Consider the following 72,089-nt stretch of genomic DNA (forward strand, 5'->3'; position numbering starts at 1 on the left):
CAGGAGGGCCAGGAGGCTGTCTTGGTGACAGATTCAGTTACATCCCCAGCCAGAGCGGGGAGTCCTGCTACACATCCTTCCCCTCTCCCTTACCATACTACACAGTTCTCATGTATCAGCGTTGGGGTGCCTGAAGGAGGAGGGCAGGATCCAGCCCCTTAAATCATCAAATTCCTTCAGTCATTTCTGACATTTATGAACTTACCTTACACCCATTCTCAGCACTTTCATATGTTGATTCAATTGTATAATTACAATTATACTAATTGTATAATTACTAATTCTGACTATTCTACATAGAATACGGAATTCTATGCAGATGGTTTCCTTTTTTTAAAAAATTTCAAATTTGCCCATATCGAACTCATGGCCCGTGGGCTGAATCCGGCCCCCTGCTAGGTTGTGTCGATCAACGCTGTTGTAGTTTCCCAGGCACTTATTGAAGTGCTCTGCATACAGTATTATTATTATTATTATTGTTGTTGTTAAGTGCTGTTGAGTCATTTCCGATTCATAACGACTCCTTGATACACTTTCTCCAGAAAGTCCTGTCCTCTGCCATAATCCGCAACCTTTCTAATGGTTCTTCCATTATAGTTTTTATGGTCTCTACGCATCTAGCTGCCGGTTTGCCTCTTCCACAGTTTCCCTGGACTTTCCTGAGCATTAGTGTCTTCTCCAGAGAATTAGTCCTCCTGATTATGTGTCCAAAATATGCTAATCTAAATCGAGTCATTTGGTCCTCCAAAGACCACTTTGGTTTAATTTGCTCTAAAATCCATTTGTTTGTCTTTCGGGCAATCCATGGTATTCACAAAAGCCTTCTCCAACACCACATTTCAAAAGAATTGCATATAGTAAGAGGTCAGAAATCACCTCTGATCTATTCATGTTCTGTGTGACTGATAATGGAACAGAAAACTAGCAGAGAGAGGGAGCAGGAGCAGCATGGCCTAGTGGAAAGAATGCTTTAGACTCAGAGGACCTGAGTTCTAATCCTACTCCCCTACTTGCCTGCTGTAGGACCTTGGGCAAGTCAATAATTTATTGTTGTATTGTACTTTCCCAAGCGCTTAGTACAGTGCTCTGCACACAGTAGGCGCTCAATAAATATGATTGAATGAATGAATTTAATCAGCATTTTACAGATGAGGTAACTGAAGCCCAGAGAAGTTGAGTTGCTCAAATCACACAGGAGATCGGGTAGAGTTAGGATTTGAATTCAGGTACTCTGGCTCCCAGGCACACTTCCTTATCACTAGGCTATGCTTTATCCCCCTGCTTATGTTATAAATAAGAAACAGAAAAGTAATTAGACCGATTTTGAGGGCTGAGGTGACTGAGGGGATAGCATGAGCAGGATGAAAGGGAGATTAATCAGGGAATGCTTCTTAAAGGATTTAACTTTTTGGAATGGCTTTAAGGGAGGGAAAAATGTGATTTGGTGAAATTTAAGGGGATGGGGACAAAGAATGATTTGGGAGGAGTAGTGGTAGTAATATCGATCGATCGACTGTAATTATTGAGCACTTACTGTACTAAGCACTTGAGAGAATACAACAGAGGTATTAGATGTTCCCTGCTCACCACGAGCTTACAGTGAAGAGGGGGGAGACAGATATTAATATAAAGTTACAGATGTGTACAGCAGTGCTATGGGGCTGAGGGAGGGGTGAATAAAGGATACAAATCCTAGCGCAAGGATGATGAAGAAGGGAGAGGGAGAAGAGGATATGAAGGCTTAATCGAATAAGGCCTCTTGGAGGAGATGTGCTTTTAATAAGGCTCTGATGATGGGGAGAGTGAACGTCTCTGGGATATGAAAAGAGATGGATTTCCAGACCAGAGGCAGGACGTGGGTGAGGGGGTGGCCGTGAGAGATAGTTGAGATAGAGGTACTGTGAATAGGTTGACGTTAGAGGAGCTAAGTGTGCGGGCTGGGTGTAGAAGGAAATCAGTGGGGAAAGGTAGGAGGGGACAAGGTGACTGAGTGCTTTAAAGGAGTTTCTGTTTGATGTGGGAGTGAATAGGCAACCCCTGGAGGTTCTTGAGGAGAGAGGAAAGATGGACTGCTGGGTTTTGTTGAAAAATGACCTCAACTCCTGTTGCTGAATACCATGACTCGGAGGCGGCATCCAGAATGACCCGCGAGGGGAGCCCAAAGCCTGAATGCTCCTTTTGGGCAAAGATCGTCACTACCTACTCTACTGAACTGTATTCTCCCAAGCACTTAGTACAGTGCTCTGTACGGAGTGGGTGCTCAGTGAATATCACCACTGATTGATTGGTTGATTGAGGGAGTGAGGAAAATGGGGCCAGGGTCTTCTCGGAGAAACGTTCTAGGTTTTGTGGGTTTCCACTAGAGATTTCGAGTTGTGTTATTACATTGTTTCGTGCAGCTGGGGTAATCATTCATTCATTCAATAGTATTTATTGAGCGCTTACTATGTGCAGAGCACTGGACTAAGCGCTTGGAATGGACAAATCGGTAACAGATAGAGACAGTCCCTGCCTTTTGACGGGCTCACGGTCTAATCGGGGGAGACGGGCAGACAAGAACAATGGCAATAGTCAAGGGGAAGAACATCTCATAAAAACAATGGCAAATAAATAGAATCAGGGTGATGTACATCTCATTAAACAAATAAATAGGGTGATGAAGATATATACAGTCGAGCGGACGTGTGCAGTGCTGAGAGGGTGGGACGGGAGAGGGGGAGGAGGAGAGGGAAAGGGGGAGAAGAGGGTTTAGCTGCGGAGAGGTGAAGGGGGGGTAGAGGGAGCAGAGGGAAAAAGGGGGGAGCTCAGTCTGAAGAGGCCTCTTGGAGGAGGTGAGCTTTGAGTAGGGATTTGAAGAGGGAAAGAGAATGAGTTTGGCAGAGGTGAGGAGGGAGGGCGTTCCGGGACCGCGGGAGGACGTGGCCCAGGGCTCGAAGGTGGGATAGGCGAGACCGAGGGACGGTGAGGAGGTGGGCGGCGGAGGAGCGGAGCTTGCGGGGTGGGCGGTAGAAAGAGAGAAGGGAGGAGAGGTAGGAAGGGGCGAGGTGATGGAGAGCCTCGAAGCCTAGAGTGAGAAGTTTTTGTTTCGTGCGGAGGTCGATAGGCAACCACTGGAGGTGTTTGAGAAGGGGAGTGACAGGCCCAGAACGTTTCTGCAGGAAGATGAGCCGGGCAGCAGAGTGAAGAATAGACCGGAGCGGGGCGAGAGAGGAGGAAGGGAGGTCAGAGAGAAGGCCGACACGGTAGTCTAGCCGGGATATAACGAGAGCCCGTAGCGGTAAGGTAGCCGTTTGGGTGGAGAGGAAAGGGCGGATCTTGGCGATATTGTAAAGGTGAGACATAATGCCCCTTCCATCTTTTACTTCCCTGTTGACAAAGATATGTGCGGTATTCACGAGTGATATGAAGGGCCACCCTAGAAATTAAATGCCTGGCACAGAAGTTAGTTAGGTCACTGGTGACAGAATCTCTGTCTTGATTTACCCTGGTTTGAGATTATAAAAATGGCTGACTCCTATTCCGAATCAGACTCGATATAATAATGATGGTATTTCTTAAGCACTATGTGCCAAGCACTGTTCTAGGCACTGGGGTAGATACAACGTTGTCAGGTTACCCCATGTGGGGCTCACAGTCTTAATCCCCATTTTACAGATGAGGTAACTGAGGCACAGAGAAGTTAACTGACTTGCCCGAAGTCACACAGCTGTCAAGTGGTGGAGCTGGGATTAGAAGCCACGATTTCTGACTCCCAAACCCGTGCTCTTGCCATTAAGCCACGCTGCTTCTATAGCCAGAGAGATGGCTAGTTTATCCTCAGAGCTTTGCATGCTGTGGAAATGAAAGAAATCAAGCAGTATATTTTTTAAGCTATTTAGGCTGGGGTTTTATCCATTTCAAAATTCATCTCTAGGCCAGATCTTCCCATTAATCCCCCTCTACAATCTACTTAGTGTATAATCGTTACATGTAAAATATTAAGCTGGACATTTGACTTTATTGATTACCTTATGGACTAACAATATGGGATGCAATTATCTGCCTAGACTAATTCATTGATCAGACTCTCTGAAGGAGAGTTAAAATGGACAAGTATTTGGTTATTTCTCCAATACATTAGTCTGTTTTAATTACTCTATCTAGTTTGTCTGTTTCACCCGGGAAGCTGTGTGCCTGCAGTTGGTTTCTTTCTAAAAACACTTTTTGAGCTGGAACAAAATTTCCTCCTCCTTGGTCAGAGGCATTAGGATTAAGACCTAGATATTTTTCCTAGCCTGCGGCACAGTGGCTTTGGCCAAAGTGACTTCTCGACTCTGTGCCTCAGTCTCCTCCCTCTAAGAAAATAGGCCCAATAGTACTGGCCCCTAGGGAAGCAGCGTGGCTCCGTGGAAAGAGCCTGGGCTTCGGAGTCAGAGGTCATGGGTTCGACTCCCGGCTCTGCCACTTGTCAGCTGTGTGACTGTGGGCAAGTCACTTCACTTCTCTGTGCCTCAGTTACCTCATCTGTAAAATGGGGATTAACTGTGAGCCTCACGTGGGACAACCTGATGACCCCGTATCTCCCCCAGCGCTTAGAACAGTGCTCTGCATATAATAAGCGCTTAACAAATACTAACATTATTATTATTACCTGCCTTTAAAGCACTCAATCAACTTACCTTCTCCAACCTCACCTCGCTACTCTCCTACTGCAACCCAGCCTGCACATTTTGCTCCTCTAATGCCTACATTCATACTACTTTGATTTTGTCTAGCTCACCGCTGACCTCGCATTCATTCAATTGCATTTAGTGAGTGCATACTGTGTGCAGAACATTGTATTAAGCGCTTGGGAGAGTACCATTCGACAATAAACGCACACATTCCCTGCCCACAACCAACTTACAGTCTGGACCTCTCACCCACCTCCTGCCTCTGGCCTGGAACACCCTCCCTCTTCATATGTGACAGACAATGACTCTCCCCACCTTCAAAACCTTACTGAAGGCACATCTCCTCCAAGAGGTCTTCCCTACTAAGCCCGCCTTTCCTCTTCTCCCACTCCCTTCTGCACCTCCTTGACCTCTAGGTTTTGTGGGTTTCCACCAGAGATTTCGAGTTGTGTCATTACATTGTTTTGTTTAGCTGAGGTAATCACAAAATGCCCCTTCTATCTGTTACTTCCCTGTTGGCAAAGACATGTCCGGTATTCACGAGTGAATTCTCGTGAATTCTCCTTATTCTTCCCCACTCCCGGCCCCACAGCACATTTGCACATATCTATAATTTTATTCGTTTATATTATTGTCTGTCTCCTCTAAACTGTAAGCTCACTGTGGTCCGGGCGTGTGTCTGGTACTTTGTTATAGTGTACTCTCCCATGCGCTTAGTACAGTGCTCAGCACACAGTAAGCACTCAATAAATAAGATTGAGTGACTGCTTCAGAGGGGTCTTGTGAGGTCTTATTGGCCTAATTCCTCACTTTGGAAGAGATCTGTCTGTAAGCATGAAGTGAACTATTTGCGTGAAATGAACTATTTCGAGTGCCATTCGCATCGCTCCGCAAAGAATCATTCGAGCTATGTGACAAATGCTAGTGTTTATAATCGCCACTGAATGATAACAATTATGGTATTTATTGAGCCCATACTATGTGCCAGCAAGAAGGCTTCGGCCTCCTCACTGACCTCCTTGCCCCCAATCTCTCCCTTTCCAATCCTTTCTGTCCTCTGCTGCCCAGATCATTTTCCTAAACTATAATTCTGCACACCTCTCCCCACTCAAAAATCTCCAACGGTTGTCTGTTCATCTCTGCTTTAGAGAAAAAAAGAGAGTCGGGAATTAATCAGCTCTTTCCCCACTACTTTACCTCTCCTCTCTCCCACTACATTCTAATTCACAAGCTTCAGTCCTCTCCGGCCAACCTACTCACTGGGCCTCATTCTCTTCTCTCCTGCTGCTGACCTCTCGTTCGCCTTCTCCCTTCTGCCTGGCACAACCAGTAAATTACTGCTCTCCCCATCTTCAAAACCCTTCTGAAATCACATCTCCTCCAGGAGGCCCTCTCTGATTAGTCTTCCAGCTCCTAATTTTTATCCCCCACAGCTGCCACTTCATCACTCCACTGTACTTTCCAAGCGCTTAGTACAGTGCTCTGCGCACAGTAAGCACTCAACAAATATGATCGAATGAATGAATGTCACCCAAGCACTCGGGAATTCCCACCCACCCACCCCCATTAGCACATATGTACATATCTTTTAAAAAAACACTTAAAAATTAACTTATGTACATAGTCATAATTTATCTTAATGTGTATCTCCCACTTTAGACTGTAAACTCCTTGTGGGCCAGGATCCTGTCTATTAATTCTTATATTGTACTCTCCCAAGTGCTTAGTACAGTGTTCTATACACGGTAAGCACTCAATAAATGCTATCGATCGATTTATCTTTATATCAGATTGCATCTTCTTACCTGTAATTTATTTTAGTTTCCATTTTCCCCACTAGGTTGAAAGCCCTTCAGTGCCAGAGGTCACATCTTCAAATTACTTTGTATTCAACCAAGCAAAATACAGTGCTCTGCTCACAGTAAGCACTTAATAAATTCAATTTTTATGATATGTATTTTATGGTATTTGTTAAGGACTATGTGCCAGACAGTGTACTAAGCGCTAGGGTGGATACAAGGTAATCAGGTTGGACACAGTCCCGTCCCATATAGGGCTCACAGACTTAATCCCCTTTTTCAGATGAGGTAACTGAGGCACAGAGAAGTGAAGTGACCTACCCAAGCTCACACAGCAGGCAAGTGGCAGAGCTGGATTTGGAACTAAGGTTTTTCTGGTGCCCAGAGCAGTCTTTTATCCACTAGACCACACTGTTTCTCAATTGATCGATTATTTGCAGGCTCTGTGCTAAGTGCCGAGGTAGGTACAAGATAATCAGATCGGATGCAGCCCCTGTTCCACCTGGAACTCACAGTGTAAAAGGAAAGGAGACTAGGTGTTTAATCCCCATCTTACCAATAAAGAAATTGGGGCAAAGATAATTTAAGTAACTTACCTGAGGTCAGACAGCAGGCCATTGGCAGACCTGGGATTAGAACCCAGGCTTCCTGATTCTCAGTTCTACATTCTTTCCATTAGACCACACTGCCTCCCAGCAGAAGGCATAAATATAGATCTATGAAAATCACATCAAATGGCAGAAAATGACATTTTCTTTTTCACTTTAGCACTTCAATCAATCATTTGTATTTTTTGAGTGTTTACTGTGTATAGCACCGTACTAAATGCTTGGGAAAGTATAACACCGCAATAAATAAAGAGAAGCAGCGTGGCTCAGTGGAAAGAGCCCGGGCTTGGGAGTCAGAGATCATGGATTCGAATCCCGACTCTGCCATTTGTCAGTTGTGTGACTGTGGGCAAGTCACTTAACTTCTCCGTGCCTCAGTTACCTCATCTGGAAAATGGGGATTAACTGTGAGCCTCACGTGGGACAACCTGATCACCCTGTATCTCCCCCAGCGTTTAGAACAGTGCTCTGCACATAGTAAGCGCTCAACAGATACCAACATTATTATTATTATTATAAATAGACACATTCTCTGCCCACAACTACCTTCTTTATTAAGTTTCTTGGAATGTCAGCAATGCAGTCTACATCGGGTCTATCTCCTTCCCTGCCTGTTATTAAGCTCGGGTGGTTCTGGCTTGTCATTTTCATCTCTCTTCTTCAGTTTTCTAGATCTTCATTCCCCTGGCCATCTACCCAAAACTTCCCTAAGAACCGTGATAACTAAAGGAATTTCATATTAGTCTTCCACAGGTTTTAGAACAGCTTCCAGTTTCTAACATAAAAATTTAGAGGAAAATGCACCCCATGGTTTTTCAGTTCTTGACCCAGTTACATCTTGAAGGACCACATCAAGTTGTATCACGGGTGCACCTGAATTCAATTTAAGTCCACAGTCTAGTTTCTGTTAGGCCTACTGCCACATTTCTTTTAAACTCTGTTCTGGATCCTGGTACCTAGGCTTATTTTCATTGCTGACACTATCAATCAATACGTCAACTATATTTATTGAGAACTTACTGTGCACAAATTCTGTGCCCAGGGCTTGCCCTGAAATAAACACTATACCACAAGGCACAGAGTTTCAACTCGGGTCTGAGTAACTTGGCTCAAAATGTCTTTACCTTTCTGTATAGGTTGCCTCCATAAACCAGAGAGAGTGTTTAAATGAAACACTGGCTAAAAACCTCACCCATCAGCAAGATTTTGTTTCTGAATTTGCCCAAGTGTAACTCATACCATTCTTTCTAGGTCCGCTGGGAGACCTTGGTCAAGTCATTCAACCTCTAGATTGTCTCTATTAGTTGCCGAATTGTACATTCCAAGCGCTTAGTACAGTGCTCTGCACATAGTAAGTGCTTAATAAATACTATTGAATGAATGAACCTCTTTAGGCCTCCGTTTCTTCATCTGTAAAATGGAGATTCAGTAACTCCCTCCTATCTAGACAAGGAGTCCGATGTGGGACAGAGACTGTGTCCAACCTGATTATCTTGTATCTGCCCCAGAGCTTAGTACAGTGCTTGAAACATAGGAAGCACTTAAATACCACAATCATTATTATTATCCTTTTAAACTAGAAATCTCCCTCACCTACCCCACGATTCAGCAGTTTCAAACATTTCAGGGAAATATTGTGCGGCAGAACTAGTTCCCAAATAGCAGTGTGGCTTAGTGGTCTACTGGACAGAGCACAGACCTTGGAGTCAGAAGGACCTGGGTTCTAATCTTGGCTCGGCCACATGTCCACTGTGTGATCTTGAGCAAGTCACTTAACATCTCTGTGTCTCAGTTACCTCAGCTGTAAAATGGGGATTAAGCCTGTGAGCCCTATGTGGGATATGGACTGTATCCAACCTTATTAGCTTGTTTCTACCCCAGCACTGAGAACTGTGCCTAGCACATAGAAAGTGTTTAACAAATGCCATAAAATAATAATAATAATAATGGTATTTGTTAAGCGCTTATTATGTGCCTAGCACTGATCTAAAAATAGAAAACTAGCACCCATGCCTCTCTGCACTAATTGCTCTTTTCCAAAATGTCTGCGTTTGAGTAAAAATGTCACAGAGCCGATATTTGCCACGACAGACCTTATGCCCATTTTGCAGCTGATAAAATTGAGACCCTAAAGCATTAAATGATTATCACCAAGGGCAGGATGCTGATAAGAGATCAAGAATGCAGTCCTTCTGTGACTCAGGCAGGCCACTAAAACCACCCTGGTCCCACTTCATCAATCGATCATGGTATTTATTGAGCACCTACTGTGTGCAAAGCACTGAACTCAGTGTTGGGGTGTCAGGGAAAGAACATCAGTTAGCAACTTTCAACATTTTCTGCCATTTAGAGTGGGTTTCCACTACCTTAAGATGTCAGAAAAAGCTATTTCATTGCCTTGAATTATGTGGATCATTTGCTAATTGAAACCTAACATTCAACAAAGGAAATTCTCTTGAGCAATACAATCCAGATCTGTGGTTTCAGCGTTTATTTGGGAAAATTATATGTTGCCTTCCATTTGAACAGTACTTTTATTTTTCCAAAGAGTTTTCAAATCAATCACCTCATTTTATCCTCACAACATCCTCATAAGATAGCAAGAGGTAGGTATAATTACCTCTGGCAGATGAGGGAACTGAGAAACAGAGAGGTTAAACAACATGTCCAAGGTCACGAGGCAGGTGACTGTCAGAGTTAGGACTAGAAACTTCATCCCGTGATTCTCAAATTCATCTTTCTTCCATTAGAGTATGTTGCCTCCCACATTATATAGTAGTGGTAATATAATAGTAGTGCTATAATTAATATTGGTAGTAATAGCAGTAATAATAGTAATTATTAAGTACTTACTTTGCACAAGGCAAAAATATATGGGTAAAATTTAAACACAATCCCCGCATCCAAGGGACTCACATCTCATAAATAATAATTGTGGGATACCAAGAAGTGTATTAAACCCTGGAGGAAAATAAATGAATAATTGTGGTACTCGTTAAGTGCCTACTATAAAAATAATGAAGGTATTTATTAAGCGCTTACTATGTGCCAAGCACTGTTCTAAGCGCTGGGGTAGATACAAGGTAATCAGGTTGTCCCACGTGGGGCTCACAGTCTTTATCCCCATTTTACAGATGAGAGAACGGAGGCACAGGGAAGTGCAGTGACTTGTCCAAGGTCACACAGCAGACACGTGGTGGAGATGGGATTAGAACCCACGTCCTCTGACCCCCAAGCCCGGGCTCTTGCCACCAAGATATGCTGCTCCTCACTGCCAAGCACTGAGCTGGGTTTGATACAAGATAATCAGGTTTGACACAGTTCCTGTCCCTCATGGGGCTCCCGGTCTCAGTAGGAAGGAAAAGAAGTATTGAATCTCCATTTAACGGACGAGGAAACGGAGGCTCACTGAAGTTAAGTGACATGTCCAAAGTCACGCAGCGGACATGTGGTGGCGCCAGGATTAGAACCCAGGTCCTCTGACTCCCACTCCCGTGCCCTTTCCCCTAGGTCTGTAATCCCTGATCCATATAGGGCTCACGGGCTAATGGGGAGGGAGCACAAGTATTTAATCCCCATTTTACCAATGAGGAAATTGAGGCGCAAAGAAGTTAAAAGGGTTTGCCCCAGGTCACACAGCATCAAGTAGCCAAGCTGAGATCAGAAGCCAGTTCTTCTGACTCTCAGGTCATTGCGGAAAGAACACTTGTTCTTTCCACTTGGCCTCACTGCTTCTCCAAGAATAAGGGAGGGCAGAGGGTTAGGTGACGGAAGGAAGGATAAAATAATAAGACCACATAGATGATATAAAAGAGGACCTTCAATAATATAATAATCATAATCATAATAACAACGGTATTTTATTAGAGAAGCAGCGTGGCTCGGTGGAAAGAGCCCGGGCTTGGGAGTCAGGGGTCATGGGTTCGAATCCCACTCCGCCACTTGTCAGTTGTGTGACTCTGGGCAAGTCACTTCACTTCTCTGTGCCTCAGTTACCTCATCTGTAAAATGGGAATTAAAACCGTGAGCCCCACGTGGGACAACCTGATCACCCTGTATCTACCCCAGCGCTTGGAACAGTGCTCTGCACATAGTAAGCACTTAACAAATACCAACATTATTATTATTATTATTATTTTATAAGCACTTATTATTTGCCAAGCATGTTGTGAGCACTGGGGTAGATACAGGGTAATCATGCTGGACATAGTCCCTGACCCATATGGGGCTCACAGTTTTAATCTTAATTTTGCAGATGAGGTAACTGAGGCCCAGAGAAGTGTGCCCAAAATCACACAGTTGTCAAGTGTTGGAGCCAGGATTAGAACCCTTGACCTTTAACTTTTAAAATTGTGGCATTTGTTAAGCGCTTACTATGTGCCAGACACTGTACTCAGCTCTGGGGTGGATGCAGGATAATGAGGTTGGACCCAGTCCCTGTCCTGCATGGGGCTCGCATTCTTAATCCCCATTTTACAGACGAGGGAACTGAGGCACAGAGAAGCGAAGTGACTTGCCCACAGCCACACAGCGGACAAGTGGCGGAGCCGGGATTAGAACCCACGACCTTCTGAATAACAGGCTTGTGCTCTATCCACTGTATTGCCTCCTTCTTCTTGGTGTAGTAAGCAGGGACAAATGTGCTACTTTAGGAGAAAACAAAACAGGAGAGGGGAAATATAATCCCCTCCTTTACTTTCAACTCTGGGTCACTGTGGGACTAGGCCTCTTGGGAATATTACGATTTGTTCAAGCTTTTGTATTTTTAATCCTTTTATGCCCTTGTTCTTTCCAATGCAACCAAAACACAGTGTACCATAATGAATTATATCTGCACCTCGGATTCTCCGCTCATTCATATTCATGTACAGAGCACATACCTGCTCTGGACTACTAGCTCTTGTCCCATATTGATGCTCTGCTCATATTTGCATGGGCAAATCTGGATTTTTAAAACTTTCACTCTATTCCCACAATTTGAGGTGGGCTTCTCTAACCAAGAAGGACTTTATTGAATCCTCCCAGTTCATGATACAGTCTTGCTAGCAAGGACTAGAATCCCCAGTTTAGAATTTTTCCTGGGGCTGAAAATGAATTTTTCCTTAGGCAGTACCTAAAGCGTATGTGCACTGAGTGATCTCGAGATCAATTAAACACTGCCTGAGCCTCAGCGAAGAAACAAATGATCCCCCTCCGCACCCACCCAAAAAAGGAGGCAATGGAAATGCAGGGAAGGTGGGAAATGAAAAGTCACTAGAACTTGAGTAGCCTCTGCTTTTACTATAGTATACGTCAAGATCTAGAAAAGGCCCACAGAGGACCCAAACGATGATGATGATGTTGGTATTTGTTAAGCGCTTACTATGTGCCGAGCACTGTTCTAAGCGCTGGGGTAGATACAGGGTGATCACGTGTCCCACGTGAGGCTCACAGTCTTCATCCCCATTTTACAGATGAGGTCACTGAGGCCCAGAGAAGTGAAGTGACTTGCCCACAGTCACACAGCTGCCAAGTGGCAGAGCCGGGATTCGAACCCATGACCTCCGACTCCCTAGCCCGGGCTCTTTCCACTGAGCCACGCTGCTTCTAATGTCTCTGAGGGTTGGAAATGAGACCCGGAAAGGGAGAAAATGTGGAGAACCCCTCATGATTAGCTCAAGAGCCCTGGGCATCCCAAAAGGTAGCCGCTCCTGAACGCGGGAAGTAGGGAAATAGGGAAGCAGCGCTGCGTAATGGAAAGAACCTGAGCCTGGCAGTCAGAAGACCTGGGTTCTAATCCCGGATCTGCCACTGGCATGCTGTGTGACCTTGGTTAAGTCACTTCTCTGTGGCTCAGTTTTCTCAACTGTAAAATGGGGATGCAGTACCTCTTTTCCTGCAGCATGGCATTGTGGATAGAGCACGGGCTTGGGAGTCGGAAGGTCATGGGTTCTAATCCCAACCCCATCATTCATTCATCCAGTTGTATTTATTGAGCTCTTACCGTGGGCAGAGCACCTTACTAAGTGCTTGGAATGGACAGATTGGCAACAGATAGAGACAATCTCTGCCCAACAATGGGCTCACAGTCTAAAAGGGGGAGACGGACAGAGAAACAAAACAAGTAGACGGGCATCAATGCCATCAAAATAGATAGAATCATAGATATAGACACATCATTAATAAAATAGAGTAATAAATAATATATACAAAAATACACAGTGCTGTGGGGAGGGGAAGGGAGTAGAGCAGAGGGAGGGAGTGGGGCAAAGGGGAGGGGAGGAGGGGCAGAGGGAAAGGGAGGGCTCAGTGTGGGAAGGCCTCCTGGAGGAGGTGAACTCTCGGAAGAGCTTTGAAGAGGGGAAGAGAGTCAGTTTGGCGGATGCGAGGAGGGAGGGCGTTCCACGTCAGTGGTGGGATGTGGGTCAGGGGTCGACGGCGGGACGGGGGAGAACGAGGCCCAGTGAGGAGGTGAGCGGCGGCAGGGGAGCGGAGTGCGCGTGCTGGGCTGGAGGAGGAGAGAAGGGAGGTGAGGTAGGAGGGGGCCGGGGGATGGGGGGCTTTGAAGCCAAGAGTGAGGAGTTTTTGATTCATGCGAAGGTCGATCGTCAACCACTGGAGGTTTTTGAGGAGGGGAGTGACAGGCCCGGAGCGTTTCTGTGGAAAGATAATGTGGGCGGAGGAGTGACGTGTAGACTGAAGTGGGGAGAGACAGGAGGATGGCAGATCGGAGAGGAGGCTGATGCACCACTTGTCTGCTGTGTGACCTTGGGTAAGTCACTTCAATTCTCTGGGCCTCAGTTACCTCATCTGTAAAATGGAGATTAAGACCGTGAGCGCCACGTGAGACAGGTACTGTGTTCAACCCGATCTGCTCGTAACCACCCCAGCGCTTAGTACAATGTCGGTCACATAGTAAGCACTTAAAAATACCATTATAATTATAATTATTATTGTTATTTAGACTTTGAGTCCCATATGGGACAGGCACTGTGGGGGACCTAATTAAGTTGTATCTACCACCCACTTGCAACAGTGCTCGACTCACAGTAAACACTAAATAATACCATAAAAATATGAGGACTTCCTTACCCCTTGTTCCCACATCCTTTCCTAAAGCTTTGGGCTCAAGATATTCAGTCAGTCATAAGTAACCGAGCACTTACTGTTTGCAGACCACTGTACTAAGCACTCGGGAGAGAACAATATAACAATATAACGGACACATACCCTTCCCACAGTAAGCTTACAGTCAAAAGCTCAGAAGGACCGAGGTTCTTAACTTTGCTCTGCCACTTGTCTGCTGGGTGACCTTGGCCAAGTCACTTCACTGGGCTTCAGTTACTTCATTAAGGCTGTGACCCCCATCTGGGGCAGGAACTATGTCCAACCTCATTGGCTTGTACCTACCCCAGCGCTTAGCACGGTGCTTGGTGTGTAGTAAGGGCTTAACAAATACCATCATCATCATAATTGTTGTACTGTTATAATGTATTCCCCCAACCGCTCAGTACAGTGCTCTGCACACTAGTAAGCACTCAGCAAATGATGATGTTGGTATCTGTTAAGCGCTTATTAGGTGTAGGGAAGCAGTGTGACTCAGTGGAAAGAGCCCGGGCTTGGGAGTCAGAGGTCATGGGTTCGAATACCGGCTCTGCCACTTGTCAGCTGTGTGACTGTGGGCAAGTCACTTCACTTCTCTGGGCCTCAGTTCCCTCATCTGGAAAATGGGGATTAACCGTGATCCTCAAGTGGGACAACCTGATGACCCTATATCTTCCCCAGCGCTTAGAACAGTGCTCTGCACATAGTAAGCACTTAATAAATACCAACATTATGTGCAGAACGTTGTTCTAAGCGCTGGGGTAGATAGAGGGTAATCAGGTTGGCCCACTGGGGCTCACAGACTTAGTCCCCATTTTGCAGATGAGGTAACTAAGGCACAGAGATGTTAAGTGACTTGCCCAAAGTCACACAGCTGACAAGTGGCGGAGGTGGGATCAGAACCCGTGACCTCTGACTCCCAAGTCTGTGCTCTTTCCACTGACCCATGCTGAGAGCTGGGTAAATATGAATGACCGCTGAGTAAATATGCTGAGTAAATATGATTGACCGACTGACTGGTCTTGCCTTTTTCACTTTTGGGACCTGTAGGCCTGTTTTAGTGAAGGGGCTCTTTGGAGTGTCATTCATTCAGGAACCAGAACAAACTTCCCCCCAGATAGGCTCATAGTGGTGACCCTGGTAACCTCATTTTTCAAGTCTTGAGAGTAGTCACCTCAAGTAGTTCCACCTTTGAGGACGCTAAAGGGTTCCCACCTTTTAGGACACTAAAGCTAAGCAAGGGTGGTATGAATGGTTAGGTTCGGGGATAGCACCTAATAAGGAATCTCCACCTTGGGATAAAACGGGCATTTGGAGTTCAGAAATGACGGGCCCCCTGGGATCCCTCGAAAATCCCACTGGACCAGTGTCAGAGGGAGCCAGCTGGGACCGAGGTGGCCACGTTGGCTGAGTCTGGCTTGAAGTAGCTCTTCTTTTTTATTTTTTAAATGGTATTTGTTAAGTGCTTACTATGTGCCAGGCACTGTTCTAAACCCTGGGCTGGATACAAGCTAATCAGCTTGGACACAGTCCCTAACCCATATAGGGCTCACAGTCTTAAAAACCCATTTTACAGAGAAATAAAATGACTTGCTCAAAGTCACACAGCAGACTTAGAAGCTTCTGAATCTCAGGTCCGTGCTCTCTCATGACCATGGCCCATGAGAAGCAGCGAGGCTTAATGGAAAGAGCACGGGCTTGGGATTCAGAAGATGTGGGTTCTAATCCCGGCTCCACCACTTGTCACTTTGGGCAAATCACTTCACTTCTCTCTGCTTCAGTTACCTCATCTGTAAAATGGGGATTAAGACTGTGAACCCCACGTGGGACAACCTGATTACCTTGTTTCTACCCCACTGCTTAGAACAGTGCTTGGTACATAGTAAGCATTTCACAAATACCATCACTATTATTATTATTATTATCCACTAGGCCACTCCATTTACTGGCTTGCTCTCAGCTCTGGCCTATACATCATCACTCTGAGCCATATTAAAGGGTAAGGCAGGCGGCAATCAAGGAACTTCCTCCCCTCAAACCATTCCTCGCCCTGCTTTCTTCCTAGTAATTCCCAGTTAGTATTTTGGAGTCTGTCCGGCCCCAGGAAAGATGAGGCAAGCTTTGAAATCTCATCCAGGCATCCGTGGCAGCAGCTATCGACCCTGTAAGAATACATCCGATTCCGGATCTCAGTGCGGCCTGCTGCCAAAACCTACCTATAACAACTAACTAACAGTAAATCGTCCCTTTCCTTACCCCAGAAATCTCTTCAGATGGCTTTCCCACTCTGTCTCTTACTCCACACGTGCAATTCTGATGAGCAAATGAACTATTTACTCACTATATACAGTCCTCTAGACCGTAAGCTCGTAGTGGGCAGAGAACGTGTCTACTAACTCTGTTATAATGTACTCTCCCAAGCGCTTAGTACAGAGCTCTTCACACAGTAAGCACTCAATAAATATGTTGAATTGATTGAATAGCAGGACTACGATTAATCCCCGGGCAATCGAGCTCACCCAAGGGTAAAGGTGAGAGAAAGTAGGATTCATGACCCTGAGTGGTCAAAGTACTAACATCTCTGAAACCAATAAGACAATCTATTATCATTATCATTATTATTAATCCCCGATTGTGGGACCCGTGGGCCCAAGATAGTCACAGCTGATGACTCTGAGGATCCACTGGGTGAATGTTAAGACAAATGAGGGTAGCAGATCATTCTGGGTGATGAAGGAGGCAGTCAGTAAAGTTGTGAGTCTTACAGACTTTTTATATTATTGCCCCCTTTGCCAAGATATGATGAAACAGATTTGGCATTTCTGGCCCTGGTGACTATTCGCTTAGTGAATTTCCATACTGACAAATAAAATCTAGACTCAGGAATCTTCCATTTTTAACTATTTGAAAAGTTGAAGGTAATCCCACAAGTGTCTTAACAGATGAGCTGCCTAAAAACGACTTAGCTAATGAAAGCAGAGCATGAAGGGATTTTCACTGGACTTCTGCGGTTCTCCTCGGGGCTTGAAGAGGTCACCCGCTGTGCACTGGGATCTGTGTAACAAGAGTGAACGATTTCAGAGCTTCTGAGAAATGAAAGGTTATTATTTTTTATCATCGTAGTAGGGGATAATAATAATAATAATATTAATAATTGTATTTGTTAAGCCCTTACTATGTGCCAGGCACTGTAGAGAAGCAGCATGGTTTAGGGGCAAGAGCACGGGCTTGGGAGCCAGAGGCCGTGGATTCTAATCCTGGCTTGGCCACTCGTCTGCTGTGTGACCTTGGGCAAGACACTTAACTTCTCTGTACCTCAGTTACCTCATCTGTAAAATGGGGATTAAGACCTTGAGCCCCACGTGGGACAACCTGATTCCCTTGCATCAGTTAACTCTTTTAGAGTGCACTCTCCCAAGCGCTTAGTACAGAGCTCTTCACACAGTAAGCATTCAATAAATATGATGAATTGATTAAATAGCAGGACTATGATTAGTCCCCAGTCACTTGACTCATAGTAATAATAATAATAATGTTGGTATTCGTTAAGCGCTTACTAGGTGCCGAGCACTGTTCTAAGCGCTGGGGTAGATACAGGGTAATCAGGTCGTCCCACGTGGGGCTCACACACTTTTAATCCCCATTTTACAGATGAGGTAACTGAGGCACAGAGAAGTGAAGTGACTTGCCCACAATCACACAGCTGACAAGTGGCAGAGCTGGGATTCGAACTCATGACCTCTGACTCCAAAGCCCGTGCTCTTTCCACTGAGCCACGCTGCTCCTCTCAAGTAAATGCTTCACAAGTATCATAATTATTATTATCCTGGCTCTGCCACTTGTCAGCTGTGTGACTCTCTGTGCCTCAGCTACCTCATCTGTAAAATGGGGATTAAGACTGTGAGCCTCATGTGGGCCAACCTGACTACCCTGTATACTCCAGTGCTTAGAACAGTGCTCTGCACAGAGCAAGCGCTTAACAAATGCCAATATCATTATTATCATTACTAAATACTGGGTCAGATACAAGCTAATCGGGTTGAACAGAGTCCCTGTCCTACATAAGGCTCACGGTCTTAACCCCTATTTTACAGATGGGGTAACCGAGGCACGGAGAAGTTAAGCCACCTGCCCAAGGTCACACAGCAGAGGAGTGATGGAGCCGGGATCTGAACTCATTTCTTCGGACTCCCAAACCCATGCTCTTGCCACTAGGTCATGCTGCTTTTCTGTACACTGTACAAGACCGGTGCTTCCAGGTACCAATACTGTTCCAATTGAGAGTCTTTCGAATGCAAGGAGATTTCAAAAGTACCAGAGGGGACAAGGACGTATCTCACTGACGTTTCACCTGATAGAGAATGGAAGACATCACTTTGGAAAATAGAAGTGCCTTTTGAAAGGTCAGGGCGTAGAGCTGACAAGCAACATACTATAAACCTCTATCCCACCGCACCATCCCTGCCCGTAAAGAAATCTCATCTGTTTCTTTTTAGTTAAACACAGTAGAAACCCACCTGCTCAGTCTGAGCAACTGTGTTCCGATCAATAAGTGAGTAACTCTAAGGTCCAGATCTATACAAAATTATCGATATTTTCACTGAAAAGGAATCGATATAGAGTAAAGCATCTGAGTGAGCCTTTTTAATGGCTCTGTTTCGGTTGTGAGAAGCAAATTCATCGATTAAAAGAATGACAAGTATCGGACAAGCAAAGCAAGCCTCTCTGCACTTTCGCAAACCTCCTAAGAACTGAATGGCTCACCGGCTTGGGTTTATACTGCCTTGATATTGTTTCAGTGATTTCTTCAAGTGGGACAAGTTAGTCTTGCTTTGTTAATTTACTAAATCGATTTAATGCAAAACAAATATTACAGCTAGATAAATCTACCTTTAAAATCCTTTTCTTTTCTCTCCCCTCACTGGGGACTCTTAATAACACACCCAAAACACTTCAGGCTCTCACTTCAGGCTTCGAAAATAACAATGATGATAATAATAACGAGAAGCAGCACGGTGTAATAGCTAGAACACACGCCTGAGAGTTAGAAGGTCAGGGGTTCTAATCCTGACTCCACCACTTGTCTGCTGTGTGACCTTGGGTAAGTCACTTCACTTCTCTAGGCCTCAGTTACCTCATCTGTAAAATGGGAATTGAGACTGTGAGCCCCACATGGGACAGGGGCTGTGTCCAACCCGAAGTAGCGTGGCTCAGCGGAAAGAGCCCGGGCTTTGGAGTCAGAGGTCATGGGTTTGAATCCCGTCTCTGCCACTTGTCAGCTGTGTGACTGTGGGCAAGTCACCTAACTTCTCAGTGCCTCAGTTACCTCATCTGTAAAATGGGGATTAACTGTGAGCCTCATGTGGGATGACCTGATTCCCCTGTATCTACCCCAGCGCTTAGAACAGTGCTCTGCACATAGTAAGCGCTTAACAAATACCAACATTATTATTATTATTATTATTATTATTTGCCTGTCTCCACCCCAGCGCTTACGGCATTTGTGAAGCACTCACTACGTGCCGAGGACTGTACTAAGCACTGGGATAGATACAAGGTAATCAGGTGGGAAACAGTCTCTGTCCTACATGGGGTCCACAGACTCAATCCCCATTTTCCAGATGAGGTAACTAGGCACAGAGATGCGAAGTGACTTGTCCAAGGTCACACAGCAGACAAGTGGTAGACCCAGGATGAGGACCTAGAGTCCTCTGATTTCCAGGTCTGGGGTCTTTCTACTAGGCCATGCTGCACTCACTGAGCTTCCTGCTCTGTGGGATCTCGGACCCTGACATACATCTTTATAAATATTATTTTATTTATTTTTATTGCCATTGTTCTCGTCTGTCCGCCTCCCCCGATTAGACCGTAAGCCCGTCAAACGGCAGGGACCGTCTCTATCTGTTGCCGACTTGTTCATTCCAAACGCTTAGTACAGTGCTCTGCACCTAGTAAGCGCTCAATAAATACTATTGAATTGAATTAAAAACTACTGAATTAAATACCCTACGATCCAGGTCTCTGGGAGCAGGCAGAATGAGTGGGACACAAGAGTTTGGAGTTTTTGCCATTTGAGTCTTTTTTCGTTTCCATTCTTGGTTACCAGATGATAAAACATTGCAACCCCATTTAAAAAAAAAATGTGTGTGTGTGTTTGTGTGAAACCTTATTGCCCTATTCTCTCCCCTTTTAAAATCACTCTAAAATAATAATTATGTATTAGTTAAGTGCTTACTATGTGCCAAGTACTGCTTTAAGCACTGGGGTAGATACAAGCTAATCAGGTTGGACACAGTCCCTACCCCTCATGGGTCTCACAGTCTTAATCCTCATATTACAGAGGAGGTAACTGAGGCATAGAGATGTGACCTGCCCAAGGTCACAAAGCAGACAAATGGCAGAGCTGGGATTAGAGCCCACGTCCTCTGACTCCCAAGCTCGGGCTTTGGCCACTAGGCCACGCTGCCGTATGAAGCAGGGAGCAGCGTGGCTCAGTGGAAAGAGCCCGGGCTGGGGAGTCAGGGGTCATGGGTTCTAAACCCGGCTCTGCCACCTGTCAGCTGTGTGACTTTGGCCAAGTCACTCAACTTCTCTGTGCCTCAGTTCCCTCATCTGAAAAATGAGGATGAAGATTGTCAGCTCCACGTGGGACAACCTGATCACCCTGTATGCCCCCCAGCGCTTAGAACAGTGCTTTGCACATAGTAAGCGCTTAACAAATACCGGTATTAAGTCAGTCAGCCAGTCGATTGTATTTACTGAGTGCTTACTCTATGCAGAACACTATACTAAGCGCTTGGGAAAGTACAATATAACAGTATAACATTCCCTGCCCACAAAGAGCGTACAGCCTATTGGATCAAAAACCCTTTGAGCATAATATTGTTCAGCATTGAGCACATCGGGGTCAAATAATGCCTATTAATAGATGAATACAGTGTGGCATCCATCAATCAATCGGTGGTATTTACTGATTGCTTAGTACGTGCAGAGCACTGTATCAAGCCCTTGGGAGAGTTCATAGTAATTTTATTTATATTAATGTGTGTCTCCCCCTCTAGACTGCAATCTCGCTGTGGGCAGGGAATGTGTCTATTATATTATACTCTTCCAAACGCTTAGTACAGTGCTCTGCACACTGTGAGTGCTCAATAAATACCGTTGTTTGACTGACAACAACACAACAGAATTATCAGACATGTTCCCTGACACAAAGAGCTTACAGTCTAGATGGATACTAAGAGGGCAATAATGATAAGAAAAAGAAGAAATTATCTGTCTCTCCTTTGGTTCTTTGCTCTCTTTCCCTAAGACTGGATGGGTTTCATCGTAACTCAGGGCCCTGGCTATCCGAGAAGGAGCACGGCAGAGACGTGCAAAGTTGGACTGGCACCGTCAGAGAGTCCTCTGCCAATCAACAGCAGTAGCTTGGCATGGGGGAACGAATCATCTGTCACTCTTTCCCGGCCATTCTTCCCCTGCCCCGAGCTAGAGCAAGCCACCGTACACATTTTCATTCTTTGTAAATATTTTTTTCAAAGGTTGATTTTTCTGAGAAAAGCAATACACATTCTCATCCATAAAGGTTGAAACTCCACTTTTCCATCTCCCTCTGCCCTTCTTGGAATTGTCTCTCCCCTGTGGTGCACAGCTGAGAAGTGTTCACTTATGCTCTGGCAGAAAAGGATTACCGGATGACAGAATGGAAAATCTTCAACTATAAAAGTGACCTGAAAATTGCACAAAGCACTTACTCTAGGGGCACGGGGCCCAGGCGTGAATAATCATTGACCCGCTCCGCCTGGAAGTTTGATAATTAACGCTTTTAAGGTGCAAAATGCCCCAATTTAGAGTAATTGGTGGCATTTTTCTGATTGGGAAAATACCATTTCACATTTCATGCACTTGCTCTCCGTTTGGATGCTTCAAAAACAAAGCCAAACAACCTATTTAATATTTACAGAGTGAAAGCTAACGATTGGTGATGTGTTTCAGTTTTAATCAAAATCTCCTATTTTGTCCTACTTTCAAAGCTAGCTCAGTAGCTACGGGAAAACACACACACACACACACACACACACACACTCTGAACTAAACCTTCGTAATGTTTCCCGAGACGGATCAGAGTTGATATATGCTTTACAGCAGGGGACCCCTAGATGCCTTTGGCTAATCCCCTAAAACCCATCCATCTGGGACCCCCAAAAGTACAGACCGAATGTTCAATGCACAGCCAAGAAATGATTTCCAACTGACTGCCTGAGAGCAGGTCAAATGCTGCCTTTGTGCCAGGCAGTGTGAATGCAGAAGGAAGGACCCAATACAAGCAGAAACATGAAAGGAAGACGGAGCAAGGAAAGCATCCAGAAAATAAATAAGTTGTTTCGAGCTGTGCTATGGCAGTTCCCTTGCTAGTGGGTTATTTTTTTTTCAGAGCATTTGTTAAGCCTCTACTATATGCCAGGCGCTGTACAAAGCGCTGGAGTAGGTGCGAGCTGATCAGTTTGGACACCACAGTCATCATCCCCGTTTTACAGCTGAGGTAACTGAGGCCCAGAGAAATTAAGTGACTTGCCCAAGGTCACGCAGATGCGCTCAGCACAGTGCTCTGCACATGGTAAGTGACTGAATGAAGCGGTGGGGCCGGGATTAGAACCCAGGTCCTTCTGAATCCCGGGCCCATCCTCTATGCACTGTATATTGTGTCACTCATGTAGTTGATTCAGTGCGTGTAACTGCAGGGACCCTAGTCTACTGTATCCGGACTCTGGAAACTGGATTTCTGAGCCGCTTTGACTTGCTCCTTCATTCATCCTCCCTCCCATCCCCTCAGCACATATGCATAGATCTGAATAAATCTGTAATGTCTCTATCTATTCATTTATTTATATTAATATCTGTCTTCCCCTCTAGACTGTGAGCTCGTCGTGGGCAGGAATGTGTCCGTTTGTTGTTAGATAGTGCTTTCCCAAGCACTTAATACAGTGCTTTGCATACAGTAAGCACTCAGTAAACACTGAACGAGTGGACTGTCAGGCCTGCTGTCAGCTAATCGGGTGACCGAGAGCGTTTCACTTGGCCACTCTGGGCTTCCATTTGTCCCTCTGTAAGATGGAAGAAATAATCCCTCCCTCTCCCCCCTCACAGGTACTTTTTATAGATGGAGGGAAGAATCTTGGAATAAACTCTGTAAATGTGATTTGGGATCTTCAGAGGAAAGCTCCCAGCTAAACTCTGCAGCGTGGCTCAGTGGAAAGAGCCTGGGATTCGGTGTCAGAGGTCATGAGTTCGACTCCCGGCTCTGCCACTTGTCAGCTGTGTGACTGTGGGCATGTCACTTAACGTCTCTGTGCCTCAGTTCCCTCATCTGTAAAACGGGGATTAAAAGTGTGTGAGCCCCACGTGGGACAACCCGATTCCCCTGTATCTCCCCCAGCGCTTAGAACGGTGCTCGGCACCTAGTAAGTGCTTAACAAATACCAACATTATTATTATTACTGTACTGTTCCCTCCCAAGCATCCAGTACAATGCTCAGCCCACAGTGAGCTCTCAATAAATGCCGCTGCTTGATGGATGTAAATCTAAAGCAGTATTTATTGAGCACCTGCTGTGTGCACAGGGCACTCTTTTAGGTGCTTGGGAAAAATGCAGAAGATACATGCCCTGTTAGCATTATCATCTCTAGAGTCTAAGCTCCTTGTGGGCAGGCAACGTTATTATGTTGGTATTTGTTAAGCGCTTACTATGTGCAGAGCACTGTTCTAAGCGCTGGGGTAGATACAGGGTAATCAGGTTGTCCCATGCGAGGCTCATAGTCTTAATCCCCATTTTACAGATGAGGGAACTGAGGCCCAGAGAAGTGAAGTGACTTGCCCGCAGTCACACAGCTGACAAGTGGCAGAGCCGGGATTCGAGCCCATGATCTCTGACTCCCAAGCTCGTGCTCTTTCCACTGAGCCACGCTGACCATGTCTACCAAACCTGTTATACTGTACTTTCCCAAAAGCTCTTACAGTGCTCTGCATGCAGTAAGCACTCAATAAATACAATCGATGGATCGATCATCATCAACAATATTTATTGGCAGTTACAGTAAAAAAAAATCAGGGTGACAAGCACGGCTGTTATCTGCAGCAACATTTACACAAAGGCTAAGAATGCCGTGGGTGTCTTAACACCGAGGGAGTGAAAACATCCCAAAACAAATAAACAGATGAATGCTGAGGAGGAATTGGGAATGATGTGACCGGGGAAAATGGAAGTCTAAGGAAATTTACCTTTGGAAGTGTTATAGTGTACTCTCCTAAGCGCTTAGTACAGTGCTCTGCACATAGTAAGCGCTCAATAAATACTATTGAATGAATAAATATGGTCGTATGAATGAAATGTAAGGAATTATCATTAAGCCTAGATGAACTAGGAGAAAAACGTTAACCATCAAGAGGGGAGGATTAGAAGTAGAAGGAAGTTTAGGAATTCATTCATTCATTCATTCACATTCATTGAGCTCTTACTGAATGCAGAGCACTGTACTAAGCGCTTGGAAAGTACAATTAGGCAACAGAGACAACCCCTACCCAACAACGGGCTCACGGTCTAGAAGGGGATAATAATCATGGTACTTGCTAAGCACTTACTGTGTGCCAAGCACCGTTCTAAACGCTGGGGTAGATACAAGTTCATCAGTTTGGACACGGTCCCTGTCCCACATGGGGCTCCCACTTCTATTCCTCATTTTACAGGTGAGGTAACCGAGAGACAAAGAAGTGAAGTGACTTGCCCGGGTCACACATCAGGCAGGTGGCAGAGCCGGAATTAGAACTCGGGTCCTTCCGACTCCCAGGCCCGTGGTCTATCCACTAAGCCATTAAGCCACGCTGCTAACAAGAGGGGATGGTTTTTCATGTTGACTGCAGCAATTCCATCTTCCACCCCAACCCTATTTCTTATCTGGATGGATTCCTTCCCAGGGATTCTTCCCCACCAAGGGACCCTAATAACACCCATCACGGATGTTATTCTGGGAAGGGATTCATTCATTCGATAGTATTTATTGAGCGCTTACTATGTGCAGAGCACTGTACTAAGCGCTTGGAATGAACACGTCGGCAAGGGACAACAATGAACAAGGAATGAACAAGGAATGAACGAGGGAATGTTTCTGTTTATTCTTATACTGTATCCATTCATTCAATCGTATTTACTGAGGGGCTTACTGTGTGCAAAACACTGAACTAAGCGCTTGGGAGAGTACTATGCAACAATAAACAGACATATTCCCTCCCCACGGTGAGCTTGCAGTCTAGAGGGGAAGACGGACAATATTGTCTAAATAAATAAATTAAAAAGTAGCATGTACACAAGTGCTGTGGGGCAGGGATGGGGGATGAGGAAAGGGAGGAAGTCAACGTGTACTCTCCCTAGCACTTCCTTCATCCTCACCACACTCCACAAAAGCGGTGCCACAATTTTTCGTCTCCATAGGGATGGAGCCACCAAGATACAGAGAAGGTAGCGTGTCATGAACAATGACAAAATAATCTTTTCATTTCATTCAGTAGTATATATTGAGCGCTTACTATGTGCAGGGCACCGTACCAAGCGCTTGGAATGTACAAATCGGCAACAGACAGAGACAGTCCCTGCCCTTTGACGGGCTTACGGTCTGATCGGGGGAGACGGGCAGACGAGAACGATGGCAATAAATAGAGTCCAGGGGAGTCCTCAAGTCAGCTCTTTAGCCTTCTGCTTTCGTGTTCAGTGTCAAGGCCCCATTCACTGGCTCTTTTCAAAGTCCGGAAGTGATTCTCGTGGAATTTTCCCATCTTTCTGCTTGAATGACTGGAAGTCCTTTGTGTAGAAAAGACTATTCTATGAACTGAGCAAAATCTCAAACTCGTTTTCTTTGTGTGGAATTACTGCTCCTGGAATAATGGTGGAAATATTTTTTTGTTGCTCTTGTTTGTTGTTATTGTTGTCGTTTAAAAAAGGTTGGTATTTGTTAAGCGCTTACTATGTGCAGAGCGCTGTTCTAAGCGCTAGGTTAGGTACAGGGTAATCAGGTTGTCCCACATGAGGCTCACAGTCTTCATCCCCATTTTGCAGATGAGGTAACTGAGGTACAGAGAAGTTAAGTGACTTGCCCGGAGTCACACAGCTGACAAGTGGCAGAGTCGGGATTTGAACCCATGACCTCTGACTCCTAAACCCGGGCTCTTTCCACTGAGCCACACTGCTTCTCTAATAATAATGTTGGTGTTTGTTAAGCGCTTACTATGTGCAGAGCACCGTTCTAAGCGCTGGGGGAGATACAGGGTCATCAGGTTGTCCCACGTGAGGCTCACAGTCTTCATCCCCATTTTACAGATGAGGTCACTGAGGCACAGAGAAGTTAAGTGACTTGCAGGCATTTATGTGCCAGGCACTGTACTGTATAAGATAATCAGAATGGACACAGTCCCTGTCCCACAGAGGGCTCATAGTCTTAATCCCCACTTTGCAGATAAGGTAACTGAGGCACAGAGAGGTGAGTGACTTGCTTAAGGTCACCCAGGAAATAAGTGGAAGAGTCCGCATTAGAACCCGGATCCTCCGACTCCCAGGCCCATGTTCTATCCACTAGGCCATGATACTTCCAGTGTTTGAACCCAGGATCGGGGGGAAAGAGTGAGAGGTAGCCAGAATTCCCGAGGATCCTATTCCACGCTCTCTGAGTCCTTCATCCAGGGAAGGATACAAAAGGAAAGCCAGTCCTGGATGGAGGGGAGAATGTAAGAGGGAGGGAGAAAGACTCACCTTACAAAACTTCCAATTGCCAGAGGAGAGACTCAGCTATTTCTAGATGTTTCCATTCTGTTGAATTAAATTCTCTGGAAAATAAGTAAATGTCTTCCCCACCAAATCAACAACTTTTAAAATTTCCCACTGCTTATCTGTTGGTCATCTGGGGGAAAAAACCCTCTCATGAGTGGAGAAAAAGGCAAATGCATTTCTATTACCTCTTTCTCAAAGAAAGAAAACAACTATAACCCAATAAGAGAAAAAAATGGGTTCTAATAGTCGATGACACGGGATGGATTAAAGCAATGCTCAGTTTCTATGTAATAAATCTTTTTTTTAATATAGCTTTTAAACAGCTTTTCTTATTAGCCAAATGAAATACAGTAATCCTTTAACTCTCTTGTGTCAGATTATCAGCTATTTCAAGTAAGTGTTAAAATTTCTGTCACTGGCAAAAGTGAATTATATTTTCTTTCCCAAACTTGCATCAACATGTCCAACAAGCTGAGCTGAAACAAGACTTTCTAATAGGACTGTATGAGGTGCTGCTGTTTTGTGATTGCAAAGCAACCTGGCATTTAGACTTTGCAGCAATACCGATCTTAGTGCAAAAAGCTCTTGTCCTCACCGAGACCTTCAGAACAGTGTTCTTCTATAATCATCTGATTGATTTGCCGGATTATTTGAATGATGATTTATTTAAGTTTCACACTCCTCGCTCACGTTCTCATTGGAAAATTATGAATTACAGGCTTTCTTTTGTTTTCAGTCTTGCAGTGTTTGAAAATCCTATTATTTATAGAGGTGCCGAATAGAAAAAGGCTATAGTATTGAGGAAACCATAAATGAAAAAGCACAATACCAATTCAGTGTGTTTCATCCAAAAAGTGTTTTTCTGTGTTCACTGAGCCGTGGGTGAGGTTTGAACAGATCTGATAGCCTTCCGGCTTCAACTCTACCCTGTAAGCTCAGTATGGGCAGGGAATGTGACTGCTAATTCTGTTGTATTGTACTCTCCCAAGCGCTTAGTACAATGCTCTGCACACAATAGGTGCATTCATTGATTGCTTGATTGATTTCTCTGTTTAGCCCAGTTATGTTTCTGAATTACAAGGGAATCAAGTGTTATTTTTGTCTTGAATCTAAGTTTCTGCATCACATGGAGGCTGGAAAAAATTTCCATCCACATCTCTTGTTTCTCTTCCTTGCATTTCACTTGGAAGAGGAAGTGAGCCGGGAGGAAATAGATGATACAAACAAAATTCCTTTCCAAGAGGACTTAGGCCAGCATTCTGTCTTCAATTCTTGATTCTCTTATGACTGAAGATAATTATGTGGAATCAATTATTCAACCAGACGAGCAGTTGAGGGACACAGACATTTTAATACCATGGCCTTGCCCACCATTTTTAGCAGTTTCAGCTAAGGTTGTCTTGTTATTAAAATATAATGGCATATACTAAACTACAATAATAAATAGTGCCGTTCTATTAGTAACTGGGCCCCATGTCAGATTTCACAGATTGCTAAAGAGGTAATTGTCAATCATTTTAGGACACTGTTTATCATCAAAGGAAACATTTTTACCCCCTTTTTTAATCCCGAAACATTAATCACTGTTATTTTGGTAGCTTTCAGCCAAATGCCACAAAGATCCAGATCTTATAGTTAATATCACTTGCTGACACATTAAATGACCAGAATGAAATTTTCAAAAAGTAGCATTCATAATAATGGTATTTAATGAGTGTCTACTGGGTACAATTAATAATAATGATGACGATATTTGTTAAGTGCTTACTATGTGCTTAAGTGTTAAGTGCTAAGTGTTAAGTGTTAAATTAACACTTAAGTGTTAAGTGTTTATTATGTGTTAAGTGCTCACTACTGTTCTGAGCGCTGGGGCAGATACAAGGTAATCGGGTTGTCCTACACGGGGCTCACAGACTTAATCCCTGTTTTACAGATGAGGTAACTGAGGCACAGAGAAGTTAAGTGACTTGCCCAAAGTCACACAGCTGACAAGTGGTGGAGCCGGGATTAGAACCCATGACCTCTGACTCCCAAGCCCAGGCTCTTTCCACTAGGCCAAGCTGCTTCTCTACTAGGCCATGCTGCTTCTCTACACTGTACTAAGCCTTTGGGAAATACATTGGTTGTACCAGACATTTTCCTTGCCTACAAGGAGTTTACACTTTAACAAGGGAGACAGACATAGAGAAAGCGAACATAGATATATTCTCAAGAGCTGAGAAAGGTCAAAAAGAAATAAAGTTGCAGAAGTCAGAGTATTTATTGAATTCTATACACTGATCTAATAGGGTACGAGAAGCAGTGTGCCTAGTGGAAAGAGCACAGGCCTGGAAGTCAGAGGACCTGGGTTCTAATTCTGGCTCGGCCATGTACCTGCTACGTGACTTTGGGCAAGTCACTCAAGTCTGTGCCTCAGTTTTCTCCTCTGGAAAATGGAGATTAAATCCTACTCTCTTCTAATTTGACTGTAAACCGAATGTGGGATCTAATGATCTTATACCTACCCCAGTGCTTAATACAGTCTTTGACACATAGTAAGCACTCAACAGTCTGGCTCAGTGGAAAGAGCACGGGTTTAGGAGTCAGAGGTCATGGGTTCTAATCCCGGCTCCGCCACTTGTCAGCTGTGTGACTTTGGGCAAGTCACTTAACTTCTCGGTGCCTCAGTTACCTCATCTGTAAAATGGGAATGAAGACTGTGAGCCTCATGTGGGACAACCTGATTACCTTGTATCTACCCCAGCGCTTAGAACAATGCTCGGCACATAGCAAGCGCATAACAAATACCAACATTATTATTATTATTATTATTAACTGTTATCCCTCTACTTAGTCATTCTCATGTGGGATACGGACTGCGTCTAACTCGATCATCTTGTATCTACGCCAACTCTTACTATAGTGCTTAGCACATAGTAAGCGTTTAATAAATACCATTATGATTCACTGTGGGAGGTTTGTTGGGGGAAATGGAATTTTAAGAAAGCTTTGAAGGTGGAGTGGATTTCAGGGAGAAGGGAGTCCCAGGCTCTGGTGACGGTGTTGCAGGTGGGAAGGAAAAAAGCAAAGCACAATCAGAAGATAGGCTTGGGTTGAGTGAAAACTGTAAGCAAGGGAAGGGAGGGTGAGGAGAGCTGAAAAATAAGATAGAGGTAGGTGGTAGAGAGCAGTAAAACTACCAGGATTATTATTATAGCATTTGTTAAGTGCTTACTGTGTGCTAGGCACTGTTCTAAGCGCCGGGGTAGATACAAGGTAATCAGGTTGTCCCACATGGGGCTCACAGTCTTGATCCCCATTTTACAGATGAGGCATAGAGGAGTGAAGTGCCTTGCCACAAGGTCACAAGGCAGACAAGTGGCAGAGACACATCCTCTGACTCCCAATAATAATAATAATGTTTGTTAAGCGCTTACTAGGTGCCGAGCACTGTTTTAAGTGCTGGGGGAGATACAGGGTCATCGGGTTGTCCCACGTGGGGCTCGCACACTTTTAATCTCCATTTTACAGATGAGGTAACCGAGGCACAGAGAAGTTAAGTGACTTGCCCACGGTCACACAGCTGACAAGTGGCAGAGCCGGGAGTCGAACTCGTGACCTCTGACTCCGAAGCCCAGGCTCTTTCCACTGAGCCACGCTGCTTCTACGTAAAGGGACTTTGCTTGATGTAGAGGGAGGTGGGCAAGCAACTCTGTTTCCACAAAACCATTGCTGGTCTTTACTGGGGAAAGTATGAAAATGTTTTTCCAGCAATGCCCTGTACTCTTATCAAAGGGCAGGTTTTACCTGTATAATTCTCACCTGCTCCTTCCACAATTAAGAACAGCAGGAGGAATTGTCTCATAAATCCATCCTTAAAGATTTCCCAAACTAAGGATAAAACTGTATCACTGAATTTTCTTGGTGAGTATTTTGTACGCATTATGACTCGGTGGAAGTGAGATTAATGGAACCCCCAGCCACCTTTATTGGTAACAATAATAATGATAATGATGACAACAATAATAATGGTTTTTGTTAAGCACTACTCGGTGCCAAACCTCTGGGTAGATATGAGATTATTGGGTTAGATTGCCCCAAATGGGGTTGACAATCTGAGGATGTTGTACGGCTCCAAACCTACTCTTTTCTCTGAGGAAGATACCAAGCATAAAGATTTACCCACTTAGAGGTGAAATCCATTCTCTTAGCCTTGCCAATTTGATCTTTTTCTTAAGTTTACAATAGATAAACCAGGAAAAAAGAAATACTCGTAAAAGGGGAACATAGGTGGAGTTACCTCATAAAACTACAGGGATTGCGGAGGGGACAGTGAGGGGGAAAGGGAAGAAATTTGTTTAAAAAAGAGACCATTTCCAAAAAGATTCAGATAGGCAAGGACTGGGAGAGAGGGGCAAGGGCTGAAGGGAAGAGAGAATAATAAGGAAAAATATTGCTTACTTAATGGCGGCTGACAGGAAAAGAGAGTTTATCACTAGGAATGGCCAACATTCAATCAATGGTATTTATTATTTATTGTCCGCAGAGCACTGCACTAAATGTTTGGAAGTGAACAACAGTTGGTCGACGCTTTCCCTGCCCACAAGGAGCTGACGGTTTCCTGGGGTGATGTATCCCAGCCCACCTGATCCCATGCTTGGGAGAGTACAATACAACAATAAACAGATACATTCCCTGCCCAGTGTAATTGGAAATAGGCTCTTGGCTACACAGCCCATGGACTAAAAGTGTATGTGGGCAGGCTAAGAGAGAGTCCTAACTTTATTCATTTTACCCTCAGCTAACCTTCTTGAGGATAAGATTTTTTAACTGATGTAGTCTTGTAAAGTTTTGTATACTCTCCCAAGCACTTATAGTTCAGTGCTCTGCACCCAGTAAGTGCTCACTAAATATCATGGATTGGTTGATTTTACATTTTATTTATGAGGTTGGATTTCCTTTTCCAGTATGGTTCAGTGGAAAAAACATGGCACTTGGAGTCAGAAACCGCCATTTCTAGTCCCAAATCTTCCATCAGCCTGCAGGGTAATCTTGGGCAAATCATTTCACCTCTCTGGATCTCAGTTTCCTTATCTGTAAAATGGATTTAAAATGGATTTAAAAACCATGTTCTCCTTCTCTCTTATATTGTTACAACCCAGCCCACACCCTTCGCTCCTCTAATGCCAACATAGTCGCTGTACCTTGATCTCATCTACCTTGCCACCGACTTCTCACCCAATGTCCTGCATCTAGCCTAGAATGCCCTCCCTCTTCACATCTGAAAGACACTCTCTTCACCTTCAAAGCCTTGTAAAGACACATCTTCTTCAAGAGGCCTTCCCTAAATCCTCATTTCCCACTCCCTTCTACGTCACCCTGATTTGCTCCTCTTATTCACCCCTCCCTCAGCCCCGCAGCACTTACGTACATACCCGTAATTTATGTATTCATATTAACGTCTGCCTCCCGCTGTAGCCTGTGAGCTCGTTCCTGGCAGGGAACGTGTCTACCAACTCTGTTATACTGTAATAATAATAATAATAAATAATAATTATGGTATTTGTTAAGTGCTTACTGTATGCCAGGCACTGTTCTAAGCGCTGGGGTAGATACAAGGTAATCAGGTTGTCCCACGTGGGGCACGCAGTCTTAATCCCCATTTTACAGATGAGGTAACTGAAGCACAGAGAAGTTAAGCCGCTTGCCTAAGGTCACACAGCAGACAAGTGGCAGAGCCAGGATTAGAACCCACATCTTCTGACTCCCAAGACCTTGCTCTTTCCACTAAGCCAGGCTGCTCTTCACACTATTATACTCCCCCAAGTGCTTACTCTTGTGCTTTGTCTACAGTAAAAGTATAGTAAATATGATTGATTGATTAATTAATAAATACTGTGAGCCCCATGTAGGTCAGAGACTGTGTCTAATCTGATGATTTTTTATCAACTCCAGTAGTTAGCACAGTGGTCAGCACATGATACACTTTTATGAATACCATTATTAATAATAATGATGGTATATGTTAAGCACTTACTATGTGCCAAGCACTGTTTTAAGTGCTGTGGTAGATACAGGTAATCAGGTTGTTCCACGTGGGGCTCATAGTCTTAATCTCCACTTTACAGATGAGGTAAGTGAGGCATAGAGAAGTTAAGTGTCTTGCCCAAGGTCACACAGCAGACAAGTGGAGGAGCTGGGTTTAGAACCCGCGTCCTCTGACTCCCAAGGCTGTGCTCTTTCCACTAAGCCACGCTGCTTCTCATAATAATTATGGTACTTGTTAAGCGCTTACTATGTTCCAAGCACTGTTCTGGGGTAGATACAAGGTAATCGGGTTGTCCCACGTGGGGCTCACAGTCTTAATCCCCATTTTACAGATGAGGTAACTGAGGCACAGAGAAGTTAAACAGCTTGCCTAAGGTCACACAGCAGACGAGTGGCAGAGCCGGAATTAGAACCCACACCCTCTGACTCTCAAGTCCATGCTCTTTCCACTGAGCCACTACCATTCATTCTGGTAGCAGAGCTAAACATCTAAGGCATGTGAAACAAGTTCAAGAATAACTTCCAGATATTTTCAGTGAAACCTGATTTACCGTCACAGACCAAGGCCTGGGAGATAAAGAAATAAATGCCTCCGACACAAAGTTTTGATGTAGAACTGAGAATAATGCCGCTTAATTTCTCACACGGAACAAGATGGAAGCCATTAAAAGTATGCTTAATTCTCTTCATGCAACCTGCTACTATTGAATTTGGCAATTCTATCAATAGAGTAGGAACCATGGATTGCTCAGATGCAGTAATTGTGAACAGCTGTAAAGTATTACTCCTCTTGCTAATCAAAGTGACTTTCTGCTAAATAAACCATGAAAAGGACTTTTTCACCATAAGTGAAGCGGGGTGGAAATGATACATAGACTCAAAAGAGTTCACAAGAAAGTGAAATCAACAGACTGAATTTTCCTAAAACGGCAGTTCTATGGACTCGTGCACATTTTCAAAATCCTTCTCTGTTCAGGAAGAGGAATTTATGTAGCAACATAAATGTTCTTTCAATTCATCTTACATGTTGCCTCCAGTTAAAAATGCCTTTGGACAATTGGGTCATGTGTTTCGCCCAAGATTAGAAACTATGAGAGAAGTGACTCTCCCAGGTAGACAGCAGATATCACTGACGTGGATAACATAAATAATGGCAAGCCATGTTCTTTAACAACGAGCTTCCGTTAGAAAATTAAGCTCTCGATGGCTCTTGGTCCTCCCTTCCTACTCCTGGAAATATTTACTAGTGTGGGACATTCCAGAATCAAAACCTCATTCAAGTTTGTACAGGGAAGCAGTGGGAAGAGCATAGATCTGGGAGTCAGTGGATCTGGGTTCTAATCCCAGATCTGTTACTTGACTTCTCTGTGCCTCTGCTTCCTCATCTGTAAAATGGGAATTGAATTCTGCTTAGACCATGAGCTCAACCTGAGACAGGGACTGTCCTGCCTGATTATCTTGTATCTACCTTCACATGTTTGGCACAGAGTAAGGGTTTAACAGATACCATAACTATTAGCACTGAACACAACTAAGAACCCGCCTTTTTTAGCAGAATATTCTGTCATTTGAGAAATTAGTCAAATGCCACTTTTTTCATATTTCTCCAGAGGAGGAAGGGAGAAGCAGAGCAACTCTGATGGAGGAAGGTAATTCAAACCTATTCTCTTTCCTTGATTCTGGCTACCATGTTGAATGTCTGGCCCTGAGAAGTCTTCCCTTTATTTTATTTTTCATTGAATATGCATGGAAGATAGATATAAAATATTCATGTAGCCATAAACCTTTCTAAATTAACAAAGAAAAGCATCCTGCTGCTGTTTGAGTGCTACAATTCCCATCTCCACTCACTTAACATTACTCAATAATAGGATATGGGACAATCAGCATAGAATATTTAATATTGAAAATAGAGAATGACCTATTCCATTGCCTCCTGTAAAACTGAACTTGAAAGACTCAGGTTAAATTTCAAAGTCTGATCTAGCTCTGAATTCTCTAGGTCTGTACAGTGTAAACATCAAAATGCCCCGGGCACCGCCCGGCCCAAGGTTGGGTCACGGCAAAATAGCCAACTTTAATTCTACACAACCTCAACATGTCTTGCCCCCCAGATCTTCATGTCTCATTTGTTTTCCTCGAGATTATCTTGGATCCGATTCCAGTTCCAACCCCAACTCTGAAGGGGTAAAACCGGTCACCACAATGAAAGCAGTGAGCAGAAAAAAAGCCTATTCAACTCGTCAAAAAACCTTAAATCAAAGGAGGAAAAAATCACCTGCTATTCAAGTTTCTCCTATAGACTGTAAGCGCCTTATGGGCAGAGACTGTGGCTACCAACTTTATTACATTGTACTTTCCCAATTCCTTAGTACACTGCTATATGCGCAATAAATGTTCAGTAAATATCACCGATTGAAAATGCCTTTTATCAAGTCTACATTCATTCAATCATTTATTGAGCACTTACAGTGTGCACAGCACTGTACTAAGCCCTTGGGAGAGTAAAGTATACTAACAATTAACAGACACATTCCTTGCCCAGACCAAGTTAAATATTTCAATCCCTCTTCTGTGTTTCCTGTGCAATTTTAGGAATGAATTTTCCAAAGTGGAACTAGACTCATCCCTCTTCTTTCCTGAATAATAATTATGATAATCATGAATATCACAACTGTGGTATTTGCTAAGTGCTTCCTATGTGCCAAGCATGTACTAAATGGTGGGGTAGATACTAGGTAACCAGGTTGCATACATCCCCTGTCCCATATGAGTTTCACTGTCTAAGGGGTAGGGAAAACTAAAATTGAATCCCCAATTTGCAGATGAGAAAACCGAGGCAAAGAGAAGTTCGTGTCCTAGTGGAAAGAGCACCAGTTTGGGAGACAGGGGACCTGGGTTCTAATCTCAGGTCTACCATTTATCAGCTGTATGATCTTCGACAAGTGACTTAACTATTCTGTGCCTCAGTTCCCTCTTCTGCATAATAGGGATTCAATAACCCGTGTTCCCTCCTACTTAGATCATGAACCTCGTGGGGGACGTGATTTTCTTGTATCTACCCCAAGGCTTAGTACTGTGCTTTGCACATAGTAAGCACTTAACAGAAACCACTGTTATTATCAGTATTATTATTCCACTAAATGACTTGCCCATGGTCACACAACTGGCAAGTGGCAGAGCTGGAATTAGAACCCAGGTCCTCCAACTCCCAGGCCCATGCTCTTTCCACTAGGCCACGCTGTTTCTCATAATGAATTTGATAACCATAGTCAATTTTCTTTTAAATCAGTTCTCAAAAACAACTTAAAAAGTTCAATTGTGTTTCCTCAAGGTCATCTATAAATTGACCCTGAAGAGAATAACTGGGGGTGGTGACTACCATTTCCCCCCTTAACTTCATATTATTGAAGAAAGGGAGGAATAAAGGAAATGGCTACATAGAAACTGTGGGAGTGAATTCCAGAGGTTCTCACCTGTTAGGATAGTAGGCTATAAATTCAAGAAGCAGTAAGGAAGTACCGTAGGGAAGGGCAGAGAGCGGAGACCAGGAACATCAGGGGAGGAAAAGGATGAGAGAAGTCATTTTAAAAAAAATAGTATTTACTAAGTATTAGGGCAGGCCTGGCGAGAGTTTCCGTCAAACACCAGGTTAACTGATGAAGAAACTGCAAGACAAAATGCTGGAACCAAAATCCACCTTTCTGGGTGCAACATGATTCCGCTTAGTATAGTGCTCTGCACATAGGAAGTGCTCAATAAATACTATTGAATGAATGAATAATAATAATGTTGGTATGTGTTAAGCGCTTACTATGTGCGGAGCACTGTTCTAAGCGCTGGGGGAGATACAGGGTCATCAGGTCGTCCCACGTGAGGCTCACAGTTAATCCCCATTTTACAGATGAGGTCACTGAGGCACAGAGAAGTGAAGTGACTCGCCCACAGTCACACAGCTGACAAGTGGCAGAGCTGGGAGTCGAACTCATGACCTCTGACTCCGAAGCCCAGGCTCTTTCCACTGAGAATCACACAGACAAGACAGAATGGCTAAGTGGCTTGAATAAAGTCACATAGCATGCCAGTGGCAGAGTTGAGATTAGGGCCACGATCCTTTCTTTTTTGGTTTTTGTTAAGTGCTTACTATGTGCCAGACCCTGTTCTAAGCAGTGCAGTAGATAACTGGGTTGGATACTGTTCCTGTTCCACATAGTACTCTCGGTCTTAATCCCCATTTTACAGATCAGATAACTGAGGCACCGAGAAGTGAAGTGACTTGCCCAAAGACACCCAGCAGACAAGGGGTAGAGTTGGGTTTAGAACCCAGGTCTTATTTATTTATTTGTTTATTTTGTTTAATGAGATGTACATCACCCTGATTCTATTTAGTTGCCATTGTTTTTACGAGATGTTCTTCCCCTTGACTCTATTTATTGCCATTGTTCTCGTCCGTCCGTCTCCCCCGATTAGACTGTAAGCCCGTCCAAGGGCAGGGACCGTATCTGTTGCCGATTTGTACATTCCAAGCGCTTAGTACAGTGCTCTGCACATAGTAAGCGCTCAATAAATACTATTGAATGAATGAATGAAAGGTCCTCTGACTCCCAGGCCAGTGTTCTTTCTACCAGACCACACTGCTTTTCACTAGGCCATATTGTTCTCCTGAATCCTGGCCCTATCCTCTTTCTACTCGTCAACATGGGCTCCCTATTTCCCTTATGAATAGTTAAATTATCTAAACAAGCAAGTTGTTGTTGTTGAATAAAACAGGCAGTAACTGGTTTTTTTTTTCCCTAAAGAAGACACTGAACATGGTATCTAATGTCTCTCAGAGAAGCAGCATGGCTCAGTGGAAAGAGCCCGGGTTTGGGAGTCAGAGGTCACGGGTTTGAATCCTGACTCCGCCACTCGTCAGCTGTGTGACTGTGGGCAAGTCACTTAACTTCTCTGGGCCTCAGTTCCCTCATCTGTAAAATGGGGATTCAGACTGTGAGCCTCACGTGGGACAACCTGCTTACCCTGTATCTACCCCAGCGATTAGAACAGTGCTCCGCACATAGTAAGCGCTTAACACATACCAACAGTATTACGTCCTTCTCACTGGTGGATCAGACACACATTTTCAGCTTCTATCATGCCAAGCGATAAATGCCCCAGAGTACTCATTACTGTCCCGTTTTTATTCACTCATTCATTCGGATTTATCGAGCGCTTACTATGTGCAGAGCACTTTACTAAGCTCTTGGGAAAGTACAACACAACAATAAACAGTGACATTCCCTGCCCACAACGAACTCACTGTCATGAACTTACATGGCGATTACTGAGATGGCAGTGGCAGTGTGGAAGCCTCATACGGTTTGGCATAAACATCAGTGCGGGTGAGTGATTCCCAAAGGGATCCAGCTGAGGTGACCGACTCCCAGTGCTTCCTTTACCACCATTCCAGCTGCTCCAAACTGTTTCCGCAGTCAGATGTTCAGTTGGGGTTTCAGCATAGTGAAATGAGCACAAGATGAAAACAATCGTGTTTTTTGAGCACTTACTGTGTACCAAGCACTTTTCTGAGAGCTTGGAAGAGCATAATATAACCAATTTGGTAGGCCTGTTCCCTGCCCACCAGGAGCTTACGGTCTAGAGAAGCAGCGTGGCTCAGTGGAAAGAGCACGGGCTTTGGAGTCAGAGGTCATGGGTTCGAATCCCGGCTCGGCCACTTGTCAGCTGTGTGACTTTGGGCAAGTCGCTTCACTTCTCGGTGCCTCAGTTACCTCATCTGGAAAATGGGGATTAAGACTGTGAGCCCCACGTGGGACAACCTGATTCCCCTGTGTCTACCCCAGCGCTTAGAACAGCGCTCGGCACATAGTAAGCGCTTAACACATACCAACACTAATTAGAGGGCGAGGCAGAAATTAAAATAGATAACGGATATGTAAATACGTGCTGGGGAACTGAGGGTGGGATGAATAAAGGGTACAAAGGCAAGTGTGAGGGTGATGCAGAAGGGAGAGGGAGTAGAGGAAATGAGGGTTTAGGCGAGGAAAGCCTCTCGGAGCCGACGCGGTCTTAATACGTCTTTGAAGGTGGAGAGAGTGATCGACTTTCAGATATGAAGCGGGAGGGAATTCCAGGACAGAGACAGTTCGTGGGTGAGGGGTCGGCGGCAAGATAGATGAGATCAAGGTAGAGTGAGTTGATGTTAGAGGAGCGAAGTCAATGTGCTGGCTTGTAGCAGGAAATCGGAGAGGTAAGGAAGAGGGGGCAAGGTAATCGAGTGACTTAAATAATAACAAAAATAATTATGGCCTTGTTAAGCACTTACTAAATGCCACACACTGTACGTTGCGTAAGTAAAAGGTAATTGGGTTGGTCACGTTACCAGTTCCTCACTGGCTCACAGTCTTAATCCCTATTTTACCGATGAGGTAACTGAGGCACAGAGAAGTGAAATGAATTGCCCAAGGTCATACAGCAGACAGGTGGCAGAGCTGGGATTAGAACTAGGGTCCTTCTGACTCCCAGGCCCGTGCTCTATCCACTAGGCCACGCTTCTGCTTGATGCAGAGGTGGATTGGCAACCAGTGGAGTTTCTTGATGAGTGGGGAAAGAGGGACTGAACTTCATTAAGAAAAATGATCTGGGCAGCAGAGTGAAGTATTGACTGAAGTGGGAAAGCCACCAGAGAATAGTACTGGCTCCCACTCTGTTCCCAGTACTAAGCTAAAGTGTTACCCCTACTGAGGTAATCAATCACTGGTATTTATTGATCATTTACTTTATGTAAAGCACTGTACCAAGTGCTTTGGAGAGTACAATTCAATAGAGTTGGTAAACGTGATTTTTATCCACAAGGAGCTCACAGTCTAGAGGAAGGAGGGGGTAGTTCTGGGCAGAAGGATACTTAAACAATTCCTAGTGAAAAATAAAGATGATCCATGATGATAGGAAAGATGAAGATGACTGGAAACGGTCCAGATTGAAGTGTAAAACCAATGCTAACTGAAATAGCATGAAATGGAGGTTTCTTTGAACACGAGTGCCCAAGTAAATATAGTGCTACAGATATTAACTAGATAAAAATCAAAGCTAATAATACTCAGAGATAACAAGGATGAGCACTGAATCTGGATCAATCAAAAAATCACATTATTGAGTGCTTAGTGTGTGCAGAGCACTGTACTAAATGCTTGGTAGAGTAAGGTATAACAGAGTCGACCCATTCCCTGCCCACAGTGAGCTTATAGTCTAGACAGTTCCTGCAAGAACCCAACCCCCACGTTCTAGATCAGCTGGTTGAATATTTATAGCTGCAATTTATCTATTTATATTCATGTATGTCTCTCCCTCTAGACTGTAAGGTCATTTTAGGCAGGGAATGTGTCTTGATTGTTATATTATGCTCTTCCAAGTGCTTAGTACAATGCTCTGCACACAGTAAGTGCTCAATAAATATGACTGACTGTACACTTTTCTCAACTGTACATTTTCCACTGCATATTTACATAAACATTTACTTTTGTATTGTATTTTCCCTGTCCTCAATAAATTGCAAGTTTCAAGGGCAGAGATCATAGTAGGGGTAATTCATTCATTCATTCAATAGTATTTATTAAGCGCTTACTATGTGCAGAGCACTGTACTAAGCACTTGGAATGTACAAATCGTTAACAGATAGAGACAGTCCCTGCCCTTTGACGGGCTTACGGTCTAATCGGGGGAGACGGACGGACAAGAACAGTAGCAATAAATAGAAATTTATTGGGCATATTTTGTTCATTCTTTACAACTCCCAAAGATGTGTAGTCTAGAGCTTCGCTTAGTAGGAGATTACATGATAGTTTTGGGCTGCTGACAGATGTATAAGTAGAACATAATGATAACTGCTACTATCCCAATTTTCAAAGCCCTGCTAAAATCATGTCTCTTCCAAGAAGGCCTCCTTGACTAACCTTTTTTTCACCACTCTATTCACCCTCCCGTCTGCATCACCTATGCACCTGTACCCCTGTACAATTTTATTCCCCCGGATCCCTTAAGTACTTTGATTCTGACTCCTTTTCCAACCTCATGGCACCTACGTGGCTCAGTGGAAAGAGCACGGGCTTTGGAGTCAGAGGTCATGGGTTTGAATCCCGGCTCGGCCACTTGTCAGCTGTGTGACTTTGGGCAAGTCACTTCACTTCTCGGTGCCTCAGTTACCTCATCTGGAAAATGGGGATTAAGACTGTGAGCCCCACGTGGGACAACCCGATTCCCCTGTGTCTACCCCAGCGCTTAGAACAGTGCTCGGCACATAGTGAGCGCTTAACAAATACCAACATTATTATTATTATTATTAGACTGTAAGCTCATTGTAGGCAGGGAATGTCACAGTTCGTTGGGAAGCAGCGGGGCTCAGTGGAAAGAGCCCGGGCTTCGGAGTCAGAGGTCATGGGTTCGACTCCCGGCTCTGCCACTTGGCAGCTGTGCGACTGTGGGCGAGTCACTTCACCTCTCGGTTCTTCTTCCTGTTCTTTAAATATTTCGATTCTGATATTGTTCCTTCAGAACTTCCCCTTGCTGCCTGTCGATCATCTCCTTCCCCTTACGGAAAGCTCCCAATCCCGAATGAGACGTCACCTCAGACTTCCAGTGTGAGTTTGGTGGGACGTTCAAGCTGGGTTTGTCCCACGGGACAAAGAAGAGTTCCCATAAACCGAAAGGGATTTTCAGCAGATTTTGTAGTTACAATATAATTAACAGCGTGCTCAAGGGTTGCAGTAAGTAGTAGAAAATCAGATCAGACATAAAGAGAGAAGGTAAATAGTTTTCCCTGAAGTTAGGACATTTAGCAAAGACTTTACATTGATCTTCTTCGTACCTCTCCACAAGACTCCAAGGTTTTCCTTGTTCCAAATATCTCCCCCAGTCCTTCTTCCTGTTCTTTAAATATTTCGATTTTTGCTATTCTTCCTTCAGAACTTCCCCTTGCTGCCTGTCGATCATCTCCTTCCCCTTACGGAAAGCTCCTAATCCCGAATGAGCCGTTCAAGCTGGGTTTGTCCCACGGGCCAATGAAGAGTTCCCACAAGCCCAAAGGGATCTTTCAGCAGATTTTGTAGTTACAATATAATTAACAGCGTGCTAAAGGGTTGCGGTAAGTAGTAGAAAAATCAGATCAGACATGGTTCCTAACCCACACGGTGCTCGCCATCAAGTGGGAAAAAGCAGATACACAGAACTCAGACTGAATGATGAAGAACACTAAGGTGCAAATACAGCAGTACAAAATGAAAATGTCTCAATAAATGGCAAAACAGCCTTTCAGGGAGTTAGCGGCCGTATTTATTGAGCTCTTACTGTGTGCAGAGCACTGTTTTAAGTGCTTGGGAGAGTACAATATAACAGATCTATTCCCTGCAAAGGGGCAGTGCTCAGGCAACAGTGCTTATCAACAAACCACAACAATCTCCATAGCATTCCAAATGATTCATTCATTCATTCAATAGTATTCACTGAGCGCTTACTATTTGCAGAGCACCGTACTAAGCGCTTGGAATGTACAAATCGGTAACAGATAGAGACGGTCCCTGCCCAATGATGGGCTTACAGTCTAATCGGGGGACACGGACAGACAAGAACAATGGCAATAAATAGAATCAAATGATGACGATTATGGTACGTGTTAAACATTTACTGTGTGCCAGGCACTGTACTAAGCGCTGGGGTGGATGCAAGCAAAGCAGGTTGGACACACACCTGTCCCAAGTGGGGCTCACAGTCCCAATTCCCATTTTACAGATGAGGAAACTAAGGCACAGAGAACTGAAGTGACTTGCCCAAGGTCACACAGCAGACAAGTGGCGGAGCTCCTCCTCCCCTCCCCTCTCCTCCCTCTCCCCCCCGCTCTCCCCCCTCCCCCTTCTCTCAGCACTGTGTTTGTTTGTATTTATTATTTATTACCCTATTTATTTTGTTAATGAGGTATATATCTCCGTGATTCTATTTATCCTGATGATGTTGTTGTGTTTTGTTTTGTTCTGTTTTGTTTTTCTGTCTGTCTCCCCATTGAGACTGTGAGCCCGTCATTGGGCAGGGATTGTCTCTGTTACCAAATTGTACATTCCAAGCACTTAGTACAGTGCTCTGCACGGAGTAAGCGCGCACTAAATACTATTGAATGAATGAATGAGCCCACGATCTTTTGACTCCCATGCCCGTGCTCTAGAGAAGCAATGTGGCTCAGTGGAAAGAGCACAGGCTTAGGAGTCAGAAGTCATGGGTTCTATTCCCGGCTCCACCTCCTGTCAGCTGTGTGACTTTGGGCAAGTCACTTAACTTCTCGGTGCCTCATTTACCTCATCTGTAAAATGAGGATGAAGACTGTGAGCCTCACGTGGGAAAACCTAATTACCCTCAGCGCTTAGAACAGTGCTCGGCACATAGTAAGCGCTTAACAAATACCAACATTATTATTATTACGCCATGCTGCTTCAAATGTTAGAAGGGGTCCAGCTCCACTCCCACCATCAATGGACTAAAGGGTCCCAGTGGATGATATGGAGACGTGGGGTCACATGATGTTGCCCACCCTCTAATCCCCGGCTAGGTATTTCTCTCTCTGAAGCAGAAATGTTTGCTCCCTGCATTTTGTGATGGCCAACTGCCCCTTCTCCCCAGATTTTACACGGGAAGCCAACGTGGCCTAGTGGCAAGAGCATGGGCTTGGGAGTCAGAGGATAGGGGTTCTAATCCCGGCTCCGCCACTTGTCTGTCGTGTGACCTCGGGCAAGTCACTTCACTTCTCTGTGCCTCAGGTCACCTCAACTGTAAAATGGGGATTAAGACTCTGAGCCCCACCTGGGACAACCTGATTATCTTGTAATGATAACAGTAATAACGTCGGTATTTGTTAAGCACTATGTGCCAAGAGCTGGGGTAGATACAAGGTCATCAGGTTGTCCCACGTAGGGCCCACAGTCTTCATCCCCATTTTTCAGATGAGGTAACTGAGGCACAGAGAAGTGAAGTGGCTTGCCCAAGGTCACACAGCCGGCAAGTGACGGAGCCAGGATTAGAACGCAAGACCTCTGACTCTCAAGCACATGCTCTTTCCACTAAGCCATGCTGCTTCTTTGTACCTAGGCCCAGTGCTTCGAACAGTGCTCGGCATATAGAAAGTGCTTAACAGATACCATGATAACAATAAAGTCACTTCACTTCTCTGGGCCTCAGTTACCCCATCTGTAAACTGCAGATTAAAACTGTGAGTCCAATGTGGGACTGGGACTGTGTCCAACCCAATTACATTTTATCTACCTTAGTAGTTAGTACAGTGCCTGGCACATAGAAAGCACTTCAATAAAAATTATTATTGTTTTAGGCACACCCATTCATCCCTTTTGCAGTGGATTTTTGTCCCTTGCTAAATCTATTACTGAACTGAAATGTTCACCAGTCATCACTTTAGGATTCAGTTGTGAATTGCTGACCATGTTTTGAATCCCTGAGAAGGAACAGCCAGAGTGAACTGAGTTTATAAAGAAAATACTGATAGGAAACTGAGGGTCAACCTCCACCCATCAATCCATTGCTGATATTTACCGAGTGCTTAATAATAATAATAATGATGTTGGTATTTGTTAAGCGCTTACTGTGTGCAGAGCACTGTTCTAAGCGCTGGGGTAGATACAGGGTCATCAGGTTGTCCCACGTGAGGCTCACAGTTAATCCCCATTTTACCGATGAGGTCACTGAGGCCCAGAGAAGTGAAGTGACTTGCCCACAGTCACCCAGCTGACAAGTGGCCGAGCCGGGATTCGAACTCGTGACCTCTGACTCCCAAGCCCGGGCTCTTTCCACTGAGCCACGCTGCTTCTCTTGTGCAGAACACCATACTGTGCGGATGAGAGAGTACAATAAAGTTCATAGGCACAAATCCTGTCCTCAAGAAGCTTCCAATCCAGTGGACCACCACCAACTGCTGTGTCTAGATTCCTGTTGGCCAACAGCAGTTGTTTGAGGGAAGTGTTTTGGGCAATTGTTCTTCAGATTTTCGCCCAAGTGTGGGACTCCGAGTGGGGCTGCTTTGTGCATTAGTTTCTTTTTAATAAATCATAAGAGACCCAAACAAGTACAGAGCCCAACCAACCCCAGTACACTGCACACTCTTCTTAAGCATCTCTGGCTGTCTATAGGACTTGAAGATGTTCACTCGCATGTGTCAGTCAAATGAGCAGCATCACGTAGTGGATAGACCATGGACCTGGGAGTCAGAAGGTCATGGGTTCTAATCCTGGCTCCATCGCTTGTCTGCTGCGTGGCCTAGAGCAAGTCACTTCGCTTCCTTGTGTCTCCGTTACCTCATCTGTAAAATGAGGATTAAGTCTGTGAGCCCCATGCGGGACGGGGACTACGGTGTCCAACCCGATTTCCTTGCATCTGGTGCTAAATAAAGTGCCTGGTACCCAGTAAGCACTTAACAAATCCCACCGTTATTATTATAATAATACTTATTATTATTAAATTCATAGGATTAAAGCCAAAGGAGGTTGAAAATGTTTGCCTTACCCAATCCCCTAGTCACTTTCATGTCTATTAGTGGAGAAAAGTGTTAGGTTGTGAAAGAACAGCTGGGCAGGGCAATGACCTGAGATGACTAAGGATGCATTTGGATTTCAGGAAGTCATTCGTGCCTGCAGCCTTCAAGGATAACGCATTAAATCTGGTGAGTGAATCTGAAAACATTTAACCAGCAGCCGAACTGTCACCGTCCTGTCGTGCTTCCTGGAGCTGGCGAAAAGTGATGGCGATGGTACGGAAAGTCACGAGGGGATTGTCGTGGGAGACACGGTGACTTTAGAGAAGCAGCATGGCGTAGTGGATAGAACACCAGCCTGCGAGTCAGAAGGTCACGGGCTCTAATCCCGGCTCTGCTGCTTGTCAGCTGTGTGACTGTGGGCAAGTCGCTTAACTTCTCTGGGCCTCAGTGACCTTATCTGGAAAATGGGGATGAAGACTGTGAGCCTCACGTGGAACAACCTGATTATCCTGTGTCTCCCCAGCACTTAGAACAGTGCTTTGCACATAGTAAGCGCTTAACAAATACCAACATTATTATTATTATTATTATTATTATTAATCCTGGCTCCTCAGCTTGTCTGCTCTGGGACCTTGGGTGAGTCACTTTACTTCTCTGGGCCTCAGTTCCCTCATCTGGAAAATGGTAATTGAGACCGTGATTCCCACCTGAGACAGGGACTGTATCCACCATGATCTGCTTGTAACGACCCCAGAGCTTAGTAGAATGCCTGGCACACAGTTAAGCGCTTAACAAATTCATTCATCATTCATTCAATCGTATTTATTGAGCACTTACTGTGTGCAGAGCACCGTACTAAGCACTTGGAAAGTACAATTTGGCAACAGATGCAACAAACAGAGACAATTCAAATAAAGTTAATTCAAATTCAATAAACAATTCAAATTTAATTAATTAAAATACAATTCAGCAATAAAGAGAGACAATCCCTGCCCACACTGGGCTTACTGTCTAGAAGTGGGGAGACGGACATCAAAACAAGTAAACAGACATCAGTATAAATAGAATTATAGATATATACATGGCAAATCCTGGTTCTAATCTTGACTCCATTACTTGCCTGCCGTTATCTTGGGAAAGTCGTTTAACTTCTGTACCTCAGTTGCCTCATCTGTAAAGTGGGAATTCAGTATCTGTTTTTCCTCCCTTTCAGATCGTAAATCCCATGTTCATTCATTCCTTCATTCACTCAACAGTATTTATTGAGTGCTTACTATGTGCAGAGCACTGTACTAAGCGCTTGGAATGTACAAATCGGTAACAGATAGAGACCGTCCCTGCCCTTTGACGGGCTTACCGTCTAATCGGGGGAGACGGACAAATAGGAACAATGGCAGTAAATAGAATCAAGGGGAAGAACATCTCATGAAAACAATAGCAAATAAATAAATGTGGGACAGGGACAGTGTCTGACCTGATTATCCTGGAAATATCCCAGCGCTTTGTACACTGTTCGGCACGTAGTGAGCATTTAACAAATAATACCATTATTTTTAGTATTATAAGTAGTGCTCCTTACTTACAGCAGCTCGATTCCATCTACCTCTCCGCCGATCTCTCGCCGACGTCTGGCCTCTGGCCTGGACTGCCGTCCCTCTTTATATTCCACAGATTATCTCTCTTCCAGGTGGTCAGACAATCAGTCAATCATATTTCTTGAGTGCTTACTGTATGTAGAACACTGTACTAAACGCTTGGGTGAGTACAGTATAACAATACAACAGACACATTCCCTGTCCACAATGAGCTTCCAGTCCAGTAGGGGAGAGAGACTTTAATACAGCTATTAAGCCGTTAAGACATTAAGCAGCATGGCTTTGTGGCAAGAGCACGGGCTTGGGAGTCAGAGGATGTGTGTTCTAATCCTGACTCTGCCACTCATCTGCTGTGTGACCTTGGGCAAGCTAGTTAACTTCTCTTCGCCTCAGTTACCTCATCTGTAAAATGGGCATTAAGAGTGTGATCCCCACGGGGGACAAACCGATTACCTTGTATCTATCCCAGTGCTTAGAACAGTGCTTGGCACATAGTAAGCTCTTAACAAATACCATAATTAATAAAAACAAAATACAGATATGTATATAAGGGCTATGGGACTGGGCAAAATCTTATTGAAGACACATCTCCTCCAAGAGGCCTTCCTCCACTAGGCCCTCATTTCATCTGCTCACACTCCCAGCTGTGTGACTGTGGGCAAGTCACTTAACTTCTCTGGGCCTCAGTTGCCTCATCTGTAAAATGGGGATGAAGACTGTGAGCCCCATGTGGGACAACCTGATTACCCTGTATCTACCCAGCGCTTACAACAGTGCTCTGCACATAGTAAGCGCTTAATAAATACCAACATTATTATTATTATTACCTCATCTGTAAAACGGGGATGAACTGTGAGCCTCATGTGGGACAACCTGATTACCCTCTATCTACCCCAGCGCTTAGAACAGTGCTCTGCACATAATAAGAGCTTAACAAATACCAACGTTATTACCCTTATACTTGGATTTGCACAATTTATTCACCCCTCTCTCAGCCCCACAGCACTTATATGCTTATCCGTGACTTATTTATATTAACGTCTGTCTCCCTCTCCGGATTGTAAGCTCATTGTGGTCAGGGAACGTGTCTACCGACTCTGTTCTATTGCACTCTCTCAACTCCCTGAGCCACACAGGACACCGCCAAGAGAACCTCTGACCCGCATTACCCTCGCCTGTCCTCCCCCCAGCTGCAACCTGAAGAAAAGGAACCGTGAAAACTAAACCCCTGACTGGATATCCAGCTCTATTGCCGCCCCTCCTGCGAAGACAAGTGCAGCCCATCTACATAACGTAGCCATAAATAATTGAGTGAAATAAATTACAGCCTAAGCCCCCATTCTATGCGACAGTCCCAGCTGAAAACCCTACGGGACTCAGTGTGTAAGACAGGAGTCGAAAATGAAAGCGTTCTTAGGAGTGCGATCTCTCTGTGGCTCTAATTTTCTACATCAACAGAGACTCCCCTAGTAGAACTGGCCCAGGTTTAGAAAGACATCTGAACTGAGCTATGAAATACTATCAGAATATAGCAGAGAGGAGAAGAAAGGGAGAAATGAGTGAGTTCCTCATCGGGATCCCGTAGAATATCGTCGTACCGTGCCTTATGAACCCAAAAGAAAGCAGAAAATCCAGCTCACGCCGTAAATCCCGGTCAGCTGAATCATTTCACATGTTGCCGCCTGACTTAAGTTATTCAGTGCAGAGGCTGCTAGCTCCCCGATGCATCCTTCCGTGTCGCTGGACAGGGTAAAAATAATAAATTGGCCATTGTGAGACACACTACGTTTCATAGGGTTGAGGAGCGTATTTTATATTCTTCTCTTGGAACTGCCCCTTGTTGGTTGTAAATGGCTACCCCAGCTGCTATTCCTCACCAGACAAGTCTTGCAAGTGAAGGTAATTCACTTTCCATTCAGTTTTCGATCTCCTGACCCCATGTTTATCCATGACATTGGCAATACTATCCCTGGCTTTCTTGCCGGCTGTACCAAAAAACACCGTAAAGTCTGTCCGTTGTTCAGTGATCATTCTCACGGGCTCAAAGAATTCCACTGGACATTATCTCTGTGGTCTCCAGTGTCCATGCTGAAGAGGCAGCGTGGCCTAGTGGATAGAGCTCGGGTCTGGGAGACAGAGGAATTGAGTTCTAATCCCGACTCTGCCGCTTGCCTGCGGTGTGACCTTGGGCAAGTCACTTCACTTCTCTACGCCTCGGTTCCCTCGTCTGTAAAATGGGGATTCGATACCTGTTCTTCCTCCCCTCTGGACTGTGACCCTCCTGGTTGTCTTGTATTTACCCCAGTGCTTAGGACAATCTTGGCACATGGTAAGCGCTAAGCAAATACCGTATTCATCATCACTATTACTTCTACTACTACTGTATTTCATTCTCCTCGGCTTTCGCCGAATTCCCCAAGGTCAGAGATCTCTTGGTGCCAATTCAGCAGCGTGCCTCTAGCGTCATCAGTCAATCAATCAATCATCCATTCATTCATTCAATAGTATTTATTGAGCACTTACTACGTGCAGAGCACTGTATTAAGCGCTTGGAATATATAATTCGGCAACAGATAGAGCCAATCCCTGCCCAGTGACGGGCTCAGAGTCTAATCGGAGGAGACGGACAGCAGAGCAATGCAGAACAAAACAAAAACGAGACAACATTATCACAATAGAGTCACACATTAACAACATAAATAGGGTAATAAATAATATATACAAATGACCACAGTGCTGAGGGGAGGGGAAGGGGGAAGGAGAAGGGGCAGAGGGTGGGAAGGGGAGAGGGAGCAGAGGGAAAGGGGGCTCAGCTGAGGGGAGGGGAAGGGGGAGGAGTAGAGGGTGGAGGGAGAGCAGAGGAAAAAGGGGGGCTCAGTCTGGGAAGGCTTCTTGGAGGAGATGAGCTCTCAGTAGATCATATTTATTGAGCAATTCTGTGTGCAAAACATAATAATGTTGGTATTTGCTAAGCGCTTACTATGTGTAGAGCACCGTTCTAAGCGCTGGGGGAGATACAGGGTAATCAGGTTGTCCCACGTGAGGCTCACAGTTAATCCACATTTTACAGATGAGGTAACTGAGGCACAGAGCAGTTAAGTGACTTGCCCACAGTCACACAGCTGACAAGTGGCAGAGCCGGGAGTCGAGCCCATGACCTCTGACTCCGAAGCCCAGGCTCTTTCCACTGAGCCACGCTGCTTCTACTGTACTAACAGTACAGTACTGTACTGCTCAAGTACAGTACAAAAGTACTGTACACAAGTACAAAACACTGTACTAAGCATTTGGGAGAGTACAACACAATAATATAACAGACACACTTCCCGTCCACAGCGAGCTTACAGTCTACAGTCTAGAAACCATGTAGAATCAGCAATATTATTATTACAACCGATCCACTTCCCCTCTAATGCCAACCTTCTCTCTGTTCCTCAATTTTTGTTTATCCCACCGCCGCAGCCTTGTCTACATCTTCCTTCTGGCCTGGAATTCCCTCCCCCTTCATATCCAAAGTCTACCTTCTCCCCAGTTTCAAAACCCTCCTAAAATTACATCTCCTCAAGATGTCTTCCCTTCCTAAAACCTCATTTCCCCTACCCATTCTCCCTTGTGCATCAACTATGAATTTGGCTCTGTATCCCCTAAGCATTTCGATACTCACTTCATCCCCACAACACTTTTGTCCGTATCCTTATATTTAACTATTTTCCCTCTCTGTTGTTTATCTGAATGTCTGTCTCCCCCTGTAGACTGTAAGCTTCTTGTAGGCGGAGATCACGTCCGCTTCCTCGATGGCACTGTGCTTCCCCAACCACTTAATACTGTGCTCGTCACATAGTAAGCGTTCAATAAATACCGCTGATTGACTGATTTTCATATTAAAGACACACGAGTCACTTTTCTCAGTACCTCACCCTTGTAGCTACCCAAATCTTAGTACAGTGCTTGACACTTAGTAAATGCTTAAAAGATACTTTGTTCATTCAATCGTATTTATTTAGCTCTAACTGTGTGCAGAGCACTGTACTAAGCCCTTGGGAGAGTGCAGTATAACAATTAACAGACATATTCCCTGCCCACAGTGAGCTTACAGTCTAGAGACTAGGGTCCAGGAATACCGCTATTATTCTTCAGGACTACATAGGCTGACTTCCTCCCACCCCAGACTCTGAACAAGAGACTCCACCAGTGCCATTCCTAGAAGTGGATTATTCAATCTATCATGGCTCACAACTCCTCACACTTTAAGCCTCTTCTTTCCCTGCGCATTTTCCGCCAGTGATTTTCCCAGAATTCTATTACCACATGCTTCCGATTCCCAAGTCCTTATTTCAGGCACCAGGTAATTTCTTGTTGGTGATTGGGGCTTCGGTATGCTTTCAGCCACGCGGAAGAGATCCCCCAAAAAGTTTCATTACAAAGAAGTGTCCCTTCATAACTCCCTGCTCCTTCTCCACTCTTGATATCACGACTCTCAGGGGTCCCCATTTGACGAAGCATTCTAGTGGCCAAAGTTCTTCATCTTCCCAGAAAAAAAACAGCAAGCATAAAGGGAGAGGTTGGATTCAAAGCAAAACTCCAGGCAAGGACTCGAGTCTCACCTGAGCCCTGAACCATTCAATTAATACGCAGTGCTGTGCATTATACAAGACAAATGCCAACCGTATAAAGCACGGCAGATAACGTAGGTAACAGTGGCTTTTGCTTGAAAGGCAAATAAATGCAATTAGGAAACCAAGCCGAGAAATAAACGGCATGCAGCTCCAAAAAGACCAACCCCATTGTGTTTATTTTAATATTGTTTAACTCTAACACCTAATAAAGGGAGCATCATGATTGTGTGAACTAAATTTTCAGCCATAATGAATGCTACAAACTTAACCTCCCAAGTTTAAATAGGCTACAACGTCTTGGGAAAAATGCAAGCAAGATTATTTGATAAAGGTGACGGTTTTTCACACCTGAAAATAATGTTTTTCTTCCAACCTATCTTGATCAACAGTCTGCAGCAACACATTGCAGATATAATCTCAAGACCTTATGGCATGTACTTGTCACTACATGCATAACTTACTATGGACAGAGTATCACAGAGATTTTGAACGTAATTTCCCACACTACAGGAGATTAAATAGACCACATTTGAAGAAGGCAAGAAGCATCTAGGTCTCTGGAGTACCAAAAAGTAAACTTCATCCAGTTCCCGAAGCATGTAAACGGTAAGGAATATAGTTGTCGAGCTCTTATTTTCTAGACTGTTTCTAACTACGGGGAAAGGCGTGGATTTTTTTTACAGAGGTTAGTGTGGGAAGGAAACGGTTCAATGCTTCAGCAAGGATGAGCCTGAACCTTGGGCCAGAATCATCGAATAAGCCGGTATGGTATGGCAACCTAATGGAAGGCAGATGGCACATTCTTAGCCAGACTTGCCCTTTTCCCTATATCTGCAGATGATTAGATGCCTTTACTAGAAAGGAAGGCAAAATAGAAAGATGCCAGACAGAGGTCTCAATTTCATCACTGCCTTATGCCACACTTCTCATTTTATCAATCGATTATTCAGCGCTTATTCTGTGCAGAGCACTGTACTAAGTCCTAGACTATGAGCGCCACGTGGGGCATTGACTCTGCCCAACCCAATCTGCTTGCATCCACCCCAGTAGTAGTAGTAGTATTTAGTATTTATTGAGCGCTTACTATGTGCAGAGCACTGTACTAAGCGCTTGGGATGAACAAGTCGGCAACAGATAGAGACAGTCCCTGCCGTTTGACGGGCTTACAGTCTAATCGGGGGAGACGGACAGACGAGAACGATGGCACTAAACAGCGTCGAGGGGAAGAACATCTCGTAAAAACAATGGCAACTAAATAGAATCGAGGCGATGTACAATTCATTAACAGAATAAATAGGGTAACGAAAATATATACAGTTGAGCGGACGAGTACGGTGCTGTGGGGATGGGAAGGGAGAGGTGGAGGAGCAGAGGGAAAAGGGGAAAACGAGGCTTTAGCTGCGGAGAGGTAAAGGGGGGATGGCAGAGGGAGTAGAGGGGGAAGAGGAGCTCAGTCTGGGAAGGCCTCTTGGAGGAGATGATTTTTAAGTAAGGTTTTGAAGAGGGAAAGAGAATCAGTTTGGCGGAGGTGAGGAGGGAGGGCGTTCCGGGACCGCGGGAGGACGTGACCCGGGGGTCGACGGCGGGATAGGCGAGACCGAGGGACGGCGAGGAGGTGGGCGGCGGAGGAGCGGAGCGTGCGGGGTGGGCGGTAGAAAGAGAGAAGGGAGGAGAGGTAGGAAGGGGCAAGGCGATGGAGAGCCTCGAAGCCTAGAGTGAGGAGTTTTTGTTTGGAGCGGAGGTCGATAGGCAACCACTGGAGTTGTTTAAGAAGGGGAGTGACAGGCCCAGATCGTTTCTGCGGGAAGATGAGCCGGGCAGCGGAGTGAAGAATAGACCGGAGCGGGGCGAGAGAGGAGGAAGGGAGGTCAGAGTAGTCTGACACAGTAGTCTAGCCGGGATATAACGAGAGCCCGTAATAGTAAGGTAGCCGTTTGGGTGGAGAGGAAAGGGCGGATCTTGGCGATATTGTAGAGGTGAAACCGGCAGTTCTCGGTAACGGATAGGATGCGTGGGGTGAACGAGAGGGACGAGTCAAGGATGACACCGAGATTGCGGGCCTGCGGGATGGGAAGGATGGTCGTGCCATCCACGGTGATAGAGAAGTCTGGGAGCGGACCGGGTTTGGGAGGGAAGATGAGGAGCTCAGTCTTGCTCATGTTGAGCAAGCACCCCAGCACTTAGTACAGTGCCTGGCACCTAATAAGTGCTTAACAGATACTATTATTATTATTATCACCACAATATGACCGAGCTGGCAGAGGTGTCTCTAAGTTTGCTGTGGGCAGGGAATGTGTCTGTTATATTGTACTCTCCCAAGAGTTTAGTACAGTGCTCTGCACTTAGTGCGTGCTCAATAAATACAATTAACTGACTAAATGTAGGGCCCCCCAGCCCCTCATTTCATTTCACTTAAAACCATTCCTTAATGAAGTTGCCCACCTGCAGAAACAGAAGCTCAAGCAAATCACACGCTTAAAAGTTCAAAGGAAGGTTCCCTGGAATAAATTCCCTAAACTTATGTTCACATCTTCCAAATGGCGCCAATGTACAAGGGCCTGCCCAAGAAGCCTCTTGTCTGTCCGTCTCCCCCGATTAGACCGTAAGCCCGTCAAACGGCAGGGACTATCTCTATCTGTTGCCGACTTGTTCATTCCAAGCGCTCAGTACAGTGCTCTGCACATAGTAAGCGCTCAATGAATACGAGAGAGAATGAAAGAATGAATAATCATTGTGGTACTTGTTAAGCACTTACTATGTGCCAGGCACTGTTCTAAGCACTGGGGTAGATACAAGTTAATCTGGTCGGACTCAGTCCCTGTCATTCATTCATTCATTGTCACGTTTATCGAGCACTTACTGTGCGCAGAGCACTGTACTAAGTACTTGGAAAGTACAATTCAGCAACAGAGGCAATCCTTACCCAACAACAGACTCGCAGCCTAGAAGTGGGGAGACAGCAAAACAAAACAAGTAGACAGGCATCAGTAGCATCAATAAAAATAAATAGAATTATGGATAAACATGGGGCTCACGTTCTTAGCCCCCCATTGTACAGATGAGGTAAATGAGGCCCAGAGAAGTGAATTGACTTTCCCGAGGACACGCAGCTGACAAGTGATGGAGCTGGGATTAGAACCCAGGTCCTTCTGACTCCCAGGCCAGTGATCTATCGCCTCAGCCAAGCCGTGTTGGTCTACACCGAAATTTAGGGTCTGAGTGGCTTGGGCGCTATGCGTTTGAGAAGCTTTGTTCTGCCTAATCAAATGGCCAACACTCACTGTCCTGCCTCTAAATTATAGGTTCGCCCCCTCCCCTTCCCACCATTTCTTAAAACTCTGTTACTCCCACCTCTATCTCCAATTTATTTTAGTGTCTGTTTCCCCCCCGTATATTGTAATTTCCTTAAGGGCATGGATTGTGCCTACCCACTCTGTTGTGCTCGGCCCAAGCAGTGGGCGAAGTGCTTTGCACAGAGTAGGTGTTCATTAAATACTATTGATTGATCGATTGGTTCAGACTGGCTCGTATGGACTTGGGCAGTGATTGTGACCTACTTATACGAGCAAAGCAGATGGATAGGGCTGTTCCCAAAATTCACTCCAGGGAAAGCGATTTTGTGGTTTGAAAAGAATGGGGTCCATGTGCTAAAGTGAACTTGGGGATAAAAATAGCCGATGATCAATTTTTCAGTATAGTTTCAGGCTCCTTGTGGGGGAGAGAGGGAGAGAGACAGAGTGTGCATGAGTGTGTAGCCAGGCGAGAAAGATCGTTGTGGGCAGGGAATGTGTCTGTTTACTGTTATGTTGCATTCATTCATTCAATCTTATTTATTGAGCACTTACTGTGTGCAAAGCACAGTACTAAGTGCTTGGGAGAGTACAGTACAACAACAGACACTTTCCCGTCCACAACGAGCTCACAGTCTAGATACTGCATTGTACTCTTCCGAGCGCTCAGTACAGTGCTTTGTGCACAGTAAATGAAGCAAAAATTCCTCAATCTTGGCTTCAAAACTCTCCTTCACCTTGCCCCCTCCTACCTCACCTCCCTTCTCTCTTTCTACAGCCCACCCCGCACGCTCGGCTCCTCTGCCACTCACCTCCTCACCGTCCACCGTTCACGCCTGTCCCGCCGTCGACCCCTGGCCCACGTCCTCCCGCTGTCCTGGAACGCCCTCCCTCCTCACCTCCGCCAAACTAACCCTCTTCCCCTCTTCAAAGCCCTACTGAGAGCTCACCTCCTCCAGGAGGCCTTCCCAGACTGAGCCCTCCCTTTCCCTCTGCCCCTCCTCCCCACCCCATTCCTCCTACTCCCTCCCTCTGCTCTACCCCCTTTCCCTCCCCACAGCACTTGAGTATATTTGTATATATTATTTATTACTCTATTTCACTAATGATATGTATATATCTATGATTCTATTTATCTATTTTGATGGTATTGATGTCTGTCTACTTGTTTTGTTTTGCTGTCTGTCTCCCCCTTTTAGACCGTGAGCCCGTTGTCGGCCGGGATTGTCTCTATCTGTTGCCGAATTATACACTCCAAGCGCTTAATACAGCGCTCTGCACACAGTAAGCGCTCAGTGAATACGATCGATTGAATGAATGAATGAATAAATGCTCAAAAAATACGACTGAATGAATTGAATGAAAATCAGCCTCCCTAGTCATGGCAGAGTCATACATATGAATGTCTATAAGTTTGTGAATCCAGTCCTGAATGAAATCAGCTCTAAATATCATCCCCAAAACATCTGAATACCTTACCGTGGAAGTGGAAATTGTCATCTTTTCCTTTAATGGTCAGACTCTGTCTTCCTATTGAATCTGATGCTACTTTGGACCACACTCACCAGGAGGTTCCACAACTGAGACAAATTCATTTTCAGCCAGGGGAGAGGGACTTTAAGGATAGGTGATCCGTGACATTTGTTTTGGTGTAATCTGAATTGTTCCCAGAATGAATCCTGCCAGAAAGCTGTCTCTGCCAATTCCCAACGGGCAGACCCTTAATTATCAATTAAAATGTTTGGAATAAACAAGTGCAGTGTGTTTCTTCGTCCCGGTTTAAATGTCATTCCTTTACTTCAAGCAAGAATTGATGAAAGGTAGGTAAAACATCATCGGGCTAAGTTCAGATCATTAAGTATATTTTCTACTTAAATATCAGTTTAATTATAGTTTTCAGCAAGTACCTCATTCAGCTTCAGCATAATTAACATGCAAAAACCCTCTTATAAATTCCCTTCTTCCGCAATGTGGTCATGGAAGCAGGTGGGAACTTAAAAATGGGATTAGAAACCAGGAACTATTGCATCCTGATTCCCTCTTGGATGCTGACTCCCTTACTGAATTCTGTCAAATCAGTTAATCCAGATATGCAAATTATTAGGGACCCATGTGCCCTGAGCCTGAAGGAAATCAGGCAGAAGACCAAAAAGAAACTCAGGCAGCAATCCTAAATGGAATTTAATGTATGCTATCCTTTTTTATTATTATTCCTTTGGAGAGATTTTCAGATTGGAGCAGGTATTTTTGACACAGAAGCTATTAGGATTTACATGGACTAAAGTCAGAGTTTATTTTACAAAAAAACAAAAACAAACCTCAAGAGACATGTTTCTTAATCGCACAAATTAAAACAGCTTGGTTCTCAGTCCAGCAGGAAGGGAATTTTACGAGTTCCTCTTCCTTTTTTAAAAAAATGGTATTTGTTAAACACTTACTAGGTGCCAGACCCTGTACTAAGCACTGGGGTAGATAAAAGGCTATCAGGTTGGACATAATCCCTGTCCCAAATGGGGCTCACAGTCTCAATCCTCATTTTACGGTTGAGGAAACCGAGGCACAGAGAAGTGAAGTGACTTGCGCAACGTCACCCAGCAGACGAGTGGCAGAGGCGGGATTAGAACCCAGGTCCTTCTGACTCTCAAGGCCATGCCTCATCCACTAAGCCACGCTGCTTCTTATGGTCATTTCACTGTAAGCCCATCAAAGGGCAGGGACTGTCTGTTACCGATTTGTACATTCCAAGCGCTTAGTACAGTGCTCTGCACATAGTAAGCGCTCAATAAATACTATTGAATGAATGAATGAATTTCACTGGTTCAGCTATATTTGCTTCAGTGTTTGTCTCCCTCTCTAAACTGTGAACTTGTGGACAGGGATTGTGTTTGTTGATTCGATTGCACTGAACCCTCCCAAGTACACTTAGTACAGTGCTCTGCATACAGTAAGCACTCAATAAGTACGATTGAATGAATGAATGATTGTTTGAGCCTCAGGCTGATATGGATTTTCTGCCCGCAAATTGCATCATTCCCCCCTCTCAGGATCACATCTGGAGAGTTTCCAGTACTCTATCAGTCTTGGTTTTTGCGGGGAGGACAGTCAAGTAGTGGCCTATCCATTCCATTCCTAGATTGCCCAGTGGCTAGCGAGTGGCAGGCAATCAGCTACAAGGCAAAACTCACCCGTGCTGGGCAGCAGCGGCCCGGGAGAGAGCCGAGGGCAGAGATTCAAGTTGACTGTGCGGAAGGAGGCAGTGGTAAACCACTTCTGGATTTTTACCAAGAAAACCCTACGGATACACTACCAGAACGATTGCAGACGGAAAGTGGGTTGTTCTGGGAGAGATAATAATGTTGGTATTTGTTAAGCGCTTACTATGTGCAGAGCACTGTTCTAAGCGCTGGGGTAGACACAGGGGAATCAGGTTGTCCCACGTGGGGCTCACAGTCTTCATCCCCATTTTACAGATGAGGTAACTGAGGCACAGAGAAGTGAAGTGACTTGCCCAAGGTCACACAGCAGACAAGTGGCAGAGCTGGGATTCAAACTCATGACCTCTGACTCCAAAGCCCGTGCTCTTTCCACTGAGCCATGCTGAGAGATGCGTCCATGGAGTCGCCATGGGTCGGAGACGACTCGACAGCATAAAGCAAGACAAGTTGCATCGTCGGCAGCAGGATCAATTTTTCATTTTCAGCTTGAGGGTGGAGCACTGAGGTTGGGGAAGGTGTGGGGCAAAGGGCAAATTTGGGGGAAGAATATAGGAACACTTCCAGGCAATTAAATTTTAGAAAGGAAATTATTAGTAGTAATAATAATGATAATAATAATAGTACTTGTTAAGCACTTACTATGTGCCAAGCACTGTTCTAAGCACTGGGGTAAATAATAATAATAATAATAATGTTGGTATTTGTTGAGTGCTTACTATGTGCCGAGCACCGTTCTAAGAGCTGGGATAGATACAGGGTAATCAGGTGGTCCCACAGGGGGCTCACAGTCTTAATCCCCATTTTACAGATGAGGTAACTGAGACACCGAGAAGTTGAGCGACTTGCCCAAAGTCACACAGCTGACAGGCGGCGGAGCCGGGATTAGAACCAATAATAATAATAATAATAATGTTAGTATTAGTTAAGCACTTACTATGTGCAGAGCACCATTCTAAGTGCTGGAGTAATCAGGTTGTCTCACATGAGGCTCACAGTCTTAATCCCCATTTTACAGATGAGGGAACGGAGGCACAAAGAAGTTAAGTGAGTTGCCCACAGTCAAACAGCTGACAAGTGGCAGAGCCGGGATTCAAACCCATGACCTCTGACTCCTAAGCCTGCGCTCTTTCCACTGAGCCATGCTGTAAATACAAGTTAATCAGGTTGGACACAGTCCCTCCTCTCCATGGGGCTCACACTCTTAATCCCCATTTTATAGATGAGGTAACTGAGGCCCAGAAAAGTTAAATGACTTGTCCAAGATCACACAGTAGACATGTGGTGGAGCCGGGATTCGAACGCAGGTCCTTCTGACACCCAGGCCCATGCTCTATCCAGTAAGCCACACTGCTTCTTAACCATTTACTATGTGCAAAGTACTGTTCTAAGCACTGGGGAAGACACAAGTTAATCAATTTGGACAGAGTCCAAACTATAAGGCTTTGTGACTCTGAAAGATAATAAAATCGATCAACGTTAAAGCTTTCATACCGACACTGACAGTAGTAGGCAAGGAGAGGAATGGTATAATAGCAACACAACCATCTTGTTCAAATACTCTGACACTACTAGTGAGAATTAAGGAGACATAAACCTCAACAAATGTAAACTTTTCACTTTAAGAAGCGCACCTATCCTGTGACGTGTGTGTGTCCAAGTTAATTTATCTCGGAGAGGTGGAGCAACTTTAAATCAATTATGCATTTGGGTTATAGCAATGTACGGTGTAAGTCGGCTTAAATTGAGTTCGTTTTTTGTTTGTTTGGGAATGGGCTACACTTGATTTAGCAACTCTATATCTATGAGTAATGACAGAGACATTTATTATACATTCTTTTAATCTTCAACCCTGCAGGGTGACAGGATTAGGAATTTTACACAATATGTAGACTTTAGAATGTGTGTCAAAACTGAGCTGCTTCAGTACATTTTGCTTTTGAAGGGGGAAGAGTGGGTGCTTGATATACTCATTTTTTGTTTTTTCTTGGTCTCAGAACGCTGAATCTCAGTAATCCTTCTGATGGCAATTTTATTATTTTGTGTTTCAAATAACATTACGTTTGTACCTTTATGATGTCGGTTTAGGATATCTTCTTAGCTGATATCTTTTAAATGCAGTGAATATTTAAACACTGACAGAGAAACTGACTTTCCTAAAAAAAGAATACTTTCTTCAAGTATTTTATAAATATTTATGTGAAAGATGATCAGAATTGTATGAATAATTGTGCCAATGCTTTAGGATCACAGATATTGTTTTGCTCAACTCGGCAATAGATTGTCAGAATAAGAGGATTAGAAGATTTCGATTATGCAGTGGCAGAAATTGCTTTGTTTGGGGTGGGTTGCTGTTTGGGGGGGTTTTTTTCTGAAGCTCAAGGCAAGTCGGAAGGACTTTGCTTAATGCCTCTACCCATTAAGGTACGTTGTTCACATTTATGCTGGACAAACACAAGAACCGTTACGATTAAAAATATGAACGCGGCCGTTCCTGACATCAGAACTACAGCGCCAAAACCCCCATCCCGGTCAGAAGTAATGAGAAAATTGTTATTCATTTGCATGAGAATAGCGATTTGGGGTGGCATTCTAGTGATTCAACAGCAGGCCTGCGATTCATTGCCTTAGGTTTGCAAACCGCCTTAGCAGCCATCAGCCAAGAAATGTACATGTCATCTGCAAATCATAAATCACAGATCTTGACTCGAGTGATTGCACAGGGAGAAGTGCCGAAGGGTTCATAGTGGCCAGAACAAGACTTAAAAGTGATGTGAAATAGGGAGCAAAGAGGGCTGCAATTGCCTTGAGCCTTAAATAGACTGAGCTTCAATGCCAGGGGAAAAAAAAATCGCCAGCTTCTCCATCATTTCTTTAAAGGTCAGGATTTTTGTAGGTGGATTGGGAGAGCCCTGGATTGCAGATGCGTTTAACAGCAGGGTATTTTCCGCTGCCATGACCAGTTAAGGAAGATTTTCAAAAACACATCTGCTGGTAAACAGTTTGGCCTTACTCTGGGTCATCTGCCTTATCTGTGCTCATTGCTGCATGAATTCGTACCTGGAGAAAGTCCCAAACCTCACATCAGTTAAAGTTAGGCTTTCGGTCCAGTCCATTACATTTTTGAGAGAGGTGCCTCGGTGAGGCTTTATGGTATGGGGCTTTTTCTCCCCAAATGTCTGACGCAGCCACAGGAGGTTCCTAGTCGGGAGCTTGTATTTCTTCTCTTTCCTCCTCCTGATGTGGCCAGAAGGGAGGGAGTAGCCACACCAGATGACTGTTCATAAAGAGAAATCGAGAAATGGTGAAAAATTCTGGGAGAAAGTTTTCCATTGGTTCAGGGCTGTGTAACCCGAATAGCCACATGGGATGATGGTTCTCAAAGAGAAATGGTGAGGATTCTGAAAGTTTTTCGTTGGTTCAGGGCTGTGTAACCCTCCGTGTTAATGCTGAGAGATGAAAGAGGAAGAAATGAACAAGAATAATTTGCCAAAGGGGAAGAAAATTGATGGCTAAAGAGATGAAGTGGCCACGTGATGAATTGGTAGCAGATCCTATGAAAGAAACTCAGGTATTTTGATGCCTTGTTCCCTACTTCATTATTTTTAATAATAACAGTTTGGGGATTTATTAAATGCTTTCTATGTGCCAATCACTGCTAAACATCGGTGTAGATCAGGCCCAGTATCTTTTCCATATGGACCTCCAGTCGGAAAAGGTATTGCTGAGGATACCGAGGCACAGGGAAGTTAAATGACTTAAGTAAACAGTCACAGAGTCGGTATGTGGTGGAGCTGGGTTTAGAACAGGCTTCAGGACTCCCAGTTCTGTGGTCTTTCCACAAGGCCATGATTGCTCCTCTAATTTTATTTCCTAACCACACTGCTTCTCTGCCACCTCATGGCATCGAGCCCATTTTTTTCAATAATCAGTCATCATTCTTGCATTTTATTTTGCTATTTCTTCACCCACACCTCCAGTACCAAAGATCTCATCATAAAACAGCGAGGGCAACCTCTTAAACCGACTGGAGCACCAAAAGTTTTGGAGGTTTTCGAAAGAAAACCCAGTTCTTGTGTGGTTTCCCATTTGTTTTCCTGTCCAGCAGGAGTTCTGAAACCCCAGGCCAAACAGCTTTGTTTCTCCAATCTCTGGCCAACCAGAAATGGGGAAGTTCTGGAAATTACAGACCAAAAACCATCTAGATCTCAAGAGAGGTGTGGATAGTTTTACAGGCCAGGCAGGCTTTGGCAAGCGGGGAAAAGACTCAGCCTATAGGGTTTGGGCCTGATTCAAGCTTCTGGACAGTTTGAAGTTGGACCATCAGGAGCCAGAAAACTGGAACATCATAAAGTTTGAAAATGCAATCCCCAGGCTTGGTGAATGTCACTCTTTTGGAAAGAGCGCTGAGTGATTTTTCTGTCTTTTTAACAATTCCAGATCATTGCTTCCTTAAAAAAAATGGCTGGATCATTTACAGGGACAAAAATGTAAATGTATTCAACTGCTTTCTAATTACAGTCTTTGTGAACCAGAAAGTGGGGGGCAGCAGAGGGACTAAACGTGATACAGAATTCTCGTCTGAATTACTGTGACAGTCCTTCATTCCTTAATAGGAAAGGATTCCATGGCTGGCTCTATCCCTGTATTCTGTGGGGAAATGGTTCCGTTTTTCCGTGCTTCACTTTGACTCTTGCCCAAAATTATGCTAGGCTCAGTGTCTTAGATGAAAGCAAGTGATATAGTTTATGCTAAGATGACAGAACCGTTTGAAAGCAAATGTGTATAATGGAAAGAATTTAAGCACACGGTTGATGTCATTACGTTTATTTCTCAAGGAGACCTGTCTCACGGTGACACCAATCAAAGAACTGGGTCACCTCAAGATGGTAATTTTCTTGGAGTCTTGAAATTTTTGAGTCAATTTCATCTCCTTTTAGCTGAACATGCGCTACGTAAAGGAAAGCTGGAGGTAGCTCAATCAGTCCACTGTGCTGGTGTTTGACTAAAAATGAGGAACTTTTTACTACTAATGGAAGAAGAGATTTAATCAATGATCCTTCATCCATGTAAACAGAGAAGATATTTTTGTCACAACTGACTCCACACCTGTCATTTCTCAGGTTGTTCAGTCAATATTTCTTGTTCACTAGAGAGCCACGGACAAAGAGTTTATAAGGTTCTTAACAGAGGACAGTGATGACAGCGAAGCTTGCTTTGAGGTCTTCCATGCCCATGTTTCCATAATTACTCTGGTCAATAGCAGAGGTCAGATTCTTCTCAGCATAGTGTTGTCAAGGAAACCCATCCAACATTTCGACTCCCTCTCATAGGAGAGACTGTGAGCCCATTGTTGGGCAGGGACTGTCTCTGTTGCCAAATTGTACTTTCCAAGCGCTTTGTACAGTGCTCTGCACACAGTAAGCGCTCAGTAAATACGACTGAATGAATGAAGGCCATTACTGGGTCCAACCAGTAGTTCACTCAGCCCAGAACTGTGAACGTAGAAAGCTTAGAGGAAAAGCTTGGTGACTGCCATCCCTGTCCACATTCTAATTGTTAGGGCTGTACAATGTAGCATCCTTAAATTCATCCTCCACATCCTTCAACAACACATTACGTATCTCTCCTGTTAGAGTATAAGATTACGTCTCCCCATCAGAATGTATCTTGTGCTTCTGTTGTACTTTCCCAAACACTTAGCATAGTCATCAATCAATCATATTTAGTGAGGGCTTACTGCACAGATCACTGTACTAAACATTTGGGAGCGTAAAGTATAACAGAGTTGGTAGCTACGTCCCCTGCTCACAATGAGCTTACGATCTAGAGGGGAGACATATTAATATAAATGAATAAACCATGGATAGACACTTAAATGCCATGGGGCTGAGGGAGGTGTGAATAGAGAGTTCAAATCCAAGGGCCAGGGTGAAGCAGAAGGGAGTGGGAGAAGAAGAAATGAGGACATAGTGGAGGAAGGCTTCTTGGAGGAAATGTGCTTGGAGTGATCGTGTGTCATATATAAATGGGAAGGACATTCCAGGCCGGAGACAGAACGTGGGCAAGAGATCAGCAGTGAGATAGATGAGATTGAGGTACAATAAATAGTTGGCATTAAAGGAATAAAGTGTGCAGACTGGGTCGTAGTCAGAAATCAGGGAGGTAAAGTAGGCTGGCGCAAAGTGATCAAGTGCTTCAGAGCCTATTTTAAGGAGTTCCTGTTGGATGTGGACGTAGTTGGGTTATACTCAGCACATAGTAAGTACTTAAATTCCACCTCACCATTATTATCACTATTATGCACTTAATCCAATGGGCCCTCAATAAATATTGATGCTATTACTACTTCTCATCTACAAATTTATCTAAACATAGTATATCTATCGATCAATGATATTGATTGAATGCTTACTATGCATAAAACATTGGACTAACCGCTTGGAAAATTACAAAATAATAGAGTTGGTCGGCACAATCCCTGCCCACGAGGAGTTTAGAGTGAATAAGGGGAGCTAGATAATAAAAGAGATTATGAATAGGGGAAATGGAGTATACGAATGTCCAACGCTTAGAACGGTGCTTGGCCCATAGTAAGTGCTTAACAAATACCATAATTATTTTTATTACTTATAAGTTGAGTATAAGTATCAAAGTGGTAGGTACACTGTTGTTTGGCTCCCAGCATCCATTTTGTCTGTGAAGATTTCAGGAGGTTAATTACTGGATTGAAATGGTTGCACGGGTTTCTAGTGTGCTATTGGGAAGGCAAACATTTCGAGGAATTCCTACAGGCTCATGTCCTGTTTTCTATTACTCCTCTCCTTACCAATCATGATGAAGATTTAGTGTAAAATAATTATGGCACCTGTTAACCACTTACTATGTGCCAAACACTATACTAAGTGCTGGGGTATCTACAAGATAATCAGGTTGGACACGGTCTTTATCCATAAAGGGCTCACGGTTTAAGTAAGAGGGAGGAGGATTTAATATCCATTTTACAGGAAAGATAACGGAGGCACAGAGGAGTTAAGTGACTTGACCAAGATCACACAGCAGAAAAGTGGTGCAGCTGGGATTAGAACCAGGTCCTCTGACTCCCAGACCTGTGCCCTAACCACTAGACCATCCTGCTTGAAAGGAACAAAAATGGTTTACAAAGCATTTTGACTTATGTAGCTTCCTCTTAGCCTGGGACCAAGTGATCAGTGAAATATCTTTGCTTCTCATCTTCCATACTTTCCTTGCTTTCCCGAACAAGTGTAGGAATGGCTATTTTCAGGTTTGGCAATGTAAGTGTACCTCCACATTGTAACTGGGTTATATGTTGTTAATAATAATAATAATGATAATGATAATGGTATTTGTTAAGCAATTACTATGTGCCAAGCACTGTTCTAAGCTCTGGGGTAGATACAATTCAATCAGGTTGGACACAGTCCCTGTCCCACATGTGGCTCACAGTCTCAGCCTCCATTTTACAGATGAAGGAACTGAGGCACAGAGAAGTGAGGCGACTTGCCCAAGGTCACACAAGAGACAAGTGGCGGGTCAGAATTAAAATCCACAACCTCTGACTCCCAAGCCCTTGTTCTTGCCACTAGGCCACGCTGCTGTTTCTGCCCCCATAGTATTGTATGCTATAAATTAGGGTCCATTCCACTACCTCCAGAAAAATAGTATCAAATTTCTTGGGCTTTATATATTTTGAAATGACCATCATCACTAACCTACCATATTAATTTTCATAATTGCCACCACCATAAAATCCCCCAACCATGCACATTTTTAGCAGGTTTTTTTTAAGCAGCGACAGCGGGGCATAATGGGATAGAAAGAGAAGTAGGATCAGAACCAAGTAAAGCTACAGACACAGGCTCGAGGAGAGAGCAAACCCTAAGGTAGGAAGAGAAAGAGAAGCAGCTTGGATTAGTAGAAAGAACATGGGCCTGAAAATCAGAGAACCTGGGTTCCAATCCCAGATCTGCTACTTGTCTGCTCTGTGACGTTGGGAAGGTTATTTAACTTCTCTGGGCTTCAGTTATATCATCTATAAATTGGGGATTGAGTCTGTAGGCCCCTTGTCGGACCTGGATTGTGTTCAATCTGACTAGCTCGTATTTACCGCAGCATTTAGTTCAGTGCCTGGAACATAGTAATGGCATATTAAAAGTCATTAAAATTTGAAAAGTGCCTGGGGGCAGGGGGATGTTCATAATTGAGTGCCTATGCAATATCGAATGCCCTCCTCAATCAAACATATTTATTGGAAACAAAAACTCCTCACTATTGACTTTAAAGCTCTCCATTACCTTGCCCCTTCTTACCTCCTCTCCCTTCTCTCCTTCTCCATCCCAGCCCGCACACTCCGCTCCTCTGGTGCTAACCTTCTCACTGGGCCTCGTTCTCACACGTCTCGCTACCGATCCCTGGCCCACATCTTACCTCTGGCCTGGAATGCCCTCCCTCCTCAAATCCACCAATCACTCCTCCTCCCTTCAAAGCCCTACTGAAGGTGCACCTCCTCTAAGTGGCCTTCCCAGACTAAGCCCCCTTTTCGTCACCTCCACCTCCCTTCCTGTCACCTCGACTGGCTCCCTCGCTCTTCACCTCCTCTCCCTGCCCCACAGCACCTATGCATATATCTCTAACTCTATTTAGATTGATGTCTGTTTACTTGTTTTGATGTCTGTCTCTCCCCATCTTGACCATGAGCCCTTTACCTTATTGCTGTATTGTACTTTCCAAGCACTTAGTACAAGTGCTTCTGCACACAGTAAGCACTCAATACTACTGAATGAAATATGATCAAACAAATGAATGAACAGAGTTGGTAGACACTTTCCCTGTCCACATTGATCTTACAGTTTGGAGTCTAGTCTAGTCTCCTTACTCTTTCTTCTCCCCTCCTTTACTCATCCTTTTCTTTCTCTTCTCTCTCTTGTTCCCTTATTCTTAGATTCTATTTTCTGCATAACTGCTCCTCCCTGTTTTAGGATTTCAAAAATTATGCAAAAGAAGAGGCAGTTTTGCAGGTAAGTATGGTATTTTTAAATCGCTCCAAAGCTTAACATCATGCTATTAAATGAATGAGGAGCTGTAGTAAGACTAAGTCTTTGTAGATGTCTGTAGAAGCAGAAGATTGTTCAATCAATCAATCAATTGTTCTGCTGACTATGGTAGTGGTTTTTCAGCTTTAACGAAGAATCCATCCAATTTAAGATGAACAGCATCCTTTTCTTTTTAAAGAAGCTTGTAGCAGGTTAACATCTTCTGAACTCCTCTACTTCTATGCACATTTGAACTCCTCTCTTCATTAGGATCCTATTCTTTAATCATATTTATAAATTCGTGTTCTCTCAAAAATATCAATACTATAATTTTTAGTCCTTAGATTTTACCTGGAAATGGAGAAACCAAAATTCCTTTATCTGCAAAAATGGAGAGGTAATAAATCAAAGTTCTATAATTTGGTATTCACTTCCCAATTCATGAGGATTCTCCTCTTGCTAGCTAATAGTAGTGTGAACAATTCTACTGTTGCAGCCACAATAATATTGATTCAGTGCTTACTGTGTGCAGAGCACTGTACAGGGGACTAGGAGAGAATACAGCTAGGAATTAGAAGTCATCCCTGTCCTTCAGTGGCTCATAATGAAACATTGTGGCTTAGTGGAAAGAGCATGGGCTTGGGAGTCAGAGGTCATGGGTTCTAATCCCAGATATGCCACTTATCAGTTGTGTGACTTTGGGTAAGTCAATTAACTTCTCTGTGCCTCAGGAACCTTATCTGGAAAAATGGGGATTGAGACTGTGAGCCCCTCATGGGACAACCTGATTACCCTGTATCTACCCCAGTGCTTAGAACAGTGCTTGGCACATAGTAAGCATTTAACAAATACCATCATTATTATTATTACTCTCCCAAACGCATAGAACAGTACTCTGGACCCATTAAGTGCTCGACAAATGCCACTGTTTGATTGGCTGTTAGCCAAGATTGTAATCATAATGGTGCTTACTGAACTTATCTACACCTTAGCCCTCATTATATAAGGGAAGCAGTGTGACTCAGTGGAAAGAGCCCGGGCTTGGGAGTCAGAGGTCATGGGTTCGAATCCCTGCTCTGCCACGTGTCAGCTGTGTGACTGTGGACAAGTCAGTTAACTTCTCTGTGCCTCAGTTGCCTCATCTATAAAATGGGGGTGAAGATTGTGAGCTTCACAGGGGACAACCTCATTACCTTGTATCTACCCCAGTGCTTAGAACAGTGCTCTGCACATAGTAAGCCCTTAATACCAACATTATTATCATTGTATACCAACATTATTATCATTGTTTTGTTGTTTGCATCTGTTATATTGTGTTGTATTCTCCCAAGCACTTAGTACAGTGTATGCACTCAGTAAATACTCAATAAATATGATCGAATCATTGGTCTTTTGATCACAGATGTATGTCTGTTTCATTTGTTTATTCTTGATCACTATAGTTATAGTTTCTGTTTCTCTCCTGTGCTAAAGTGGAAGCTCCTCATAAGCAGGAACGTGTCACATCATTATTCTGTACTTCTCAATCATCCAGGACAGTGAAATATGCCAAGTGAGTGCTCAGTAAATGCTGCTACTCCTTCTACTACCCACCGAGGACTTGGAAAGTAAAACAGAAGCAGGAGACACGTCCCCTGTCCACAGATACCTTATTCTCTAGATATGGGGTCAGTTATAGAAATATTTACAGTCAGTGGAATTGGAATAAACAAAACTGAAAGATCAATTAAATATACATCTATAAACAATTGCTGAGGATGGGCACCAACAAATACACAAGTGCAAGAGATGGCTGAAGGGATGATAAAGCCAGGTTAGTTGGGGAAGGCTTATTGGAGGTGAGATTTGAGGAGGGATTTGAAGGTGAGGAGGACTGGGAAAGGGAATTCCAGGTCCTGAGGAAATATGAGAAAGGGAATGAGCAAGACAACCAGGGTAGAAACACAGAGTGTTAGCTAGGGAGTTGTGCCTATAATTATTTTACTTGTAATTCATTTTAATGTTTACCACCTCAGCTAGACTTCAAGCTCCTTGAGGGCAGGGATTAGTTGTACCTATTAACTGTACTGTACTTGCCCAAGCTCAGTTCAGTGCTCTGCACTAAGTGCTCGACAAATACCATCTGATTGATTGGGCATGAGGATAATGCTGAGAAATAGGTGGAGAAAGGTGGTGGTGACATCTTGAAGTCAATGGTGAGGAATCTTCACTTGAGGCAGAGGTAGACTCCTCCTCGTGTGATCCTGGAACCTCAATCCTGACCTGCAGGACACCACCCCAGCGAGAAGAAGGAAAACAGCTTCAGCTTCTCAGAATCTCCACAAAACCTGGAACCTCTGGTAGACTGTGGCGGTGGCTACTGGAGTCATCACCGTGGCTGCGGTAGTGACTGTTGAATTCTGAACTGTGAGGAGCCTAAAATTCTGCTCCTCTGACTACAGCACCCTACTGCTTTTTTTCCCCACCATTTTGTGTATTTGTCCTTGTCTTTTATGTGTCTTTATTATGTGTCTTTCACTAGAAATTTAGGTGGAGGAGAAGATTTGGGAGGGAAGATGAGGAATTTAGTTTCAGACACGTTGAGTTTATGATGCAGGCAGGATGTCCCTGTGGAGATAGCCTAGAGAGAAGAGGAAATGTGAGATTTCAGAGGTGAAAGATCAGAGCTAACGAGGTAGATTTGAGAGTCATCCACATAAAGGTAGTAGTTAAAGCCATGGGATATGAACTCTCCAAAGCAGTAAGAATAAAGCGAAAAGAAAAGGGGATCCAGAATAGAGTCTAGAGGGACACCCATATTTAACAGGTAACAGAAGGAAGAGACAGCGAAAGGGACTGAGAATGAGCAGCTAGAGAGAAGAGGGGGAGAAGGGAGAAAAGAGGAAGGAGGGATCTCTGTCAAAAAAAAAATAAATCAAGATTTGATCATGTTTCTAGGAGAAAGAAGTGGTTTGCAATGATAAAGGTAGCTAAGAGGTTGAGGAGAAAATAGATTCTGTTAGATTTGAAGAGGTCATTAGTGACCCCCAAGTGGAGTGAAGGAGGTGGAAACCAAATCATAGGACGCCAAGAAGGTTATTGGGGGAGAGGAAATAAAGGCAGGGTTTTATAAAACTCATTTGAGGAGTTTGAACATGAGTGGGAGGAGGGAAATGGGGTGATAGCTGCAATATACAGTGGGATTCAGAGAAGGCATTTTTAGTTTGGGGAAGATGTGCTCAACAGTGCTTAGCATATAGTAAGCACTTAACAAATACCATAATTATTATGTATAAAGGCAGAAAGGAAGGAACCTTCACAAATTTAAAGTTGGCAACCAGGGAGGGAAGAAGAGAGGAAGCAAGTGCTTTTACGAGGAGAAAGTGGATGGGCTCAGAGATACTGCTCTGGAGTTAGATTTAGAAAGTAACCAGGATATCTACAACTGTGAGACCAGAAAGGATAAGAGAGGGAAGACATGGGGGAGGTAGGTGGCTGTGGAGGTAAGGGAGAAACTTGGTGGCATTCATACCTAATGGTTTCGATTTCTGTCAACAAAGTAATTGACAAGAACTAAGCCTGGCTCTGCCATTTGTCTACTGTGTGACCTTAGGCAAGTCACTTCACTTCTCTGTGTCTCATTTACATCATCTGTAAAATGGGGATGAAAACTGGGACCCCTATGTGGGGCAGGGACTGTGTCCAATCTGATTAAATTGTATCTATTGTACTGATTAGTACAGTGGAACAAAGTGTTTAACAAATACCATTTAAAAAACCAAAAAAAAAACCACCCTGAAATCCTAGAATATCAAGCCAAATCAGGCATTTGAGTTAGATCACATTTTTAGACTGTGAGCTCCTGGTGGGTAGGGAACATATCTACCAACTCTGTTATATTGTACTCTCCCAATCGCTTAGTAGTTCAAGGCAGTGCTCACTAAATACGATAAGCAGATACCATAAAAAAACTGAAAACCTAGAATATCAAGCCACATCAAGCATTTGAGTTAGATAACATTTATAGTGGAGCTTTGCAGCCAATTCCTAAATGATCATCCTTTTTAAGAATGGTGTTTGATGACACTTCTTCTTCGGCGTCTATAAACCATTCATTCATTCAATAATATTTATTGAGCGCTTACTATGTGCAGAGCACTGTACTAAGCGCTTGGAATGTACAAATCGGTAACAGATAGAGACTGTCCCTGCCCTTTGACCAATAGTTCAGATGAATGAGACTTGCTCCTCATGTGCTAGGGAAGAAATATTTGAAATAGGTAAGGTTTGTTCTCATATCGAAGAGCTGGAAATGAATAAAGTATAATATTGCAACCCAATTGGAAAGGAGACACTGGAGTCTGTTGTGTTTTTTTTCTTTCTGGGGTCCTTGAGACTGAAGAGGTTCAGATAATTGTTAATAAAACTTTAGGCAAAAATCTAAACTAACTTGAGCCTCGGATCCCCTGAAATTTCCTTCATCACCACAGTGTCAAGGAAACATGTCACACTCCCTCAAAAAATGCATGACCTAGTGGATAGAGTATGGGCATGCCCTAGTAGAATGAGCACAAGCCTGGGAGTCAGAGGACAAGGGCTCCTATCCTGGCTCTGCCACATGTCTGCTGCGTGGCCTTGGGCAAGTCACTTCACTTCTCCGTGTCTCAGTTACCTCATCTTTAAAATGGGGATTGAGACTGTGAGCCCAGAGTTTAGAACAGTGTTTGACACATAGTAAGAACTTAACAAATACCACTATTATTATTAGGCCGGGGAATCAGAGGGACCTGGGATCTAATCCTGACTCCACCACATATCTGCTGTGTGGCCTGGGCAAGTCA

Source organism: Ornithorhynchus anatinus, chromosome 4 (assembly GCF_004115215.2).
Source record: "Ornithorhynchus anatinus isolate Pmale09 chromosome 4, mOrnAna1.pri.v4, whole genome shotgun sequence".
NCBI classification, from domain to species: domain Eukaryota; kingdom Metazoa; phylum Chordata; class Mammalia; order Monotremata; family Ornithorhynchidae; genus Ornithorhynchus; species Ornithorhynchus anatinus.